We start from the raw sequence: 72,089 nt of genomic DNA, 5'->3' as shown, positions 1-72,089 counted from the left end.
TAGCAATGCATATGTTTTTGGAAAAAATACCTGGCCTCTTTCAGAGAAATAATAAAAAAGAACCATCCAAGTTAAACTTTGAGCTTGTTGATATAAAAATTGAAGTTTTGGCAGAATCCTTTTCCTTGAAAATACAAAAGTTAGTTTCTTTTTCAAACTGCAGAAGCTGTTAGGAAATGGAATTGTTCTCCTGAGAGAACAAAAGTTTTCTTTTTAATTTCAAGCTACAGGCATTGGAGCTGATGATCATTTTCGAAGTTCGATAGCATGTGTTAAAATAACATTTTCTTCTAAAAAGAAAATCATTTTTGAACATCTCTTAAAGTTACAAATTGTTAACAGAGAAGCATTCCCCCTGCCTCTCATGATGTCTTTGAATTTTATTTCTAAATCAGACCAAGTGCATTAAAAGTTTCTTAATCCATCTTTTTCCAGAAATATTATGCAACTAAAAATAACAAACTATTTTTCTAAACAATAAGGCTTTTAAAGTCCACTCTGACAGAGATTAGGTTTAAATCACTCTCTAAAACAAACAAGTGACCCAGATTTGAAAGAGATCTTCTATTATCTGAAGTCTATGAAGCTGTTTATAATAATAGTGTTTTTGCTGCTCTGGAGGCATGATGTCTCACTGGAACTTTCTGTTCTCAACACGCATCTTTGGAGGTCCCACGCAGCAGGCATTTCCCAAGCATCTTAAAGCCATCCAGTGCTAGGCCAGATCCACCACCTCATTTATTAGGTGATGACCATAGCAGAGGTGAAAGCAATCCAGGGAGATCACCTGGGTGCAGGGTGAGGTGAGCTGCTAAAATGATTCATTTGCAGTGACCACAGATCTTGCCTCCAGTTGTATTTGTTTTTCAGTTAGTCATGAAGGAAACGATAACCCTTGGCACTATTTGCATACCACCAAACGTCTTCAGCTTGTACTTGGCTCATTGCAAGAAATTGAAAGTCCTGATTATAATTCAATACATTTAACACTTTTCCAGAACAGGAAGGTACATGATTTCAAGAAGAAAAGGAAACATCTGAGAGGTAAAACAGTGATTAGCTTGGGAAGATTTCATGAAGCCAGCAATTTCTCTGAGAGTACTGTGAAGGAGAAACCCATCTGCAAAGCACTGCAGTGTGAAGCACAGGAAAGGCAGAGCTGTACTCAGGTCCCCTGTCATCTGGCATTGGCCGAGCAACCAGCTTGGTCAAAGAAAATGCCCTCATCTTAAACTCTGTGTCTAGGGCCAGAAACACATCAATCTTCATCTCTTGAGTTCATGGTTGTGTTCCTAACCTAGGCATGTTGAGCCCTAGCCCTCCCAGCATGGGGCAGTGTTGGGGTTTCCTGGAACTTGCTTTTAATGGGGAATATATTGGCCAGATGAGATTCTGGTTTTCATCTTTTATGTTACTACAGGCTTCCACATCCAAAGGAGTTTGGGGTTGGCTTTGAGCTGCTTTTATCACAGTTTGTGGCTATATTTTAAACTGCAGCATTGTCTATGGTATATTTTTCAAGCAGAGGAAAGGAGATCCTTCCTTTGTTTTATCTCTACAGTTGTCACGAAATGGATGCACTCACAAGAGTCACAGACCTTAAGCTACTAGCCTGATCAGGCACGTTTCTTTGTTAAATCCTTTTAACTTGAAACTACTGTTGCTGCTCCAGAACTCTCCAGTGTTTGCAGGGAACCTTCACATTCTTAGATTTTTTCTCTCCAACCCATCTGTCTGTACTTTTATCTTTTCCTCCTTTGGGTTGTCCTGGAGTGAGCATTGAGAACCCTCTGCACTCAGCATCCCAACTCCCACCTGCATCATCAGAACCACCATTCAGCTGCCTCTGCTGTGACCTAAGCAATTTCTGTTTCACTGCTGCTTCATCACCTTGTCTCCTCTCAGGTCACTGTGTCAAATCTCTAATTTCAGTCCATGGTCTCTAGCAATAGATTTGACAGCCCAGTTCTGAGAAATCATGGTCTTTAGAGACCGTGCTAGTAGTCAGTCTTAAAATGGATGGGCACAAAAGTGATGCAAAGCCATCTCTGCTCCATTACACCCACATCCAGAGAGAACAATGAGATAAATGTTCTCCAGGTAAATTGCCAATATGTAACTGTGCAGTTTAAAAAACAGATTTGCCTCACTTGTTTAAACTTGATAGCCTCTGTGACTTGTTATTTCACACATGGAGAAATGAACAAAAGCAGTTGCTCTTTTTTTTTTGTTTATTTTGTGTTGTGTTTGCTTGTTTTGAGAGTGAGACTGCATAAAAAAATCAAAAAACATCTGAGCAGTGAAGAGTACTACAGGAGCCCTTGGAAACAGGCATTTACATCACCCTACTATTTTAAAATATTGACAGTGTAGTTTGAGCCCATAGATTGACAAATCCTTTTGTGCAAGCCTTCCACCAACAGAAATCGACAGTTCTCCTCACATTATGTGGTTTTCTGAGATGTTTGCCAGGTGCTGTCAGCAGAAATAAAACTGGCATCCTCAAAAGGATGTAAAAAACTTCTTTGCCCACAATTTTTAGGCTCCCTAAATATCTGCTCTTAGATTTTCCTTTCCTAAACACTTCTACCACTAAATGCCTAAATAGGTGATATTCCCTGCTCACAGCAGTTAAAAAGAAAAAGCCAACAAATCTCCTGAGACTTGCCACAAGTGGGAGCTTGCCCTCCCTGTGCTCTGCCCAAAAGCTATGTCACCAGGTTAGCCTGGACCTGAGCCCAAGCTAACATGAAAAGCTTCTAGCAGGGCTTATGGACCAGAGCATATTACTGCGGCTGGGTCAGAGCATCACACTGCACTTCTTTCTACCTCTGCCCATGGCAAGCCATGCAGACAAGACTTGTGTCTGTGAGAAGAACAGCAAAACAGTTACAATGAAAGCTGACCCAGTAGTGACTTCAGAAAGCAGGTCAAGAAACTACCTACAACTTATTACCAGTTACTACAGCTCTGTAAAGGCTTCTGATGTTCACATTATAAAGAAGGATATTGAAAAACTGGAGAAGGTGCAGAAGAGAGCTGTAAAAATGATTCAGAGACTGGAGAAAATGCCCTACATTGAAGCACTTAAAGAATTAAATCTGTTTAAGTTATCAGGAAGAAGACTAAGAAGCCACTTGATTAGAGTGAGTAATACCTTCAACAGGAGAAGCTTGTGGTCTGATTAGGGCTTCATTCTAACAAAGACAAGAAAGACATGGCCAGAGCAAACTGATGGTAGCTTGAAATGTAAGCTGGAAAAAGTAATTACTTTTCCCAATTATTCTTCAGAAAAAAAACGTCCTGAGAAAGACGGAGGATTGTCCTTCTTTTGATATCTTTAAATTGGGACTAGATGCTTTCCTGGACGTTGCATCAGTCACTGGGCTCAAGGGAGGCAAATCCACATATGACTGAACAGTGTTAATTTTTCCTCATCATCAGCTGTCCTCACCCAGTAAGCTCTACTGTGCTTACTCTCAGTGGGTAAACAAGGCCAGAATCCTAATGTGGGTTTTGACAGGCATAATCCCTGTGCCTAGCAAACACTTCCTAGGTTTGCCTGAGAGAGGTAGGAGAGAGAATGAGGAACACCAAACCTGTGGTCACTGACTTCAAGAAGCAAGCAAGAACTTCACTCATCCTGCAGAAGCAGCTCTGAGCTCTAAGCCAAAACAGATGATTTTTGAGCTTTGAATGGAAGAAAACCATGGGAAAGACAGGGAGACATGTTGAAAAGGAACACAGTGGCAATGGGAGACCATGTTCAAACCCAATGGGCCACTGTCTGACACACTGTAGAATCAAGCTGGGTTCACAGGGTGCCTTGAGGCTGCACAGCAGTAGCACAGTAACTACCTGGAGGTCCTTCTTTAAGTTATTTTCTTTAAAAAGATTTTTTTTTTCCTGTTCCATGCACTGATGGAACTGTTTCATTCACCAAGCCATTGAATCAGGTATGAGAAACCTCCCAAATTCAAAGGAAGGATTCTGAACTGGGATGCAGGCAGGCATAGATCTCCATGTTGCCATGTCGTCCTCGTGTTACCACAGCTGGAAGCAGAAAACTTATTGCTCTGGGGTGTGTGTGTGCATCTGGGGCCTGGGCAAATCTCCGCCAATGCAGACATCCAGCGTACTTTCCTTCCACTCTTCACCAACAGATGGTGTCAGAGGGAGTCCCTTTCCTGCCCAAAGCCTCCAGGCCACAGCAGTTGTATTTCCTTTTAATTACCTCTCTATGAAAGACTACTGTATTCTACAACATTTGTTCTTCCTGAGGCAGCTTGCAGCAGTGGCACTGCTTGTGCACTACTACAGCATGAAAGCACGACTTAGGGCAAAGATTTCAATGTATTCATTTTCCACATTGTGCAGGAGTTATGTTCAGTGAAAATTATATAAATGTCATGTACCAGCTCGTATGTCATTTCCACAGAATGTTACAACTATTCTGTTATGTAATAGTGAGCTAATAAAGTCAAACCAAAACTCACTATATCACTTTCTACGTGAAGTCACCTCATTTATCCTTTTTCCCTTTAATTTAAATCTCATCTCTATTTCTACATTTACCTTCCTATGTATTTCCAGCACAGCGTATTCCTGACACCCTTCTTATTTTACTGTGTGATCTAAACAATGCAGAATAACAGGGCCTGAAAATTTGGACTGGAAATACCATGAGAACAGGCTCTGTCAAGAGCTTTCCAGTATTTCCTGCTTCTGGTTGAGCTGGAAATACTCAAAGGGTGAAATCCTGGCCCAGCTGAAGTCAATGGGAATATTGCCATCAACTTCAATGGGGCTAGAATTTCACTCTTGGTATTTGTTCCATGTATCCAGTCTCAGTTAGATCTGGTGTGGTGTGAAAAGGAAAAGTTTTCTTTTTTTATTTTTATTTCCTTCCTCTTTTAAGATTTAATGCTTAAAAAAGCGCACATATTAAGATTAGATGTAAATGTCAAGTAACACCAGATAGGTTCCCAGGTTGCCCAAATGATCCCTTTCTTCCATCCAAGTAATTGCACATCAGAAATAGTGGTATTCTAAATATAAAATGATGCAAAGATTAAAAAATGACAATTGTCTGTATAAAATAATTAAGAAGATATACTGGGTCTCTTTTGACAAAGCGTATGTTGTAGGCAGCTACCTTGCTTTTAGGGTCCTGATGCCAAAATCTTTTGCAGCCAGCAGTGCAGTGACTGCTACATGTGCAGAAAGTTTGAATTTTTGCTTTTAAACAGCACTCTCTTGGCAGAGGCCTTCACCATCAGTGAAAGAGGTTTTGCACTTCTTTAAATTTGATACCTTTTGATCTTTACTTAAGATGGCATAAAACTTTCAACTAAGCTTTGAGGAGCAGGTGGTCCTCAATGTTTTGCTTGTGTCTGCCACTTTCTTCCAGGAGGTGGTTTGTAATTCCTTGCCCACTAGAGACAATCCATTACAGCAAGTCTTTTCCTTTCAACAGATAAAGTCGGTTCTGTTTCTACTAAATACCCTATTCATTACTGTGTTCATGTTTTACATTAAATAAATGTTTTTATTTGCATGCTACTTAATAATGACAGTCACCAAAAGCAAACTGATTAGTCTGAGATTGTACTGGTAAGGATTCATTGGCAAGGGACATTTCTGCACATCTCTGTACCTTTTTCTGAATTCCCAGAAGACCTAGTAAACATCTGCCCAATAAAGATGTGTGCTTGAGCAAAAGCATCGTCCCCAGTTCTTTCCTAGAAAAAAGAAGTTTTCTTCAATAAAAACAATAGTAAAAGCATCCAATTAATTAACAGCTATTCATTTTGTCTTCATTGACAATTAGCAGGCTTCCTGACACACTGCTGTCTCCCTTCTGTAGCAGAAATGCTTGTGCCAAGTGGACTTGGGCTTACATAGTCATTCATCAGCATGTGTTTCCTGGTGCAAATAGTTTCTAACTCCTTCCCAACAGCAAACTCCAAGGGGAAAAAAAAGAAATAAAAAGTGCTTTGTTCTCTGTGAAAAAAGCCGTGGCTGCAGTCAAGAGCCCTACACACTAAAGCAGGGCTGTGAGGAAGAAAGGGAAACATGGTCCACAGCATCCCGCTACAGTGCACTCAGCCCTGCCTGGACACTGAACTCAGACCTCTGGCCACTAACATCTTCTGTCCCCACCAGCCTGAGCCTGACATGAGCTGGAGCAATGGATACAGGAGTCAAATCTTGTTTTCTTCAAGGTAAACTGGGAGGAGAACACAGCGAGAAAAAGGGAGAGTCAACAGACCTGAAACAGAGCTGAGCATTACAGGATTGACAGGCCACATAGTCAGACTCTCAGAGAATTCAGAAGATGCTTCGAGGGTATGAAAGACTCTGTATGAAATATAACTGAGTGGCTTTTCTATCTGCAGAAAGGTAAGGTGAGTTTTGGCATATTTATGACTAACTTGTTCACAAGTATGTCCAGTGTCCATACACTTGAAGGCCTGACTCATCAGGGAGTCATGGTCACAGACAATGCTTTAGTATGTAGGGTAGAGTACATGGTTTAAACAGCCTTTTGCAGGACAAAAAAAAAAAACAAAAAAAAACTACCTGGGCAATATGGGGTAAAACAACAATTTTACAAGTGGAGATGTAAACTTTTGATAATGCCAAGTTTCCCTTTTCATCCTCTTTGCAGATATGCCCAGCTTCTTTGGGACTGAGTTTGCAGCATGGCTCTGAGGAGGATGACCAGGTATGTGGCCATTTTATGTCACTCTACTTGTTGAATTTTGACCTACATTCTGAAAAGCAAACTGTCAAATTAACTGTGCCACATGTTCCTCATCTCCCCAAGAGAAGACTGATTGAAATAAAGCAGGCCAGTGCCACCATTCCCCCTTGACCGCATGTCTTCCCACTCTTCCTCAGTTTCTTAGACACCAGCCTCCTGGAAGCTATGCTACCAGAGCTCAGAGCCACCAACACCTTTCCTGGTAGTCCCCTGTATTACCACTCAGTGATCACTTTGATGATTTCATCTGCAAATATTTTCTGATGTTTTCCCTCTTCAGCTTGTTACATGGAAACTGACAGTCCTTGTCACCTGCCTCTCCCCACTGCCTTTTTCAGGGTCTCACCAACCACCCAGTCCGGTCTGTGGAAGTCTCAAGTAAGTTCTCTGAGGTCTGCTGACTGGGATAAATTCCTTCTTACCCACTAGACTGCAACAGAGCCTTTGTTATTTTCTACTGTGCTTTTAGACACAAGTTTCTGTACAGCAACCAGCTGTCTACTGACACACCAAATTTTTTAAATGGATTTCAAGAAACTTCCCACACATATGCCAAAACATGTGGTTTTCCAAATTGTAGAATCAGGAAGGGCTTTTTCCCCTCTTCAGTTCCTGAGGTTCTCATTTACTCCTCAGCTAGTTGTCCCCACTTGCTCATGGGAGGGTTGTGGACATAGCAAGTCTTGTGAAACTCCCAGCACCATTGCTGAGTCTTGCCTACAAGGTGAGGGACACTCTGATGTCCATATTGAGCTGAGGAAGAGTTCCTTCTTACAGACTAAGCTTTCTGGATCTTGGGAGTTTTATGCTCATCTTTGAGGCCTGGGGCTTGGTTTGTCTGACAGGAGTGCCAGAGCTTGCTGAACCAATCTCAGATCTCACTGCTACAAGGGACTAACATCCAGGAGGCGCCAGGCCCTGGCATTTTTCTGTCGCTGACACGAAGGTCAGCTTTTAAAGCTGCCTTTACTGACAGCCTTGGGCTTGATCCTTGCAGCCTGTGGTATTTAGGAGGACAGGGTATACAATCCACCAGCCTCTTTCTGTCTTTAATTTCTAGGAAACTATTATAGGGCCTTCCAAAACAGCTCACGTCTGCCTGCCAGCACCACATTAGCATGACTACTGCTTTGAAACACAATAACTGCAGCAGCTCAGTATCTGTAATTCATCCCCTGCTGTACTGCGTAGCTTTGCACACGCCTATGTGCCATTAATGAATCATCACGTGAGAAGTGTTTTCATTATCCCTTGCCTTTCTAGCACTGGGGCTCCTTGGCGAATGTGCAACCCAGGCCACAGCAGCTGTCTGTCTCACTCTCCTTCATTTAGATTAAAAACTTTTTTTGTTGTTGTTGTTTTGAAGTGCCCATTGAAGTGACAGGATAGAGAAGGATGGCTAAGTCCAAGTCTGAATATCTTCATTTCAAGACTACGCTAATAGCCTCTAAGAATTTTTCTCTGCTGCACTTCAGATAAGAGTGGTAAGCCTATAAATTCATTAGTGGGTAATGGAGCAACCTCACTTTATCTATGTCTTTTCACAGGACTAGGGTTTCATTCTGTGCCAGGAGTCATACATCACACTCAACATGTATGTCTCCAGAGCCAACCAAGAGAAAGTGCAGAAAAACTACTGTTAACAAGGGAGTAATTACATTCAGTATAAATTAATTATTAGTCACTCAGGACTGGTGGGAAAGGGCCACACAGACTGTGTCTGACTGAGTTCCCACCTCTGAGGGAAGAAATATTTAAATATGAATCATAAGACAATGTGAGGTGGGCCCTTTCTGGTCTACTGGTCTTTAACTGCACGTATTTGCTAATATGACATGTGGATTATTTGCCTTAACACTATAGGTACATTGTATTTTTTTAGGGCAAACATGAATGATAGTCATTCAGACAAGGGTCATTTCAGAGCAGCCAGTGTCAGACCCAACCGAGTGAAGCCAGGAGGGACTTTAAAATGTAATTCAGCCAGAAGAACAGGACACGGATCAGCAAGTGAGTGATGGAAGGTGTTCATGAGGAATTTAGATTACCACACACTGCAAATAAACCCTGAGAAGCTGGAGCAGGCAGGGAGTGAGGAAACCTGACCAATAGGCAGAGAGGAGCCCCCCCAGGGGTGAAGATGTAGGGTGCACCCTGATCTCTGCCGAAAATATTAGTGCTTGCCCAGGAAAGTTTAGTTGTGATTGAACCCTGAAGCTTGGAAAGGTAGGGAGATACATAAAATAGTGTTGGGCTGGTCTCCAATAACCAACTAGGAGATTAAAATTGCTTGTTTTTTTGTGTAACATTAAAACTGCTCCACGTCTTGACAAAAATCAGGAAATTCGAAGTTAAAGCGGATCCTCATAACTGGAAATTCTTGCCGTCATGGGAAATAAAAAGCATATCAAGATGCAAGTGACAGATGTACTGTCAACTGGGAGCCCCAGGTTGGAATTTCCTGGCTTTTTTATTTATTTCACTGCTCCTAACACAATGCATAGCCAGACTAGGGTTTATTCCTCCTATTCTCTCCCTTATTTACAGATACTCATATACACTGATAAACAATTGCACATGGTGTGCAAATTAAGGTTTTGGGGTTGTTTTGTTTTGGTTTTTGTTTTTGTTTTTGTAATTGTTTTTTAAACTGATTATTAGACAACTTGGTAGGAATTTTTTCTCATTTGGAAAGACCTATGTATTACTGAATGCAAAACTGAGACCTACCAGTTACATTTTCCTACAAGAGAAGTCAACATTTGTCTTAAAATATCCTGATATGTGAAAAATCACCTGTAAGATAAAAAATGCAGTTTCCAAGCCCAGCTCCATCCAGTTCATATTGAGCATCCTGACTAGCAGGTTATTTTAGGATGTTCTATCTTGGTTTGTCCAGAGTTTTCACTTCAGACCTTAGAAACCCTTCGTTTTACAAAAATACCAAGAATAAAGAACCAGCATTTTATCATGCAGGAACGTTATGTTGAAAAATTCCCAACCTATGCTGACTGCCCACACTGGAAATCTTCATGCAGGCTGTGGAGCTGGTCCATGGCTCCCTGCCAGTTGCACTTGATAGGGAATTTCAAAAAGCGCTGCTCTGACCTCTGAGGCTTGTTTCAGTTTAAAAATATACCTGGAAAAAATTCTAGTGGCTCCAGTAGCTGCATTGTCAACATTTTACTCTCCATGCCTCTAACACTGCCTCCAACCCCTCCACTTAAAGTGCAAAAGTGCAGTTTTGCAGGTTCTCACCCCAGCCACATGGCAGCCAACAGGAATCAGATCATGGGAGCCTAAATTCTTTCTTTCACTTATTCCCCAGTCAGGAGTCATGACTATTTTGATCCAAAAACTGGCACTTTGACTCATTCTGAGCTGCTTTGGGACATGGAGCATCCCAGCCCAAAGCTCAGCCATTTCTTGCTCAGCAAGGCCACGTCTCAAAGTCATTACATGGCATTAGCCTCACTCCTTTCTGCAAAGTACAGGCAATTTTTGCTTCCCAGAAGAGACCTGTTTTTTGTGAGGCTGCTTTAGGATGAATTTAGATTTAAAATTAGGTTTAAAAGAGCACCATCATAGAGCTTGAATAAAGCAAGGCCGCTGGCTTTCCCAAGCAACTGGCAGGGAGCAGATGCCACTGAAGAAAATCATTCTCACAGCCTCATGGCTTCAGCCCCTCAAGCCAAAACACTGAGAGAGGTCCCTCAGTTATTAAAGCCAATAAATCACGTCTTGAGAGATCCTGCATGTAGGCTTGGACAGCGTTTGCATTTTTCTGCCCTCAGATCTTGAAGGCAGGCTTTTTTCCCCCCTTTACCTCATCTACCTTGGGTATCTTAAAAAAAGGAAAGACACTCCTGGGACCCAGAGACTTCTATTAGATGTAATTACGGTACCTTACTTTTAAAGGTTTAAAAGTGCATCTTTATGAGCTTACGCAGTCACAGCAACAGTAACAGTGTTTTATGTGTTTGATTGACACAAAACATGCCTTGGCATTAAATGTTTCCTCAGTGCTTGGGAACACTGCACCCTGCACAGTCTCTGCATCTCTAGAGGTGTTGCTGAAACAAGGAGAGTGGGATTGTCCCAAACTTTCTCCACACATTTCCATCATCATGAGCTGCAACATCATCACAAGAAATGCCATCACCTGAGGTTTCTGGCAGTCCTCTCATGCTTCTAAAGAATGGAGAGATTTGCTCCTGTGAGCCACTAAAAATAAAAGGAGATAATGTGCCATTGGGCAATTTGTGAAAAGTCTGTCTGCATCTACAATTAAGCACAAACCTCTTTTCTAATATGAGCACAGGTCCTGATTGGGCCTATGAGGCAATTTTATTCTTTTCTTAGATGAAAGCAGACTTTATGTAATACAGAAAGCCAATGTCATATGTGTGGATGTACCCACCAGAATTACAAAACTTCAGCACTTCCCTTCTCCCATCAGGTCACAGAAAAGCAAAGCAAACATCCAGTTGAAAGGTTCAATTTCAAATCTTTATGATCAGAATTTCATAACAAAAAGATGGTGGGGTGGAAAAAATGCAGATCAAAAATTACCAGTGGAAATTGAAAACAAACTGCAAATAATAAATCAGATTAAGAAAGAAAAAATGGCAATCTGTCTGCAGATAATTCACAAGTGAAAAAAGTTCATTACAAATGACTTGCCCTGCTGCAAATTTTTAGTAGCGTGTGTATACACTACTTCATAAAACTTCTGCCCTTGACATATTTTAAGGGAACGCCATTATTGACTGGGACTTCAGTTGGCAGCTGGGAAATTGCCAGAAAGCAGACCTTGAATCTGTGTCAGATGCAGGGATGTCAGAAATTTCAGGAGGTGAGGAGGTTTCAGAACTCCTTTCCCCCATAGCGAAAGGGATCTATCAAAACAACATCCATAAATCCCATTAAAAAAAGAATAAAGAAAAAGAAAAAAAAACCAACAATGTTGATACCTACATTAGATAATGTAGGGAGGACAAGTTTTAATGATAACTGTTTTTTTTCTTACTGCAAAATGAAGATTCTCAAGAAAATATTCATGGTAGGAATTATTTCCCATCATTTCAAAAGAGAGGCTTCAATGCTTTCCATCAGAAAGATCTACATTTTCATTTCATGGATGGAGAAGGAATACTGGGAAATTTTGAACAAATTGCCAAAATTGCAAACAACCCTCACAAATCAAAGCAGATGACTGCAAAGAAATGCGGTCCTTATATCACCACACTGTCTTGTAGATTTGCTATCTGATAAAAATTTAAAAAAAAAAAAGGGAGAAAATGGTCTGGTTTTATACTGCTTTGATTTCCTTTATTTCTCCCCTATTCGTTTTTATTATGCTCTGGCATTTGTTTGTTTGTTTGCTTTTTCAGCATCACCGAAATGTATGGCTCTACATATTGGCATAAAATAAGGTCTTCCCAGAATATTTTTCATCTCTTGTGTCTCTTTCTATGTTTCCTTGCACACAGAGTAGAAGAACAGTTTTGTTCTAACTCTGGAAGTTTATCCTTCCTTCCACATCATTTGTTCTGTTTCCAGGTAGCTAAGTTCACTGACAAATCTTCCAGATGGATTTTTGCTCTCTCCTCCAATGCCGAAGCGAAGGTCTCTTTTCCTCTCTGGGTTCTTGTTGCCTCTTCCTTGTGCCTGTCCCTACTGCTATAACAGGCCAATGAGAAGGGATGAAAGCCGTCTGGGCAATATCTTTTAAGCAGTCGAGAGACGTCTATCATGACTGCTCTCCATTTACCGCAACCATGTGTGCATGTGCACAGTTTACAGTTGTGGTTTTTCCGAGGGGATTGTGGTATGGTTTTATAGGCTGCTCAAGATGTCCGTTTGGGTGTAAGTGTATCTATCTAAACTGAAAAATACATACACGCATTTTAGAAAATGCTTGTGTATTTTTTATTTACTGTAACATCCTGGAATTAGGCTTCCTCAGGAAAAAAAAAAAAAAAAAAAAAAAAAAAGCACACCAGTTTATGACTCCTTTGTGCTTCCCCCCCTTTTTTTTTCTTCTCTCAAGTGATTCTTTTATTCTGCAGTTCCTTTTGCCCTTCAGCTTTGAGAGCTTAAGTTTTTTTTTCCTTCTTTTCCACGCTAACCTTACATTCTCCTTTGTTCCTTTCCCATAAATTTATTTTCTCCTTTCTCATTTACTGTTATTTCCTTTTTATATCTGTCTTTTCCCAACCCTGTAATTTTTCCTTTGCTCCTTTTAATGTTCAATCTTCTCACTTTCAGTTTTCAACTGTAAGTTTATATATAAGTACATACTGTAACAGCATGAGCTACAAGAGACAGTAACACATTTTTAGGGAGAAAATGATTGCTATTATGTTTCTGTTATGCTGATTTGCTCATTGTCTTCTGGAAAATGTAGGATAGCTGGCTCTGCTGTTTGGAAATGATCATAGAAGGAGATCCATGGAACGGTTTCTATTTGAAATACTATATTGCTCTGAAGGGAAGACATTCAAGAAAAGCATACTGGTTTTGATAACGTTGATAGGCTATTTTCCAGAATGGCTGTTATGGTCACGTGCAGACGAAGACAATCACCAAGAACTTACGAACAGGTGATCAAACAGATCCTTAATGTTGTTTTTGGATACTGGACTGTCTGATTTAAGTAGGTTCTTGGTGATGTCATCTCACTGAATCCCTGAGAAGTAGTTACTCACCGGGAAAATCAGTCTGGTGCATTTGGATTTGCTCTGATCTTCTTAGCAGAGCAGAAAGTTGTGACACCAGCTCAATGCAGCACAAACACACAAAGCTCTTCCATCCCAGAGGAAATCTGAATGTCCCTGAGATGCTGGAGCTAGAGGGAGAGCCATGCATCTATTTAGAAAAAAAATTTAGCTCCAAGGAGCTGATTCTGCAAACACTTTAGCATATGTACAGCTTTCCTTTATGAGAAACCTCAAAGAGCCCGCTGGTGTTGCTTCATGCAAGTTAAGTCAGTCATATGGCAAAGTGTTTACAGGATTTGGACTTACATTTTGAAACCATTTCAGGACCCTTATAAATAGGCGTTAGATAATCATAAATCCCCATTGTTTTCCAGCAGAAAAATAACAAAGAGGTTTATTCCATGCAACATTTATGTAATGATGTTACATTGTAACTGAGTCCACTGCCTCTACACACAGAGGAGTTTGGATTCTCCACCAATGTTTGATTCTGGGGGTTCCCATGTGCTGCCATGTACTGGAGCTCATGAGTGGGACCGCAGAAGACCCCATTTGTTCCCAGTCTGTTTTCACTCTCAGAAGTTCAACAAAAACAAAGTCGATCTGGAGTACACTTCAGTAAGACAGGATGGAGAATATCTCACAGAGAGGTGGGAAGAGCTCTATTTCTTGAACCCAGAAAAAACTGAAGGATATAAGAGAACAGAGCTGACATCTGTTTATCAGCAAAGGGAAGCAATGGATGACAAAGTAAGCAAAGGTTGAGCTTGACAGGGGTCATGAAAGGATTGTGACAGTGGTCAAAATCAAGGCAAAGAGTATCCTCTGGTCTTATGCTCCACAAAAACACAGTTGAAATGCAAAGAGGAGGACCAGCCTGACCTGGCAAAGCCTGTTCCTGGAAGATCTCCAGTATTGCTGTGGTGATTGACACACTCGATTAGAAAGTCTATCCTGTCATTATCTCTGCACTCCTCTGCAGTCTGGTACTGGTCAGCAGCATCTTTGTGGAGTTAGAAATGCAAGGATCTCCCTAGATTATTTTGAAGGTAAAAGCAAATATAAGGGCAATTTGGTTTTCCCTGTTTTATTTTACCATATCGAATTTACCAAGCATTTGATGCTTGAAGGAAGTCAGCTGGAACAGGCAGGTGGGCTTTCAGGTGCCTTACCCCAGGAGCCGTCCTTGGCTCTGTTTGCTTTAGGACACAGTGACTTTTTAAAGTTCTCCCAAGACAATTTAGTTCTGCCTTGACTTTATGTGCATGTCGTTTCATCATCTGAGGCCTCGTTTCATACATACGTTTATAATATGGGTTTCATTTCAATAAGCTGGGAAAGTAATAAATTTAAAGCTGACTAACAGTTGTTTTATGTGGCTGCCAACCTGCCAAGTAGCATTCTTAATTATTGCCAGGAAACTAAGTGTTTTGCAGCCATGTGTTTTACATTTGAGTGTAGTATGTCTTGTCAGCCCTCTCTGCTGGACGGATGGACAGGCCAGTAATTTCTGTGTGCAGAGAGGCCTACACTGGTGGGTGGTTTCTTTGTAATCAGGTAGGGATATCAACAACAAGATGATGGACGAGATTATCCCAAGCGGTCCCCCTTTCCCAAAAGCAAACTGTCACAGAAAAGCTGGACAGAAGGGGTTAAACCTGAGCCCAAAGCCATAGTATTTTTCTGTTTAAGACTGTAGGGCAACTACTTATTAGAGTTGTCAGCAAAGAAAAAGCATGAATATATTATGAATTATATATGTTAGAACAAGATGGATGATTGTTTTGCTCCTTCTGTGCACGATAGATTGAGACGCTGCTGTAAGTAGACTCTCCTTTTCTTTTTTCCAGACAAAACTCATTACTATTACACCAAAACAAGCAAGGGTTGCATGGCTTGATTTTTGCAGTCTGTGTTTAGGCTCCAAGATGTTGTCCCACACTTTGGAAATTAGCCAGTAAAAGAAGGACAGAAAATTAATACTAAAAAAGGAAGCACTGACCCAAACAGTTTTGTTGCATGTATTCTGCTCTCCAGAATGCTTTGAAGTCTGAAGAGAAACTTGACCGAGTCAGTTAAGAGTGCCTCCAGGTCCTTAATTTGCGCAACCAGCATTCGTTTTGCTGATCGTCATCACTGACCCTTGAAGAATTATAAAGGTCATATTTTCTTGCAGATAATGTAAGTCTTGAGCAATTTCAAAAAAATGAGATAAACATAAACACATTGCTAAAAAGCAAATTTTTGTGCCCAGTTCCTTTTTTTTATTATTATTATTTAATAAATTACATACAAAAGTCAAATCGCAATTAAAGGAAGGCTCATCCCATGAGCATCTCACACAGTGCTGTAAAAGTATTATTCCTCTGCACACACGCATCTAATTTTAAAACAGTTCCCATTTTTCTCTAATATTTCAGAAAAGTCTAATAGTGTTTACTGTTTTGTTGTTGTTGTTTTTTATTTAAATCTGTTGTTGTTTTGTTAAGGAGGCATTAATTAGTGAATCATTATTCCCATTTTGGCATGTGAAAATCTGGAGTGTGCTTTTATCCATTTCCCAAGAGTGTGTGTTGGCACCATAGCAGAGGATGTGGAAGAAGTGTTTTTCAAAAAAGCAGATGTAGCTGCTTTGGGAGCATCTGTATTGGTGTGTTTTGTGGAGGGATTCCTACTAACCATTTTCCATTTAACCAAACAGTCCCCATGTGCCTCTCACAGGTGAGAACCTACCTTTGCAAATCAAGACTCAAGAAAAAATTGTCATTAAAGTGTCTGATGGCATTTCCTTCAATTCTTGCGATTTCTAACCTCTTGTCTGTCTCTTCCCAAATAAATAAAATTCTCTTGTACTTTCAGACGCCACTTCCTATCTCAGGGCAAAATCTTTCATAGAGACCTTGGATGTGTGCAGGTGTTGAACGCTAACAGCATAAAATGCACTTCCCAATATAGTCAACAGCAAACTCTCACTGATTTTAATGAGGACAAATCCAATTTTCCTTGTCATTCCCTTAAAAGGTATGCCATGCAGTCCACCATTCTCTAAGTGCATGACTTGGCCCTTGCTTACCCCAGATTTTTCAGGGAGATTCTCCACAGGAGTGCAGGCACCAGGGGACATGGGAAGGCAGCGAAGGGGATACCAGAGACAGGAGGTCACTGGTGAGACTGTCAGAGGCCAGAGACACCTGCACACAGGACCCAAGTCAGCATGCCATATGGAAAGCAAAGAATGGAGTCTTCTTCTGATTGGCACCATGAAATTAGCGTTACTTTTTCACCCTGTGCTGGCCTAACTCTGCTGCTATTTATATCAATAGCCAAACCTGAGACAGTGTGAAAATGCCTCCTTAACCTTTTAAACCTGGCACCAGGGCTTTTATATCACTATTTGCCCTCACCTCCAAGGTCACTTGCAAGGAAACGTGGTCTGGGACCACTGCAGAGCCGGCTGCTGTCACTGAGCTGTTGCAAGGCAGTAGTGTTAGTTCCTGGCTTCACCCATCCAGCCAAGGGTCAAACAAAAAGCAGGTATAATTTGTCATTAAACAAGAGGACACTGGTCATGTTTTGAAGGCATAGCCTAATTTTGAGCCTGGAAGCTGCAACTAGTCAGCTTTATGTTACCTAATGCCACTTAAATGGGACATTCCTCTGTTTCTTAGGAAGAATCATTTAAGAGCTCATGGTGCATCAAAGCATCTCGGGAAGGAAGAGTTAACATGGCCCCTCATCTGCTGTCTGCTTCCTGAAGGCAAACCAGTTACTCCAGTGGCCACCACAGAGCCCAGCTCTGCCTGCAGGGACCAGAGGGATTGACTTCTTCCTTGACTACCAGTTATCTTGGTATCTCAGAGTCAAACAGATCATAACAAAGCAAACAAAAAAAGCCAAATCCTCTTGTATAAAAAAAGCATATCTGAAATTATTCCCATGTGTGAGGTGCTGCTGCATGACACTAAGTGCAGCAGCCAAACCAGTAACAGTTAAATCCTCTGGATCCCCATAAAAATGCACAGTACACAAATACACAGTAAATGAAATGACTGAATTAGAAGCAGAGATAAGTGAAGGACAACACTGTGCTGTTCTGTGTTTAAGAGCATTGCCAAAGTGCCAAGGCTTTTTGCCTCTTTCAGATAAAGGGGGTTTTTACACATTTAGACTTTTGCATGTTTTCTCCAGTAAAATTTTTGGCAGCTGCTGACTACCTTCTTCTGTCTTGCCGCATCACTAACAGCCCAGGCTCTTCAATTGTTTGCCCCTTGGCTAACTTCCCAATGATGTACATTAATTTGCTGTTAAAGCTCAATTTTTACTACTACTGCTAATAGAAAAATCTTTCTGGCCTTAGTGATACGTAGGTGAAATTCACTGGCAGTGAAATCTCTTGTTGAGATGTGCTCATTGAACTAGGCTTCACAACGGAATAGGGTGGAACGTTCTGTCTAAAAGCTTGAGCTCCCGTGCTCAGTCCCATAAAGGACAGTAGAAAAGGTAAAACAAGATTAAGGAAAATGCCTTATACTCCAAGTTATTCCAAATTGGGTTGTCATAAAAAAGAAAAAAAAAAAAAGATAATGGACTTCTTATCACTTTTTTACCCTGAGCAAAATTAACCTGTTGGTGTTTAAAACAAAGCTTATAGTATTTTTAGTCCTTACTCCTTAACTCATCTTTCAGCACCTGAGCTTGTGCTTTACTCTAGGATGGATAGTTGACAGAATCATCCAGATTAGATGTCACTGTCCACACAGCATGATCCAGTGTGGATACTGTCACCACAGATCTGTACATCACCAGGAATCATTGGGCCAGTTCCTCTCATGGGCAATATGATACACCATATGGTCAAAGCAAACATAAATGTACTTCAGAAGTGCTCCCATAAGGAACCAGGATGTCCTTTCTGCAGTTACTTCTTTCTCATGGAACCCCTTCAAACTTTTATTTCATTTTATGGTTGTTGTGTGATTGAGTTTTGTGTATGAGTTCTCACAAATGTGAGTAAAGACTAATTACAAAATCATGGCTCCAGTTGGCCCCAGTTTCTCCCTTTCCTTTCCCTGCCTTGGTTTTCCATGCCCTAATGCATGTTCACCAGAGACCAGATCATAACAATGGCCCACACTGACTTGTAACGCTATCTTTCCTCCCACTCTTTGAAAATAGCAGCAGAAGAGGTGAAAGCCTTTAAAAACAGCACATGCATACATGCACACACACACACAAAAAGGAGAGAATATTTGAAGGAAGAACTCACTCCCCTGTGGAGAGGGGGAACTGACATGCTTGTGATGTGGCTTTCAACATGTCAGTGCCACAAGAGCATTCGGCAGAACTCTGCCATGTTGCAGTCCTCGTGGAGAGAAGGCAAGCTTGTTTTTAATAGACAACATATTGGGAATAGAGCCCTGATTAAATCTCTCTGTTCTTTTTCCTTTTCCCTTCCCCTGTGGCTACCTCGCAATCAGTTTGGCAAATCTCACAGATTACAGATGTAGCACTAGCACATACAAAAATATGGCACAATAGCTGAGCGGGCTGCTTTGAAGATAAAGACTGACTTTAAATTCCACAATCCTGAGGGCTCTTGTCGCCTTGAAATCTGATTTCAAAGCTCAACACCACTGAAATGTCTTGTTGAGAGTGATGACAGCAGGCAGTGAAGTGTACACTGTATTGTCACCACCTGTGATTGGTGGCAAAGTGCATACTTTGGCTACCACATACTGACTCCTTAGTTGTGGGCTGCCTGCAATAATGCAAACAATAACTGCTGGCTAATTTCAGTCCCGTAAGTGCAGTGATGAAGTATTACGCAGTCAGAAATCATGGGAGTTAAGTGGATCGAGTCCATTTTCACAATTTTCAAGGTGAATTGAGAATGTTGTGTCAAAGTTTGTGGGAGAGAGGAAGAGGTGAACACCTTCCTCTTAATTAAGAAAAAATGAAAAGTCAACAATTAATAAAAGAACAAGATGCATGGTCCAGAATTAGGCTGCAAACATTAAGTTTGCTCAAGGAGAAGCTGCCTCCATGAAATTATCTCCAGGACCCTGCCCTTGGGCTACACCATACCATACAGGATCTGAACAGGGACATTGGAAGACACACAGCAGAAGGACATGGGCCCAAGTCCCAGAACCACAGCTGAGCTGCAGAAGATGTGTCCGCTATCACGCAAAAGAGAGGCTGAGGGTGACACAGTGATACTAATGGATATTAATATTTGATCTCTTATTGATGAAATGAACTTAAATTCACACTCGTCAACAAGATTATGCAAGATATCTGAGCCTAAACGAGACAACACTCACAGTGTAGTTACCATTATAACTAACTATTTTTCTTCTAAGTGTAGGAGAATTATTGTTTCTGAGGATTCATTAGATTTGACATAAGGTGCCAATGGAAATGCACTACTTCTCTGCTTATTCTCCTCCTAGATATGAAAGCCAGAATACCAAAATATCTATTCCTTGGCATCAGTGAAATCCAAAGGGTGTTTGAAAGCATATATTTCAACTTTGCCAAATCTTCAGAAAGTTATTCAACATTCCTTTTGATTAAACATGCAATGGTTTGATTTTTTACATACTAATGCAAATGCATTGAGTGATTATCAGCAGACAAAACTTTAGCACCGTGGAGTTTGTAATCTAAACAGAGATGAAAATGAAGCAAGAAATGCTAAATATGACCAAGAAGGGAGATGGACAATGCTTTCCAGTGACTTTGCTCCTTTCCACTAGTATTCACTACTGTAGGGGGTCAGAAGGAGCTGATGAAGTCCTGACGTGACTGAAGGCCCTACGGCCTGAGGAAGAGGAAGGCCCTGGACAAGGAGGAGCATACACCTGGTACACCACCTTTACTCAAGAGGTAAACTACTCTGTAGGTTCAAGGGGTGGGAGAAACCAGAGCAGGGGTAGCAAATTAAATCTCCTCTCCACTGTAAATCTATTACTGGCAGCTGGATGCCTTATGAGATGTATGTCATGAGATAAAACAGTCCTGAAGGTTAAAGTACAAGAGGACTGATTAATCAAACGATTTAAGCCAGGAGCCGTGCAAAAGAAAAATTACTTCAAGTCAGTTAAAAGGTCAGCAGAAAGATCTTGCCATGTTGGGAATATCTGCCCAGACAAACACTAAACGATTCCTAGTGCATGAAGCAGGGGACCGTGTCTCATCTAATGTGAATGAAGGTGGCCAGGTGCTCCATTTTCATCGTGTTGTCTTTCAGTGGCCAACAGTAAATGCCGATGACACTGGATACTTTCCTTTTTAACTAGCAAAGCCAAACAGCAACAACTTCTCCTTGCTAACGGTTTCAAGGAAGAAATGCTTGACTCTAAAAGCACAGTGCTATTTTCATAATTGGCAAAGCAGGTTGTGAAGGCCTGCCAACAGGAATCTCACACTTCTACAGAACCTTCATTCTGCTACAAGAAATTCTGATAAATGAATGCTGGTACAGTATTGGTGCCTGTTTAACTTTTCACACGCAAAAGGACTCCTGTTGACCCCTACTGTACTTGCATGTGTATATGTCTTTCTCACCCTAGCTATAATGTTTATGTATTAACATGGTGGAGGAAATAAGCAGAAACTAAAAATAATTACTCTTCTTCAAAGATAACACTTAAAAATTTACAATTTCATTTCTTTAGAATAGTTTTAATGGAAGTAGTTAAAAAAAAAAGTTAAACAGTTGGGACCAATCTTGAAACTTATTAACTATTTTCTTTTTTTCTTTCTTTCTTTCTTTCTTTCTTTTTTTTTAATAAATCATTTTGTTCTCCAATAGTCATTCTGACAGAAGATTTCATTCTGAATAAAATGCCAAAGGTTGTGACAGTGGCCAAGTCTATGCAACAAACGTCACTGAGGTCAATCAGAAAGCCCCTGCCAGAGCAGGAAATAGTATACAAGTTTCCCTGGTACTCAGGTTGTATTTTCTATCCCAAACTATTTTTCACTTAGAAACACCTGACATCTTCTCTAAGAAATCTGTTCATTTTACTCTTTTTTACAACCTGAGAATTCATTATGTTTACTTTGTTTCACATTTTCTTATCTTCTACTCCAAATGTGGAAAGGAAAAAAAAATTGCAGTCTCAGAGGCTGGGAACTGCAAAGTAATTTTCTTAAACCTTAATCTATGTCTGGTAATGGCAGCCATTTCAAGGGTCCCTTGGAGAATTACTGTCTTCTGAAATACTTTACATAGCCGTCTGTCCACAGCTTTTCCTTTCTGAAAAAAAAAATGGATATATTATCATTTCAATGTCTACTGCTGCTGCTACTGGGAGCAGTAAACCTCAGTTATGTTGCCCCATAGCATATGAATCAATAAGAAAAAAAAACTGATGCTAAAATATGCTGAAACTCTTTTATAAATCTAAAAAAAAAAAAAAAAAAAAAAAAAAAGGCAGTGAATGCAGTGAACAAATACTGCAAACCCCAGAAAAGCTGGATCCATCTCGCCTACTCTCAGACATTTTGGTCACATAAGTGCTCCTGGGCAGTCACCTAGACTAGTTGTGGAGAGAAAGAGAGAAATGCATTTCAAGAGGACAATTCGTCTTCTTACCTTAAGGTAGGTCAAAACACTGTCCATACATAGAATCATAGAATCACCAAGGTTGGAAATGACCTCCAAGATCATCTAGTCCAACCATCCACCTACCACCAATATTTCCCCATTAAACCATATCCCTGAACATGGGAGTAAGGCCAAGCTGCAGTTTGCTCTTCTTTAGCAGAGATTCATTTTCACTGAATCACTGCTTGCAGATGCAAAATGAATACCAAGGAAAGCACCAACATTGGCCTCTTTTCTGCAACACTCCCATCCTTCTAGAAATACTGCATTGCCCATTGTGTTTAACTCATCCCACATTTTTCTATAGCTGGAGAGTTTAATATTCAGCACGAATACAATGAATCAGAACTGCACAATCACAAGCACTCATCAACTCCACTGCTGTTGCAGTGGAGGCAATGGGCTTACTCTACTGCTGTATTTGCAGGATTAGACTTTTCAAATGTAACAGTTGTAATAGTTGTATTTTGGTTTTACTATAGCAACTGTTTTCTGAAAGACTAATTTTTTCTATGCAAATCTTTTTTAGGTCAACATTTTGATGATCTATTGCTCTGTTTGTAGTTTAATAACAAAGTGCTTGTAATATACCCAAATTGCAAAGTGAATGTGTTGGTAACTTTCTGTATGAGTATATAATAATATATATATTTCTTTATGAATATATATATATACTTTATGAGTATATACTAATGTTTTTTAGAAAATTTCTTCTGTAACCTTGCTTTAAATACAAGGCTCTAAATATAAAAAGTAAAAAGAAACCAATGTATGACATTTATCACTGCCCATGCTGTTGTAGATCATTGTGCTTTTCACCTACAGATCAGTAAGGAGGAGGAGAACTCACAGCAAAATTGCAAGTGCATTAAGGATATGCTTTTTGTCTGAAAACATAGTTGAGTCTGCCAGGGGATGAGACTTGCATTACTCAGAAAGTGATAAATGCTCGCCAGTGTAGATATTTTTCGAAGGTGCTCTTCTGTCATGAAGGTTTTTATAACTTTGATAAACTCATATTTTTTAGGCATTTGAAGAAAGTTCTATAATCTGAAGAAATATTATCTCTGGTTGCTAAAAATTCCATTGGTCATATATTTGTCTGGCCCAGTGAATCTTTCCAGCTGTAACAACAACAACAGCATCTGCAGAGTTGTACGTTTGGGCATATATGTATTATATACACATATTTTGCTCTATGTGTAACTTTCCTTAGATATGCATATGAGTGTTTGTGCGCTGTAATAATGCATCATTTGTCAAATCCTTTTCATGCTCATGTATGCAATTCCAATTAAAATGAAGTTCTACTGTGCTATGAGGTTAGTATGGGAAAACATCTTTACATTAAATAGAATTGCCTTGATTCCAAATATATTCAGCCAAAAGAAATATTTCTCCTTCATGATGGTGTGCACTGTCATTGTCCAGAATAGCGTATAGTAGAAAAGAGTCATGGAATCACAGAATCATTAAGGTTGGAAAAGACCTCTAAGACTTCTTCTACAGGTTTTCAAAGGCACCAATCTAAAACCATTGATCTCCTGCTGTAGGAAGAGTACTGAAACAAGATTTAAACACAAATCAGAGAATGGGTAAGAAAGAATGGATCCCATCCCTGGAAAGGAGACGGAAAAGCACAGCATCTTCTGGCCGCAGCTCAATAAAGTCAGACCTATTATTCAATAAAGTAATCTGTATATATGAATATACTTTAAAGGTAACCAAATAAAATAAAAATATTTCTTTTATGGGAATTCTATTTATATTATGAAAGTAAATTGTTTGTTTATTTGCAAGGTATTGTTTATTTGCACTGAATAGGTAAAGGTTGAAACACAAAAGTTATACACTTCAAGTAAACATATGCATATTAATGTTTTAGTATTAGACAGATATGCCTATATAGGAAGCTGGAAGACTTTTCCAGGACTCTTTTGGAATAAATAATTGTTTTTAAAATGAAAGTATAATTTTCCATTTACCTGACCCAATCATTTTGAAGTAAACTATACCATTACTGTCATCCTTTACATTTCCATTAAACATTTCACTAGAACAGAGTCTAGTGTTTTGTATATCCTTCATCTGGACATATTTTTCAGTGTCTACAGATCATGCTGACAGTTTTTCCTCCAAGAACAAGAATTTGGTTGAGATATGTCTATCATCATTCATTTTGGCAAAATAGACTTAGACGATCTGGTGTACCTGCATGCATGAACCAGGTGTTCTAAGAGCTAGAGCACAGTTTGTGTTTCCTCATCTAGAAGCTGTGAAGTCATAACTGATCCTCTGGGATCTGCCCAATGATATTCATTTAGTACCCAGGGGATATTGGGGATGTAGATCAGTGAGGAAGATGATGGCAACTTTACAGAGACCCTTTGCTTCCCTGTGGAGGTGAGGAGCTAGGTTTGCAGCTAACATCCAGCTCAGCCTGCTGCTGTTGGCCTTAGCAGAACTTCAGGGCCTGCGATAATGCGTTCTTGAAGTCAGTGCTATAGCAGGGCCTTCCTGGAGCTTTGGTCCAAGTGTTCACAGTCTGTGTGTGATGCTGAGGCCTTAGGATGATGAGCCCAGGTTAAAGGAATTTAAAACTTGTTTACTATTGGAATAAATTGCATTTTGTCAGATCAGAAAATGGAAGTATTTGAGGAAAAATGTATCTCAAAAGCAAAATATCAAATATTAATTTATTTGCATGAATGGATGGTGTGAATGATTTTACTGTTTCTTATTACTTTTAATTATTATTATTTGAAATAATTATTGCTACCTGTATATTTCTCCTAAAAATAATTCTGGGAGGTAGAAATGATGAGAAATTTCAGTTCCCAGCAGGAAATTCTTTATGTATTGCATCTGAGAAAGACAGAGTAGTAAAGAGTAGTAAATGCTTTTTATATCATTTATTTTGCTACATTTATTCTGTTTTTAATTATGACAAGAGCTTAGGTCTGATTTTTGTAAATTACACAAAATAATAAATAAACACAACTGTTTAAAATTGCATAGAAAATAAGTCACTAATAGACACCAGGTACTTTATAGCAAATCTTCATAATATTTCCTGCTATTCTCATGCTTACTGATGGCTTCATGGATATATGGTGAATGAAATTTGTTTGTGTCCTGCAATGGACGTTCCAACCTGCACTGTGTTCACTGTCCTGCTCCATCAACTGGTGCATTATTTGGCTCCTGTATGGGTCACCACTCACATGGAAAAAAAAGAAATTGTAGTTGTTCTGATGTTTATTTTTGTGGAATGTCTTTTCTAACTTGACACCACCAGAAAGATTGCTGTTATCAGTGCTCAAATACCAGTCACTCCCTTATGAAGCAAGAAAAGATACACCGAGCAGTCCCAGGGACCAAGGAAACTTTGGCATTTCATCAGTTTCAGGGCTAGAATTTCACTGTCAAGCTCACTATCTGTCGGGCTCTCATAGATAAACAGTAGATAGGAACTCACAACACATTCCTTTCATGTTCACTAATTTCAGAAAGAGTCTCTGCAGTCTAACACCAGCACATCCCTTGAAGTCCTATCTCTCTGCGTGTATCTTTGGCAGCCATGTAGTAATTAGTAAAACAGAGCAAAGATATTTTACACCACTCTGTCCACTCAGCTGTGCTGTTATGAACAAATGCTCCAAGTTTTGGCTAGGAATGGCATCTCACACTCTCTGCTTGGATTATAAATCCCTATTTACATCTGAAATTCTTTTAAATTAGTTAAGATGTAAACCATAACTTCAAACGATAAAGGACTTTCACTATGGTTATTTTTATCTTAAGGAACTAAATAAGTTTATCTCCTCTGGATTTCATGGAAGTCTAAGACAACATATTAAAAATGAAATTAAGATAAATATAATCCTGTTATCACTGCCTCCTCTTACTGAAATTAAATAACACACTGTGAGAAAGTACAGTATTTTTCTGGCTAACATGGGGCAGGAGTGTCTTTCTATAATATTTAGGCATACATTCTTGGTAATCTTCTTAAAGCACTCTTTCCTTCCAAACTAGATTGCATCACCCTCACTCAAAATAATGGACATATCACAAATGGTCCTGCTGTTTGCCATTAGCTCGTCTATTAAGTACAGCCCACATACACATGCATTACATGAGCACTGGGCTTTTATACTGTACAAGAGATACTTAGGCCTTTAAATCTATGCCTTATCTTCACTGGACCAAGTATTCGTATATGATTTTCCTGCTTTAGGAATCAGTCACACAAATACTGCTGAAACTATTTCCTGAGCATCTCCACAAGCAGGACGTTACTAAGAACCCAACCTGAGACTTAAGTAGCTTCTGACTTCACTAATGATTTTGGCCTGAATTATGAATGAGCCAACAGTAGTGCTTGCTTTACATTAAAGTCATAATTTATTATAATGGGAAAAGTATTCCACCAAATATTTAACTTGCAAATGTGCTGAATAGATCGTCCCAGAATTCCTGGGAAAAAGTTGTCCATAGATAGAGGTGAAAAGAAGAAACAAGAAGAGGAATGTGAAAAAAAAAATCTCAAAGTTATTCAAGTAGGAGCCTGAAGAAGGACAGTAAAGGAGGCTTAAATATATCTAAAACTTTGTTTTTTGTGACCAACATATTCAAATACAGTACAGGTGGAAGGAGATACTTTATGCTAAAGAAAAGCTGCATTTTGCTTAGACTACATTGACTTCCTCTAGTATAAAATACTAGAGGAGGCAAAAATCCCACAGATACTGAAAGCCATCAGTATGAGCTACTCGCTACTGCCACTTACCCCATCTCACAAGTTGCAGAGCTACTTTGTCACCCTCTAATTTGGCCCTTTTATTTCTGAAGTGCTCAAGATAAGGATACTGTGGAGCCATTCCTCCTAGGTCATGGGGAAGAGCATTCCCCTGGCAAGATGCCAGTTCCAGGGTCTCATCACACCTCTGACTTCTCTGTGTAAATAAGGCAGGAATCTGCCTGCTTCTCCTTTATTCTGTGAGACAGGAGAGCGGTGGTATTTGCTGGTGCAAATGAGGAGATGGATGAAACATAGTGGCAGTCTCAGCCTGTTGTCCAGTGTTGATCTAAAAATGCTTAACCTTGTGCCAAACACTCTGCACGAAATGAAAAGGAAAAGAAAAAAAAATACAACTGAACCAGCAGATAATTCTTTCAGCTCATTCTGCTGACTCTAGTTTAGAATGGATTGCTGTTTTTAAAGTATTGTAAATCAAGTCACAAGTGGGCAGTGACAATTTCTTTTTCTTCTCTGATCCACCCCATCTGAACAGGGGACTGTACATTCAGATCTGCAGGAAAATTAAATCAGAAGCAGAAAGTAAGGCTCATGGCCTTCATACATCACCTTGCCCCTTACTACAGTAAGGCAGAACATAATGATTCATCATCTGTTATGAAGGAACTTGCTACGATCTTCCTGTCTTTTATTTAATGTCCATATTAAAGCTTGAATCCCAACTGTACAATTATAAGGAATGCCTGAGCACTTTGCGTATCTGTTGCAGTTCTTTTTGTCCTTCTCTGCTGAAGTTTAGCGACACTGTTCCCGATCTGACTGTAGTCACTAGAGGACTTTAATTGTCCTACTTCCACAGGGGAGACGGATGTTGCTCGGGAAGGCATCCCGCGTTTTCTTCTGTCTGCTCTGAACATAACACTGCTGGTGGTCTGGTAGGATGAGTGCAGTACATTTTTCATATTAAGTCACTGACTGTGAGGGTCTGATCAAGCTGTTTGTGACATGTAAAGGATCCCCTCTTGAGTCAGTTGATGTATTACAGCCTCTGCAAAAACTTGTTCATCTGAGGAAAAATCATCAAAGCTTTTCACAGTAGATAGTGAATAAATGTTCTTCTCATGCTGTTATTACAAGCAGGTCAACTTCATTATCCTGATGAGGAGATGAATAAGGAGGAGTGGTTTCCAAGAGCAAACCTCTCAGTTAAACCCATATGAAGCAATAATATTTCACAGTTGACAAAAATAGAATAGTGTCTGATGGGTCTCATGGGAAGTTAATTAAATCATCACCCTCCATGGTCCATCAGTCAATATCCAACCAACAACAACATTACTTAACCCTTCTGGTTAAGGGAATGTGCCTGCCAGTGGAGTCTTTTGCTCGTGGGCTTACAGATTCTCATCTTTTGGCTTTCATTAATACCCTTTACCATTCAGAGGAAAGGAGCATGGTGGATTATGCAAACTAATAAGGAATGTTTTAGATTTTAGTCATTAAAAACAAACAGAAAATCATCACCGAACAAAGTAGTCACATTGTTTTCCAGTGCTACATACTGTGGACAAAATGTTGACAAATGCTTTATTTATAAATAACAGATACTCATGTAGGCCTAATGCCTACCAATCAAATATTCGCTGTTCCTTAATGGTAAGAGGTTTCGGTTTCAAACCGGGATGGAGATGTAATGGATTGACAGTTTATCACAACACAATTCTTCAGTACCCAGGTCTGCTCAAAATCATTGCACAGAAATGCTAATTGAATGCATTTTCTGGTGTGCCATCATCTCTTACACATCCGCTACCTCACTGTCTGGAGGGATTTTTCCCAAGGCATTTGCAGAATAGATTAGAACCTTGGCAACATGATTGTAGCACACACATGACATGGATGTGTGATGAGGCACACTTTAAATTGTGAGTGAGATGAGATTATGGGCACACGTGGGCCGTATCCTTTAAATCAAAGAGCCTTAGGTCACATATTTCATAAAGGCGTACACGGATGATTTCTGTTCTCAAATTCATTTGTCTGGGGGAGGACCAAAAAGTATGGGGAGACCAATATGGAGAAGCCCCTATAGTCAGCTACAACCTCCTTCTTTAACACTGGTGAGACACAAGGTGAGGTTTTACTGCAAAGGGAGGGACACTTTTGCTGCATTTGACTTTGTATTAATCAACCCATTTAAGGCTAAGCCCCAACAGACAGAAGGGGAAGTCATTTACTGCATTGGGCGTGATATGTGAGGTGACATAAGAGAAGGAATCTTTTCTTTCCTGTTTGCAAGGAAAAAGTAATCTGATTGCAGCTTCTCTCAGAGGAAAGCAGGGCATTTTTACATCTGATAATTGAGCTTATTAACACTGCCCTGTTCTCCCTAATTTCTAGTGTGCTGAGTGAGAATCATTCCACTTTGGAAAGTTTATCACTTCAACTGCATTAGCACTATTTAAGTAAATCTTTGAGAATTCACTCATTCTGCTTCAGTAATGAGGGACAAGCCTCAGCAGCCTGGGGCTGAGTTCTGCACTCTGTCAGTATCTGGCACTCGTCTGTTAATGAGGAACCTTACAGACTGCTATTACGGCAGAAGGAAGGAAGTGCTAAAATTGCCAGCAATAATAAGGCATCTCAAACTCTCTGGCTTATGGAAAGGATCTAAACAGCTACAGCTTGGTAACATTAAAATATTTTTATTAGGAAGAGAAATTGTTGGGAGATGAGCTGAGTTGAGCTGCAGCCTAAAAGTTGAACTATTTCTGTTCCACTAGCTTAAAACTCATTGGTCTTGCAATATTTAACTATTCCACAATTTTCTTTTTGGCCTTTGGGGAAATATAACTGGCTTTAAAGCAACACTGAAGTATAATTCTGCCTGCACAGGTGACTTTATAAAAGTGGCACCTTCTTACTAATTTTTTTTTTTTCCCCAGAGAGCATGTTTTTTACTGCTCTTTATTCTCAGTACTGTATGGCTAGCAAAATGAAGAGAGCAATATCATGCATCAAACTGACACAGTTCAAGTAAAATGATTCTGCAAATACCACTGACAACATCATTTCATCAGCAGTGTGTTTGTTACCAGGAGAAACAGCCTTTCTGTCTTTCATTTGCAAAGCAGGATTTGGAAAATGTTTGACTGGATGTGTATCTGTGGAAAGGGAGTGAGAGGGAAGAAAACATCACTGGAGGGTGACGCTGTTGCCCAGCTTTAAGGAAGGATAGACATCAAATCACTGCTGTTCTGCCTTTTAAAGAGTAAATTTTCAACTCTCTTTTGGGTAGAGAAATCAATCTCTACCAAAAATTATCATTTACATTTTGATTAAAAAATATGAATAATATTTATTTGAGCTGCTGTCTAAAAGATCCAAAGAATAACTTCCAGTCCTTATGAAGCTACTTTGTGCTGTTTTGGTGTCAGATGTCCACACAAAACGATCATACTTCTACTGCTTCTAAGACAGAAAAACAGTAGGTAGTTTGAAGCTACCTAACTTTCAGCGAGCATGTCTGGTGAGGAGGGCTGCTAGTGAAAGCATTACTGCATCTGGCCATTCCCCACTCAACAGCATAGAATCAAAAAATCATAAAATGGCATGGATTGGAAGGGACCTTAAAGCCCAGTTCCAAGCCCCTGCCATGGGCATGGTTGCCACCCACTAGATCAGGTTTTCTATTTCAGCCTAAAAGAAAAGACAGCATCAAACACTGTGGGATCTGACGTGAGGCATAGGATTCCCAGTGTTGAGCACATACTGATAAGAGTTTTCTCTTGAACTGAAGTTCCTTTCCATTTGGTGCTTGAATCCTTCTTATATCAGGCCAAGAAAAAAAAAACAAAAAAACAGGTGTTCATTAAGATTTTAAAATGCAAACTGGTGTAAATGCACTGAAAAACAAGACTGGGCTCTGAGGAGTCAGATCAGCTAGCTGAAGGCTGCATTGGGCAGACTCTTCTAGCACTGGCCGAGGCCCAGATACAAAGGGCAGGTTGATACTAGAAGTCTCACTGCTCATGAGAAAGTTCAAAGTGGTGGCCCCTAACTGAGAAAGCCCTTTCACCAGTTTCAGAGTGTTTGACCTCAGGAACTGACAGTGAGCGTGGCACCGCTGATCTCAGCTAATGTGCCGGGGTACAGGTTGAGAGGCAGCGTTTGAGATAATGGTGTGCTATCATCCGTGCATTACAGCACGTCACAGTGTCCCTGCTTCTACTGCTTCTAGTGGTCAGCAGGCAGGAAGGTACAAGATAAAAGAGCAGCATCTGCTTTTCTACTTCATTACATGGCAAAAACATACATTTCTCCTAGCAGAAATGAGGAAGAACCAATGTTTTAATTGAACAGTCCCTAAGTAGTCTCAGAATAGACTCTGAGAAGAATGTAAAAAAGTCCAGAACAGTTAGCTAACACTTCAGTATAAATACTTGAGGACTGGTTTAGCTGCACACTAACTGCTGCATTATTTATTTGTTTATGTTTATGTTTACGTTTATGTTTTATTTATATATATTGCACAGATTTGTTTTAAAATGGGAAAATAATGGCAAATAATTATTCACATGGAAGACTTGTTAATGAAATATCAGAAAATTCCATCATTTCCATTTTGAAATCTTATTTTTGCTCCTCGATAAATGTAACGAATTGTTTAAAAATTCTTAGGGAAACAACATGCCCTTTTTAAAAAATGAAACAAAGCTCTCTTCCCCTCTTCTGCTGGATCCCATTCCTGAACACAATTAAGTTACAATAAAAATAAAAATGGATTATTAGAAATAAAGATAATGTAAAATGTAAATGAATTTAAAAGAATAGTAAAAGAAAATAATAGCTTCTTTCAACATTTAAAAATCATCGTAAGAGAGAGAAAAAAGGAGGAAAATTAAAAAGAAACAAAGACAAGATCTTCAGAAACTAGGCATGTTTCAAATCCAAAATTAAAGAATCACTTAAAAGCAAGCATCCTTAATTTTTATTTCCAAAGCCAAGAAAATAAGTTTTTAATGAAACAGATGGGATTAATTTTCTTTTAACAAATGTACATAGGAAAAAAAAAAATTAGGCCATCTCCACATGGTTCACAAACCTGAGAATCTCCATTTTCTCAGTGCTACACCTCTCTGTTCCCAGTAATTTTGCCCATTTGCAGGAACAAGTTATCCTTTCTTCCGAATGACTGCAGCTTGGTGCAAAGGCAAGCAGGTTGTCCCATGCAGCTTCAGCCTGCCAAGGTCAGCTGAAGCAGGCACTGTCCTATAATCAAATGCTGCTTTGGTTCTTTTACTTTTTGCTGAGACGGGAAGATTACTTGTGTCCTGTTATACCCAGAAGAAATTGCCTTTGTTTTAGTTTTGGTTGAAGGTACAAGCATTCATTGCTTGAGTGGAAAAAGCCTTTGTTAGTTTTTAGGTTCCGTTTTCCACAGCGCCAAGAAAGTCTACCTTTGAACTCTATAAAAGCGGATAAAATTTTGGCAATGGGAGTGGAAATGTAAAACAAACAACATGCTCAGAATAAGTTACTATGTGTCCTAGTTAAAGAACATGGAAAATGAGAATGATAAATGGAGAGTTAGACTAATAGTCTCTCCTGCCATTATACAAAAGTGAACAAAACAATTTGAATTACAATGTTCGGAGGTATGATTAGTATCTATGGTTGTAGCGTTTTGTTTGTAGTAATGAGCAGAGAATTATGTTTGCCTGCCACTCATAGGAAAGTGAATGCAGTATGCAATACCTGGACTATATGAACTAAAATGAAGCACAATCATCTAGTGCAAGTGCTTTAAAAACTAAATTGTGCAAGAAAGTATCAGGAAATATTTTGATTTGGCTTTCTTGGTCAAGGCTGCAAGTCTGTGGGAACTTAACGAAATGATGAGTTTGGGATAGAGCCTCACTGGCCTTGTCCACAAACAGAAATGACTTGTATTTCAAGAAAGTTGTATCGTAAATGGGTCATGCTGGGCAAAATTTGCAGTCCATGAGCAGGGCACTGAACATACTTAGAAAGGGCAACTCATTTAATTCTACATTATTTCTCTAAGATAAAAGAAGAAACACACAGTTTTGATCTTCTCACCTCTCATGTTGTACAGTTTGCTCTTCTGTATTTCTTCTCCATAGGGCTGAATTTTGCTAAGAAAGCTTCAGAAATTAGTTGCCTATTCTAAAGTTATTTTTCAGCTTTATCTACTAAATATACTGTAACCTGTTTGGGTGGGAATAACTGTTTTGCAAGTACTCATGTTTAGATGTGTTTTATAACTGACCTACAATGAGCTGAAATGATGGCACCTAGGTCTAAGGTGCAAATAATAAAAAAAAAGATAAAATTAAATAAAAACAAAAACACCTTAAATATATCTAGCTAAAGAAATATCTTTCCTAAAGAAATGCAATTTCTAATAGCAGAGACAAAAAGAATGACTAGAGATCCCAAAGTGGTATGCAGAGTCTACCTGAATAAAGCCAATATTAAAGTCATCATAAGCACCCTGTGGAAAATAAGAATTTACTTCTTCGTTTCTGTCTTCCCTGGTAGCCACAGTGACTCACTACATATATGCCAAATAGTTTGTGAGTTGGAGATGCCAGTCAAGTGGGAATAAATGTCTAGGGATGGAGCTGATCATTTCATCCTGTGTGTAGCAAATTAGCTGACTAGTAAAAGCAGATGAGCTCATAAATGAGAAGGAAAAAAAAAAAAAAAAAAAGTAGGAAAGTATTAGTTCATTGTTTTCCATTCTGTGCTGTCAGAGATGTCAGTGCCTAAGCCAGCCTTCTTACAAGTAGAGGTAGCACATTGAAAACACTCAAAGCTGTCAGAGAAAACAAACCCAGCCATTTCCCAACTCGGGAGCTGGACTCTACCCAATGATTTTGTTTTGAATCAAAAGCAAACTCCCACATCTGGTGCACTAGCAAGCTTATGAGATCTTCTGCCTCATAAAAATGTGTGACCCCAAGAAAGCCGGGAAAAAAACTCTATATATTTCAGTCCGGGATATTTGTTCTCATTAATTTGAAGATTCAGGAGTTTTATTTCATGGTGTATTCCTGAAAGTGAGAAAGCAGAAGGAAAATGTACTGCAGATACATTATCACTTCTAAGCCATGTACCATGTCTGCTATTAACAGAATTCTTCAAAGGTTTTCTGTCACAAAGCAATACATTTCATTAGAGTAAGTCTTCACAAAGCTCTTGAAGCAGCCTTGGAATCTGCTTGCCTTGCTTACATTTACTAACACACTCATACACGTGTGCTGCACTCAGAGATCAAGAGGTTTGTCATCCACTGCTGTTACGTAGTCCCACATCAGCAGTCCTCTGAGAAGCCACTGCAGGAGCCATATCAATACGTGGTCTTGCCTTACTCATTTGCTTGTGACAGGTCTAACTATTAGAGAATTTTCCCTTACCTGAGTCTTCTCTTCACTATTACCTTTATTACTCTTTACTATTATTAGTCTTCATAAGTTCGCAGACGGATCTATCAAACTGTACCAGAGTAATGAACTTTATCTGAAAGTCTCTGAATTATTTTCACTTTGATCTTGTGGTTTTGAATATTTCTTTTTGCAGTTCAAAAAAATCCAGTCCTATTAATTACATTCAGGTTGCAGATTGTAACCAGGCTGTCCAAAGACACCAGCTTCCTTCCTTCCAAGCTCAAAGAACTTGTGATAAGTTTATTTAGGTATTTATCTTCTTCAGTAGCATCAAAATTGCTGCCCTAGATCCAGGGAAGTGAATTTTGGGATTCCTGTCTCACTGATAAAAGGTGTTTGCTCCTGCATGCCTCACCCATAAAGATGGTTGGACTCCAGACTAGCTGATTATTTGCATGCTCAGAAGACATTCTCGTCTGCTTTTCCCCTTCTGTATCTCCAAACATGTTTCCCATGCAGGTTACATTTGCCTATTCTTTTTCTATCCTAGTTCCAGTTATGATTCCCATTGATCCCGAGTTCTTGTTTCTATTTTGTTGATACAGTTCTGTGGCGTCCAAAATGTATAACATTCTTTGGAATGTCTCCATGTATGATGAGCTTGGAAGAGGGGCTTGGACCATACAGTTTACTTGCTTTTTTATTAATTTCTGCTTTATTCAGGGACTCAAGGACTGCAGTCATATTTCAAACTTCTGACAGAATTCTCGGAAGAAAAACTTTCTTAAATATACTGCATTGACTGCCACAACACTGTTTATTGTGTTTATTGTGTCTTCCAAAAACAATAAATTTTGACTGGAGTCAGTGTGGTACCTTGTTGTCTGTCTGAATTTTGTCCAAACATAGGAATAAGTTATCACCATAAAAATTATTGGATTGTACTGAAACAAACCTACCTCTTCACAGTCTACCTCTGGTTTACTGAAGTTTTCATTCAGATGGTATAAATAAGAACAGTGATAAAGAAATAGTTTTCAAAATTTTTTACAGATAGTCTCTTGTGGACTTACAACTTACATTGTCTGAAGTGTCTCCGTGGCATATTTTAATTGCTACTAATAAACTGAAAGCAAACATGATTCATTTAACAGCTGTTAAAAGTGCATATCTCCTCTGAGATGAAACTGAAAACTCAGAAGCTGGTGGAGAGATGGGGCTTACTAGATAATTCTGTGCTTGCTAAATTCTGGTTTCCTCTGGAACTTCAGCATCATATGGACAGCTATGGAGTGCTAAGATAAAACAGAACACTGAAGCTGTCTTATGAGCTAGATACTAGTCCAAATATCACACAGTATCTCCATCCCAACAGCACTTCATGCATCACTTCTCACCTTATAATACCATCCTTTGTGAAAGGATCTTCAGGCAGTTGACTTTTTTTGGCCTTCAGGGCTTCTACCTCTCCGCTCTTGAGAGGAGAGCTTCCAAAGCATGGAACAGGTATAAGGGACCAGAAGAATTGTGGCTGTCACATCAAGCTGATTTTAAGCCACTGACTGAAGGGGACCCAAGAGAGCTCAATGATTCTGCATGACTTATGTATGGACTCATCAAAATTCATTCTGTCTGAAGTCAGATAGAGATCTGCATTTCAACTTATAAACAAGTAGGTAGCTAATCCCATTTATCAGAGTAAACTCAAAGTAGCAGTTTTGTAACAATAAACATACATATCCAAACTATTTATTTATATCTAGTTCTGTGGATTAAAAGCTTAGACTTACACAGACAGATTTAATATTAAGTAGCTCTCTCAACTCAAAAACTTGGTCCTTCCACGCAGCTAAAGTAGACAGGTTAGGGAAGCTCCATGAGATTTGATGGTGAAAAAATTAACAAAACTTCTGGCCTCTCCCAGTTCAACACACCCCTTACAACATTCTGTAAATGAAGTCCATGATGCAAACTACACCAAAAATATTTTGTATATTCTGATCAGTTTGAGCAGCAGATCTGCCTCAGTTCTCACTCAGTAAATGGTGCTAGCAATCTATGTTCCCTTTGCTTCAAAATACATACGGAAAATGGAGAGATTCCTACTCCTTCATCAATCTGAAGCCAGAATCAAATCATTTGTGAGAAGCAAAGCCTTAGCTAAGGTACAATGCCAGTACATTTTGTTTGTTGCACAGAAAACACACACTCTAACATTAGCAGAAACAAACCATGGACAACTTGCCAGGTTCATTTTTGATTATAAAATTTGAGGCCAGACCAGGTCTGTCAGAAGATTTACTTCTATTTGAAACATTTTCTAGCACAGTCATCCAGTATAGTTATATACATAACAGAAGAAATAAGAAGATTTGAGTAACTTTAATATACGGCCATATCAAATTCTGCTGTGCCAATGAAACCTTTCTTTTCATCTAAAAGCAAAGCTTGGTGCAAAGTGGTGCACAATTAAGCTTAATTACATTATTTAAACACATCTACATAGCAAAAACAGTAAGTTCTACACTATCTAGATTATATATCAGCATGCAAGCTCATTTTGGTAAGGACAACTGAAATGGTTTTGATTAAACCAAGCTGATATCACTGTTTTAGATTTGTTTGTCATTTAAACCATGTTTCTCTGATTTATTACTGCCAAAAAAAGGTGATTTTGTGTTTGGGAGGAGTCTTTACATAGTTCAGTGTTTCTTGGAAGAGTCGTAACAGTGACATAAACTTTTACATCAGAGTTTATCAAAAGTCAAATTACAAATATATTAAAACAAAGCAACACATACACACAAAAAAAATGCTACACAAGGGAGACTCAAAACATACCTCTCTAAAACTTTGCAAGTATGGCAAAATAGTTCAAAACAGCTAAGATAAAAACATGCTGAAATTGGCTAGTAGGACTGGGACAAACTCATGTCAGTTCCCTTTGGCATTATTAAGGTCATTAGTCTATCTGTGGCACAGAGGATGTTTGGTTTTGAAATACATCTTGTTTGTCTAGTCTGTGATTTTTTAAAGAAAATTATGCATTGTCATATTAAGTGGGGTTGCAGTGGAAAAACAAATTAGAGGGAGGTAAAATAGCAAATGAGAGTTATGGGAGGTTTTGTTGTTGGTTTGTTGTCTTTCTTTTTTAACTTACTGCTTGTTTTTCTACCAAGTCTCACTGACTTGTTAACTGCTTGGGTTGCCTCAAGGGTGTCATCAATTAATTGAACTCTGGCCTTCAGGAATTTGATTGATAGGCAGGTGAGTGAAACACAGACTGTCTTACCATTAATGACCCTCACTACAAGACTGGCTATTACTCAGCACCCCAGAAGAACGGCAGTGGTGATAGAAGGGTGGGTTTGATGTCTGGAGGTGTTGGTGTCATGCTCACAATGTTCTGAAAGCTTTATATGTTCGAGAGCATAGGAAAGAGCAGTAAGTGCCTTCAGAAGGTTCACCTCGTCGAAGACAGTCTGTCTTTCCCTGCCCAGACAGCAACTGCAGATCTCATGAGACCATGGATTGCTTGTGATTCCTATTAGGACTTCAATATTCCCAGCTAACTCTTTTCAAGGCTTCAGGCTCCTTCAAAAGTTTTGGGGAAATAATAAAAATAAATTAAGCCTATCAATACTTCTAGTAGTGACTTATCATCTCATCCTTCCTACTGCTTCATAGCAAAGTGCAAAAAACATAGGCATCTTGTCCAACCGTTAGAAGGAAATTCTGTAGTCAGGCAGTTCATACTATAACAGCCCTCAGAGAGGCCACAGCATTGCTGAATGAGACACTGAAAAACACAAGTTCCTCAGAATCTTTATATTCTATAAATGAACCGCAACCTGAAATCTTATTGTTAAATGTGCAAACTCTGTAGACAGATAAAAATGGCCTAAGCAAAATGAAAAAAATTTACAGATAACAGTTGTACACAAAATTATTTTTTTACCATCTTTTATATCTTAGCAGCTTTGGAAGTCATGAAAAAATGTTGATTAACCAAGCAGAAGGAAAAGACAGCTTAGTTAGATGTGGTTTCTTTCAAAATTTAGTATCTACAGCTTTAAGAAAGCCATCTCCAGTAAATATTTGTACTTCGAATTACTCTTATGTCACCACAAATGTCAAGTGGCCCGCAGCCACTCTGCACAGCTCTGTAAGCTCTGGGGATTGCAAGCAAGAAAACACCATCCCACCCACTTTCAGATGTGGCTGTTCCTGTTCCATATACTGATCATTTGTCTTACCTGTCCTGCACATCAAGAAGATTATGGAGACACACATGAAAGAAGCACATTTTCTTTTGTGCACACAATGCAATTTCTACAACTATACTCACAAATTAAATATTAGTCTATTAACTATTAAAATAAATTCGGTAGGTTCAATTGTCTATATTTTAAATGATTAGTATGGTCCAAGGCATAATTACAGCCTGTGTTTTGCAGCAATGGGAGTTAGCATAGGCCAGAGACTATTTTGTCTCACCACTTTCTTTACTGTGAGGGTGGTGAGACACTGGAACAGGTTGCCCAGTGAGGTTGTGGATGTCCCCTCTCTGGAAACATTCAAGGCCAGGCAGGATGGGGCTTTGAGTAAACTGGTCTAGTTGGAGGTGTCCCTGCATATAGCAGTGTGGGAGTTTAACTAGGTGATCTTAAAGATCCCTTCCAACCCAAACCATTCTGTGATTTTATGATTCTATGATTCCCAGAAGGATGTTAATAATTATGGCTGTGAGTGCTCTGTGCCATCTGGTCTCACAGCCAGGGAATGGTCCCAGGTACATTTAAATTGCTAGCATGGACGTGGTCAATGAGGGCAGTCCTAACACAAGCCTCACCAGAAATGAAAGCAGGAGGAATGGAATGTATTACTCTAAAAAACATTTATTTTTCTAACCAGGAAAGCTAGGAAGATGTCTGCACATAACCCTTTCTAAATCAGCCCTTTCCTTCCCTGCACACTACTGTGTATTAGCAAGCTCTGACACTCCTGTGTTTCTAGTTTCAGTACTGGGTATGCATCAAGTATGCAGAAGTCTGTGAAAATGGTAATATCGTGACATAGCATATCTCTTTAAAAAGGAAAGATTTTCTTCAGTTCTCATAAAGTTTCAGAGGTCTGCATGGATCACTGCATGGGTCTAAGAATATTGTGAGGTAGCATCTCTTCTTAACCTTTCCTTATTCATATTATTCTTCAAGAATAATATTCAAGAATCTGCCCTTTTGATTCACGTTAACACAGTGGGGCTATTACAATGTGTCCGTTCTTAAATCAGGACTGAATGATGATAAAGGTATTGCAACATTCTGTTTTGTTTATGCTTTTGTTTTCTGTATGTGTGTGTGTGTTCTGCGCTTCAAGAAGTATCACGTACTCCAAAACAGCAACAGCAATAGCAAAAAAAAAAAAAAAAAAAAAAAAAGTTATATATAATCATTAGTCCTGCGGTTTTAATGATTTAAGTAAGTGGCTCTGAGCCACAAGCAACCAGGAGGAATGTTTTTCCCCCTACAAGAAAGCATTTTTATAACAGATAAACACTGCCTTGAGCTCAAATTTTCACACACTGAGCAGTAAATTGAATTATATAGTGCTAGAGAGCTGACTGGATTTCTTAATTATTTCCAGACTTGTTAACTTGGGCAAAAATGGGAGAAAGAGAAGAGTGTGTTGGGAAACAGTGGGGCAGGTCATTCCTGGGAAATGGTAGAAGTGGCCCACACATACGTATAGTTTTGTTGAATTTTCCAGAGGAAGATAACATACCTTTTTTTCTACTGCTACTGGAGCCATGGAGTAAACATACAAGGAATGAAGGACCTTGACTTCCCAGTTGCTGGGCTACAGCAAGTTCCACAGCCTGTTTCCTTGAAAGGCAGAGAGCAAATTTCCCTTTTTCTTACCTATGTAAGACAATTTGAGAAGGAATTCTATTATCTTCATCCCTTTCTCCTTCCCAAGCTTCTGCAGAGAGAACTATTTACAATAGTATCAAATCCCAAATCCCTGTGCCTACAAGGGATTTTAATCCCTTATCTCCAAACAATAGCACTATGTATCTCATCACAGAGTCACCACATGGGGAAATTTGTGACTTAAAAAAAACACTGATACCAACCTTTTATTTTATGGTTGAGCATTCTCGATGTGAATGAGAGGTCAGCAGTCATCTCCCCCTCACTGTTTTTTCTGTATACAAGGACTTTCTGAAGGTTTATGATATCACCTTTAACCCAAGTAATAAATACACAGCAGAGAGATCACAGGACGCATTAATTTCCTGCTCTGGCACTAAACATTTGAAAAATCTGCTTGAGATATGAACATTTAAATCCAAGTCACCCAAAATTAAAATCCATTTGATTCTAAGTTTGTCCTGTCACATTAACAAATAGAGAAAAATTATTATCAATAAACACAGCAAAGCCAGAATGAATTATTCCTGTAAAATTACCTTCTCAATATCTATATGATTACTCACAATCAAATGGACTCAAAAATCTCAATATACACTGTAATACACAAGTACAGGCTACATGTGGCAAATATTTTGCTTCTTTTAGGTTGGAATAGCCACACTGCATTCAAATAAACTGTCTGAATGATAAGTTAGGCACAAAAATTGGGTAAAAACAACCTTTAAAGGAACCCCAGAACATGTGGTTTTGGTCATCTCATGTCCATTTGCAAGCTGAGAGAAGAGGGAAGAGAATGTTGAATAGTTTTGTCTGTGAAAATATTTTGCCTGGCTTGATTTTTTGTAGAAAAGAAGGAGATAATAATTATTCTGACTTTCATACATTCTGTTTCCTATAGTTTACTTGCATGTACCTGAGATGATTTTTTTTTTTTGCATAATTATATGTTTTATTTAGTGTGTTTTTTTCAGATTCATTTTGAAGCAAAATTATGAAATAATAGCAAAACTAAAATTTTCCATTTATTTACACAGCCCGAATCATTACATCCCAAGTGCTTGCCAGATTGGAGCCCACCTAAGTGACTGAAATGATCCAAGTGTCATTAGGTCTTGAGTTCTCACTTCCCACTGAGGGTGCCCAGCAGGTCTGAGAGTCTCTTGATTGTTCATATTGTCTGAAACTGAGGGAGAGCAGCCTTGGCCCAAATTTTACACTAATGATGGTTTCCTGAACACAATTACGAAGCTTTGTACTTTCTGAAAAACAGCATTAGAAATCATTTGCTCTAAGGATACCCTTTTTCTGCTCCAGATGCAAAATTTAAGATACACAGTTTTCTTTCCCCACTCTCAAGATTCTTCCTTATTAGAAAATAACTGATAAATATGAAAGATACAGAGTCACTACTAAGTCTTCCATTTGTTCTTTAACTTTCTGGTTTTACTGTTTTCTTGTTTCTGTTGTGAGATATTCATTTGCTCCCTGCCTGCTTTTCTAGTCTGTGCATATTTTTCTCATCTTGAGAGATTACTGAAGCTGATTTAAAATACTAAGTAGCAACGGACTTTGATTTTTGTTAAGTGTTGGCTCCTTAGCCTGTCAGCAGTCTTTTCTGACATAATAGTTTAACTTTGCATCAATAACCATTTCATGTTGGTGATGAACATCTTGTAGTGGCCACAGAGAATTTGTGAGGTACTGGAGGAGCAGATTGTCAAATGTATCCAAAGGTAAGACATATAAAGCAGTCCTAAGTTTACTCTTCTGTTTTGAAGATAATGTCTTACACTAGATTGATTACATACAGCCTGAAAAGTGTGGCTCATGCATCCACTCTCGCTGCGTGCTGAAAGATAAAAATCCCATTTGCTGTATTTTATATTGGTGGTCTTTGACACTGGTAATGCAGATCTGTATGTTCCTTGTAAATCACAGATATAATGACTGCCAGATAACAGCTTACTTGACTGCTGAATGAAGTGTTTCTTAGCTGGAAACTGAGCTATGCCATGATCATGATCTAGTGACTTACAGCATTGCGTGAGTCACTTATTTGTATCCCCATTAAAGTACATGTGTGAAGAGCTGTGTAGGACAGTGCTATAGTCATAACCCAGCATGACTTGTTCTTCAGCTATCCTAGCCTCTGTCCCGTACATTTAGCTGAATTTGTTAGTTTGTTCATATTCCTCTGTCATCATCCTCAGCATGGTATTCAAGCACTCTTTGTAATCCGAGAAGTTACAGTACCTGCATGGAACTTGCAGAAGAACACAAGACCACTTTCCTTCTCAGAGTTTGTTTCGGCAAGTAGGACTGACATAAAACCAGACAAGTCTATGGTCACTTCAAAGTCCACAGTTGTTGGTACTCATTGTTCAAAGAGTAGTCTTCCTAGAGCAGTAACACGGCTGTCAGGGATTCTCTGAAAGGTTGCCTCTTCCTCCTCTCTCATTATAAACTTTCTAAAGACTCTGTAAGGGCTAGGTACTTTCTTCAGGTAATCTGTACTCTTGACATATACCTAATGAAATACTCTAAGATTTTTTTGATCTATTAATTAATTTAATCAAGAAATGTTCCACCCTATTGCACCTTTAGCAACTGCAGCTAGATTCCCACCTATGCTGAAGATGTGACCCAGCTCTTGCTAGTTGGTGGCCCCTGGCAGATACCTCTTGTTACATATTCTTTCCAGTTGAACAAGGGTTCAGGCAACTCCTGGTGTGATACTCATTTTCTGTCTTTCTCCAGATGGCAGTATGTCTTTTCCCAAGTAAGCGAGAAGTTACCCTTGAGAAAATTCCCATTCCAACATTTCCACTCTCTCTTCCTTTGAGTTGCTCTGAGGAGACATTCCCTTTCCAAATAGTTCCTTACCCATGCGTGTCTTTTCAGCTTTCTCCATGAATCAGACAGACCTAGGGGGAGGTCTAAATACGGCCATCTCCACAGAGACATCCACATGTGGCCATCTCCTCAGTGGAGTCTGTGTGGCCATCTCCTCAGTGAGGTTTATATGTTGTCATCTCCTCAGTGAGGCCTACAAGCAACCATCCCCTCAGTTATGTCAGTGTGTGGCCATTGCCTCACTGAGGTCTATGCCAGGCCGCCTCCCCAGGGACTTCCAGGAGTGGCCACCTCCTCAGCAAGGCCCACACATGACCATCTTCTCAGCAAGGCCAGAGGTGTCTCTACTGCGCCTTGCGCCATGCTGACCACAGCTTGGCACCACGTGCGAAGGCATTGCTTGTGGTAGGGCACAGTAAGCATCTGGCAAAACTTACAGCCAGATCCAAATCTGCAAGCATGCACATTTTGTGGACTTATTTGAAACTTTGCTTAAAGTGTCACACATGGAACTGTGCAGAACTTGGCAGCAGCTAGTTATGTAATATACAGTCATCCATCTGCCGCCTCCGTGAAAAGCGCTTACTCAGATGTCTGCTGGGCGGCGGGTGGAGGCTGTGCTACCCAGAGGCTGGCTATTAAAAACAGAGCTATTACTTATTGACAGTGACAACAAACCAGTAAAATCTTCCTGAACCTCCTTTTTTTTTTTTTTTTTTTTTGGCTGCCAAGCCTATCGTGACTGGAGGGAGGAGGCACATCAGACCACTGAAGTAGTAAAGCCTGTCTAAATGAGTTTCTTTGTATGTCTTCATCTGTCACCAGTATTGCTTGAAATGAAAGCATGGGCTGAACACGTTAGACTTACCCATAACTTCACACAAAGAGATTCCCAGACGGGTGCTCTCGTTGTACTGTCTGAAACTCTCAGGAGCCACTTTCCCAAATAGTGCACACATGCCAAGAGAGGCTTCAACAATCTGGGGGTCATTCTTAGTGTCCTCCAGGGCTCATATCTGCTCCCAGCTCTGGCCCAACCCATGACACACAATGGACAAATATTTATTTGCCTTAGATCCTATGGCAGGATAGTTTAGGCCCAAAAGGTGACAGACGTACAAGTTTGTTTTTTGAAACACCAAGAGGTTTACAGAACAAATACAACTCCTCGTCTTAAGCTGAATATTTTTAAACAAGGTTGTCACAATGTCACATTTGCCAGCGCTTTACTGTGGAAGCAGCATTGGGGAGAAATGCTTCTAACACGGTTCCGATAATGGAAACAGCTTAAAGTAAACAGAGTTTTTCATCAGTGCTACACCAAGAACTGGAATAATAAATAGAGATAGGAGGTAGCCTCGCACTTCAAATAATTTGTGGGAACCTACTTCCACAAACTCAGCCCATTTCATATTTGTGCAGTTGCTGACCATAAGGGCAGCCATAACCCTTGCTGTGTCTTGGACAAGTGCCGTGCTAATCACTCCTCACATCATCTCCAGCCACAGTGACTGAAATCACTTAACACTGTACAAGTGTACAAACTACAACAAATTTCCCCAGCTTTCAGGGCAGCCAGTTCCATTTGATTGGCAAGTCAGCATAGCAACTGTCTACCTGGGTGGCAAAGAGGAGCTTGTGTCTGTACCTTTTGGAAGTACCAGTACCAGGATGAGGTAAGATTGTCCCAGACCTTTATGTAAAGATAAAACATGAAAAAATATATCAAGCTGAGAGAGCTGTTCAGCAGCACTTAAAGAAGATAATTTTGTAGTTGAATGTACAGATCTGAAGAATAGAAAATTAAGAGTCCTTCAAAAATCCAGCTTTTGTTGCTATAATTACTAATATTTGCTATGAAAATGTTTGATTAGTCATTTGTTTTCTGATCTTGACAATTGGAGTCACCATTCACTCTGAAATCGCAACTATGACCATTTGTGTGATGTTTAGAAACAACTAACAAATAAAGACAAACCACAAGTAATATTGCTTACGTAAAACCACCATCAGTTTCAGTTTCTCTATCTTTATTTATTTGTTAGATCCACTCCAGGTATTTTTTTTACAAGGATGTAAGAGAATTTCCTCTCCACTTAACTGCCATTCTCAAACTTGCCATAAGCCCAATTAATTCCTGCTGAAATTCAGCTTGCTTTGAGTGTTGCTGAGAAAAGCTGTTTCAGAAGCTTTGGAATCAGACACTGAATCACTAAAAGCTATGTTGCAAAATCCACAGGAAGGATTTTTCCAAGTCTTCACTCCAAGAGGATTTCCTTGTTAAGGTTTCCCATCTTTGACAAGTGTAATGCATTTATTCTCTGCTTTTGCCCTGCAGAAAAGTCTGAACAGGCAAGGCAGATTTCAATGATTTCTTGTAATTCTGTTCACGTGTGACTCTCCGTGTTCATAAAAACGGAGGTCACACGTGGATCTGCAACAACACACATCCCCATATTCACTCCCAGTTCCTAACAGTGACATTCACATTACCAAAAATGCCTACTCTCAGAGCCTCCCGTTGTTTCATAGTGAATCTGAGCAGCAAATCCCAGACCCATTTTTACAAGGAACTGTAGAACTTACTTATATTTATGAAGAAAAAAGAAATGATGGATACTTTCCAAGATATGTATTTACCCTTGATCCCAAACCTTTCCTGCCTTGTCTTTCTACTTCACTTCTATAATGTGCTAATGACGTATTTAAACAGTGGCACAACATAGCAGTATCTAACAGAAACAACAGTGAGTAACAGACTTTTGGCACATCCCAGGGACAGCTCCCAATAGTCTCGAGGGTGCAGACCTACTTGATCCAACAACCCAGGCACAGAAAATTTTGGCAGGTAATATTATCTTGCCATGTGTCACTTAGGAACTAAAAATGAATAGCCCAAAGAGTTTGATTTCTGGCACTTAGGGGATGGTAAATATTATTATTATTTTTAAACCAATGTTATTATTGGATAGACATTAATAATTTGAAAATAAGATTAGTGTTGAAAAGACTTCTTTGGTTTTGGCTTTTTATAACCTTTAAATCTGGGTAGACTATTCCTGGACAAGTATTTCAGCTGGAATTTTATTTTCATTTTTTCTTCTATTTACACTGCAATCTATTCCAGAATACACAGTGCAGAGCTGACTTTGCCTTGGGATATCATCTACATTTTTTTACATATAAAAGGCTTTTGAAGAAAGGAAGTCAAACAGATCCTATCACAGATATACACTAAGTTCATGCTCAATTCCTTGAGAAGACCCTACATATTTCAGTGGCTGTGGCCATCAGATCCAACAGAAACGTGGAACATGTGTAGCAAATACACTCCGCATTTCTTGGAAGTCAAAGTTTTAAAAATCTGATTTTACTTTTGTTGTAGAGTGAGATTAAGACACTATTTCAATACTCTGCAGACATATCCCTACTTAGGTTTATACTCAACTTCTAGATCCTAGGAATTACTAATTCTTGATCAACTACACTTGAGCTTTACTTAATATAACTGCAAATAATGACAGAGAAATTAGAACGAATGATAGCGGCTTTCACTGGCTTTTGTCTTCACGCAACAATCTTTCAGATGTAACGTATCCCAGACCTACACAGTAAAAGTAGATCAGACACGTCCAGTTGCTACAGAGAAAATGTAACAGAACAAAGCCAAGTGGAACACAATGTGATATATACACACATGCATATTTTAGAATTCCTTTCGTATTAGTATAGGAGATATTAAAATGATATGGAAATACTAATGAACACAGTCCCAAAACCAGCACCAGTTACTCATCCAGATGAAGCATATCTTATGAAGCATGAAGAGAAACACAGCAAAAAAGAAAATTAAAAAAAAAAAAAAAAAAAAAAAAGGAGGTGGATATCACAGACATAACTTCAGAGAAGTGTCAATATTAAAAGCTTATAGATATAATGCAATACTAATTGATTATTTTTTTCCCTTTGGTTTTGAGTGGAACCAGTAGAACTTGGAATATTAGAAGTACATTGCTACATCTTCCAGCCTTTGGAAAGCAATGTCCTGAAGAGGTAGAAATGACAATTCTATTTCTCTCTCCTCTTCTATGGAGACTGCTGACTGGGTAGTTTTCAACTCTGTAAACTTATTCTGGCACAAAGACGTAGATCAGAAATTAAAAGCATGTGAACATATCTATTCTTCTTTTTCTTACTTCCACTTTAAAACATCTCAGGTACATTTTCTTCAATGTATCTAAGTACAAAATAGATAACACTGGGTGATACAGTGAGAGAGGAGACCTGGAAAAGATCACTATTAGTCTCCTCTATTAAGAATGGTCAGAGTTGCTTCTCAGAAGTTTTTGGATATGTAGAATAACAATATATCTCTTAATATGCTGATAGACAGAATTGATAGAATCCTAATGAAAAGAACTTAAAATAAATAAATCCATTTCCTGTTGAGAGAGGCTTTGCATTAGTCTAAAATGAGTTTACTGAAAAAAAAAAAAACTGCTGGTTTGCTGTTAAGGACATTCTGAAGGAATAGAATTCATAAAGTAATTTTTGAAGCAACTCCCTGAACAAATGTCAATGTCTTTTATGACAGACAAAAAAGACACACAGGCAATTAATCTGTGGTTGCCAGGTTGATGAAAAGGAAGAAGATTCTAAGAAGGATACAAGTGATTGCTTTTGCTCTAGCTTCAAGGAGATGGCAAGGGATAAGTGCTTTGATAAAGTTTTACAGGCATGAAATCACATAGCAAATATCTTCAGCAGAGTGTAACTGTCAAAGCTTCTGAGAGGTGGAAAGAGGCAGATGGGTGGAAAAAGGTGAATCATGTCTATACCATCCAGCAGTCTCCACAGCCTGCTTGGCAACCTCCAAAGTGTATTGCTTTTAACAACAACCTTTTTCCAATACTGGCTTATAATAACATATTTGGCTTGCATCAGGCCTATAATGTGCTGGGTACATTCTAAAAATAGGAAGACATGGGCCTTGCCCCAAGTGGCTCAATATATAAGATGTTAGCCACCAGATTAAGGGAGGAGAAGAGGGATAAAACCTTTTAAAAAATAGCATCAACTACTTTGACATGTTATCTTATTACTATTATCTGGGAATTTCTTGCTCAGAGGCATGTTCAGCATGAGAGAGAGCCAAGCTGCATGCAGCCAAAGGGCAGCACAATCATAGTTTGAACAGCTGCACAATCTACTGCGAGAGGCAATTCATTCTGACATCGCACAGGGATAGAAGTAATTTTGTGGGAGGACCCTGAAGACCTGCATCGTCTCTCCTTCCTGCTCCAGTCTGACCCCAGATACTCAAACACATCACCCCCATAGGGCCAGTGATGTGTGTGTATTCCTGCTGATGAGAGGACCTTAGCATCATTTCTCCCTCTTTCCCTCAATGATATATGAATCATGACTGGAGTCATGCAGATTAGGATCCAGAATCTTCATTCCTCTTACTCAGAAGCTGTTCACATTTGTAACTCCCTCCCTATTCATGATTAGGATGCTTTCTTGGGATATGGAAATTTGAGCTCATAAAGACTGAGAAGTGCACTGAACCTCACATTCAATTTCTACTTTGTGGACAAGGGCTTTGGTAGCAGGCAGGCAGGGCTGGCAGATGCTGCTTATTTTTTCAGTGTCTGCATTTAAGAGTTCCACTGTATGAAAGGGTGCCAAGCAGTGCATGAGGGGCCAGGGGACTCCTTGAAACCCCTCACCAGACCCCTAAGGGGAAAGAACTGTAATCACTGAGCACCTCTCTCTCCACTGTGCCTGACTATGGAGACTGCATTTCTTTCAGAAGTTTGGTGCTTATTTTCTAATGCCTGAAGTTTACCTCCCTTAAATGAGAGCTTTTCAGGTCTGATTGAATAATTCAAAACTGCATGCATATATTATAAGAAAAACGTTGGCCCTCAGATCTGTGAATTTCCTTTCCTTCTCCTGTCCTAATTTCAGAATGTTTCATTGTTTGCCTTAGAAGCTATGCCTTCTCAACTACATCTCTCAGATATTACTCCTAGCAGTATCTTATAGTGGAAGCCACTGCTGTAGGAAGTGGCTCTCTCCTGTGTAATTCTTCCTCAGGTGAGGTACCTGGCACAAAACAAAGCTCATGCTCTTGCCAGTGCATCAAAGCATCAGCTGTGTGATTATGAACTTCATAGGCATGGTGGCTTCGTTCAAAAACAGAACGCTTCTAAGGCACCTGCAGGAAGTAGCTGATTCAATTTCTTCATTCTGAATATATCCTTCTAAATCTAACTTTTCTGATGGGCAGATCTCAAAGGTATTCTACAAAACAAATTCAGCATTCCCGGCTGAAGCACGTGCAGAACATTTACAGGTTTTTGTTATTTTTTTGGGAAGCACAGTCAAAATCTCCCTTTTGGCCACGACTACGTGTAAATGATCTGAAGATAGCTAGGAGTGTTTTCACTGTTAGTATTATTAATAGTGAATATCTGAGCAAATAAAAAAGAAAATAAAACACAGCTGTGATTAATATATTGCAGTAAGTTCTGTAGAAAGCAGTAATATACATCTATATTCTGAGTTTTCAAATTCCTTGAATCCTTTTGTCTTCAGAAATAGAAACTTCGGAAATGGACTCCAAGAAGAAAACTTGAGAGTTTTAATGAGAAGGATTAATAAATATAAGAAGTGATACCTCATAAACACGCCATTAGAAGAATTCTGTCTGTCTCAGAGTATGTTTTTTCTTTGCTTGGACAGTAGCATGAATGGCAATTAAACATACTGTGAATTCATTATCTATAGACTTAACTGATAGCCAAATCTGAATCTGTCACTGTTTCTTATCCCATCCTAGGTCTCCATTCTTGTCGCCGTGGCTGTTAAATGTTTCAGCTGTTTTGAAATTTTACACAGATTAGTACTTAGTAAGTTTTAGAAGTTGTGGAGCTCAACAGTGTTGCGCTTTAAAGGCCCCATCCTCCTGCAGTCAGTGATGTTGAAGTGGGGACTTGAAGGAAAACAATAAAAGTTCTTATGTGTGCTACTTAAAAAGAGCGTATCCATACTAGCATATTAACATGCAAATTCTATGTGTGGGCCTGCCAAAATATATAAGCATTTTATCCAAAATATATAAATACAATCTACTTCTCTGAAGAGTTATCATTTTATTTTAATGCACATTTGGAGCACTGCTCACTTAGGATTTATGCTCTTCTTCTCAGAGTTTATATTAATATGAAACAGATTGCTAGGTTTTAATAAAGAGGCAGTTATCTTCTTCTGCTAATGGATTAAACACAGAACATTATAATTCCAGTGCTGCATCCAAGAGCAATAGGTGGCCCGAGTTCTTTTTTCTTATTTCATTGTCTAGTTACAATGTCATACAGATAGAAACATGTACATAAAACATCTGGTGTTCACAAAGGGGACCAGTAGGACCTAAGGAAATTGTCAACTTCTGTCAATATTGCAGCAAACTCCTCAGAGTTCCTGTAAAGGAATATGTTTGTCTCTCAGAGAAGATAGTTTCTCTTAACTTCAAGAAAGTCTGAAGGTTTCACAGTAGGGCAGAATATAATGATGTTTTTATCAAATTTCTATTTTAGTTCCTACAGAACCCAAATAGTTTTGTACTTAAATGTCCTTGATTTGTGAGCCCCGGTGAAGATGGTGAATGAAGTTTACCAATGTTTTCACATCAAGGTATGTATAAATTTGATTCTTCACAAAACCTGCTATACAAGCTTCAAGAGAGAGCTTCTGTTGTGCTATTGCTACTTACTCCTTTTTATTTAGCCTTGGAAAAACAGTGAAACTGCATTAGACACAGAAAAGAAAAAAAAAATAGAGGTAGGCAGAGAACAGAGAACAGTCTGAGCTTCTGTCTGCTCTGTGGACTCGCTAATTGCACATATGCCCTGCTTCTCTTACCTTGCCTCTGTTGGTGGTCTTCTGAGTTTAGGTGAGAGTGCACTGCCTTGACATCTTAGATCTACACAATTAAAGGGCAGTAACCAAAGTCTTCCTTCATTTGACCTGAGAAGCTTGCTTCCTCCCTTCCAACTTTTCCAAGCCAGGCAAGAACTATTGTATATCAGGAAAGGTGCATGACTTTCCATAAAGGTGCTGGACCTGCCAGCTGAGCTAACACAGATGCTTTGCCATCCATCCCAGAGGGCTGTTGCGGGAAGCTTAAATCCCTGTTGATGCACAAGAAAACTTATATTGTTAATGGTTTAAATAGCTGCTAAATATATTCAGGCATGTTTTTGCTGTTGTTGCTGGGATTTGTTTGTTCTTTCCAAGAAAACATAGGGCAAAATTCAGACCTGATTTAAGTAGAGGCAAATTTATTTACTTGAGAATAATTGCAGTCAAACCCAACAAAACTGTGATCACTCTGTGTTTGGAAGCATGTTCAGATTGATTCCCTTCTCTATGGAGCTGCGATATTCTTTGAAAACATGCATGCATATGAAATCATATTTATGTGTATTAAAGGACTGTATGACATAGCACAAATGGTTTCACTACAAATGGGCAACTGAGGGCAATTCCTGTCTGTGTTTCTTCCTGAAAAGATGAAAAATTGGCAAATGAACTAAAACCACACTTTGACATTAATGAGAGAGCTGTAGCAAATATCTAACTACATGTGAAAATGATCTCCTGGTCACTCAGTGTTACATTTAGTGATGTTTCTTCTAGCTTCCTCCCTTCCTCCCTTCCTCTCTCTCCCCTTCCTCCCTCCCTCCCTCCCTCCCTCCCTTCTTTCCTTCCTTCCTTCCTTCCTTCCTTCCTTCCTTCCTTCCTTCCTTCCTTCCTTCCTTCCTTCCTTCCTGTGTGTGTTTTCACACAATGACAGCCATGATTTATGTATATATATAACTATTACATGACAACACTGTAAGTGCTGAGAAATCACAATGCTAGTTCTTACATGATTTGAATTTCTGGTGGGAAAAGATAGTGCTACTATATGGTATAATATTTCAGAATAAGAGGTGATGATCTTAGGAGAATAAAAATGGTGTACAGAACACAACATTATATCCATAAAGCTAAAAGCTAACTGTAAATAGATTTTTTATGGTCTGATCTTCAAGTTTGATTCTTATGAATTGAAACAAACTGTCAGAATGAATTCTTACCCAGAAGCGCTTTTTGCACAGAAGGCCAAAAAAAAAAAAAAAAAAAAAAAAAAAAAAAAAAGAGATGAAAAATAGTTTAGTCTGTTTTAGCTATTTCCCATTGTTCACCAGCAGATACTCACAAACAGCTTCCAACCCTAGCCATCTTCTCATATGTGATCATCTCAGGCCAGGCTGAGCTGCTTTTCTCTCTCTTCAGCAATAGATGTCAATAGCAAGCTTCCTACTCTCAAAGACTTCATCCATTTCAGCACCAGAAAAGAGGAAATAATGATTCCCTTCCAAGCTCATCTTGCTGTGGACTCTCAATATGTCCTTAGAAACTTGTTGCTAATACAGCTAGGCATAGTTTTGTATTTCATGTTCCGAGTCTCTGAAACTAAGCCAACATTTGTGAAATTCAGACACATTATGACACATTTAGAATCCCCAAACACAATCCAGATTCAGTGAATTCAACATTTTGAAAATGTTCAGGAATGTAACTCAAAGTCTCCTCTTCTTCTTGACGATTGCAAAAGAAATCAGAAGTGATGAAGGTGGGGGTGGACCATATCATACTTGTTTCTGTTTTTCCTGCCTTTCTTTGATTTCCACACATGAAGACTTCTGGCCAAGGAAGGCAACTACATGCATAAAGTTGCTGAAAAGGAATGAATACATTATCTAGTCATACATACTGACTGTGAAATGGAATTGCTTATATATTAGTATTACAATACAGAGAACCAGAACCTAGATCTGAAAAGTTACATTTAGTGATGTTTCTTCTAGCTTCCTCCTTCTCCCCTTCCTTCCTTCCTTCCTTCCTTCCTTCCTTCCTTCCTTCTTTCCTTCCTTCCTTCCTTCCTTCCTTCCTTCCTTCCTTCCTTCCTTCCTTCCTTCCTTCCTTCCTTCCTTCCTTCCTTCCTTCCTTCCTTCCTTCCTTCCTTCCTTCCTTCCTTCCTTCCTTCCTTCCTTCCTTCCTTCCTTCTTTTGTAATATAGCAATTAGCACATAATATTGAGCATAACAAGCCCCAAGAAATAGTCTGGTGGCAAACTATAAGCAAACCTGCTGGGTAACCCACTGTGACACTTCCCTCTCAGTCCCAACTAAAAATAACTGAGAAGGTGGTGGTATCAGAAGCCAAGGCAGCAGAAATGGTAATACACTGTCTCTCTTACATCAGCCAGGGATTCAGATTGCAAGGACAGGCGTCCACCAGCTAAGTGCACAGCCTGCATTCGCCTGCCATTCACCTGCCCACAGAGCAGATTACAGATCACACCAGTTGTTCACGCAGAGGCACCAGCAAATGTCAACATGCTTTAAGCACAGTGGCCTGAGCCCTGCTGAAGCTAGCACATTGCTGTGATGCTAGGAAGCCAGCATCATATCCTTCTTCTGAACGGAATTTTTTGTGCTTATTTTTTGCATGGGAAGTGGAAGAGTGAACTGATCTTCAGAATTACGGAGGATTCAACTGAACTGCTGATAAATGCTGAAGATCAAACAGCTATTGTCACGTTAGAAGAGCTCAGTGGCATCTCCCAGTGGCCTCTTCAGATGTAATTTCTGTAAATGTTTAGTTTTTAAAAGCAAGAATTTTGCAATACATTCTGTTCTTTCCTTCTTTCTTTTTCTTTTTTTACATCTTTCTTTTTTCTCTTTCTTTTTTTTCTCTTTCCTCCCTTCCTTCCTTATTTCCTTCCTTTCTTTCCTTCCTTCCTTTTTTCTTTCTCCCTTTCTTTTTAATAAAAGAAGAAAAGATGAAGAAGAGATACAAGGCAAAGAGATATCTAAAAGTAATTGTGTAGGTTTATCTTAATCACAGATTCTTCTGCACCAGAACAGTCCTCCATACCTCCACAAATTCACAAACAAAAACAATTTAAGAGCATATATAAGTCATTTATGTCCCACACTTGGCCTTGCAATGCAGAATTTGGAATCATTATCATTGAATGCCTATTACATTACATACTGTTTTCTCCAAGAAAGAGGATCTGGACTCCAACTTCCTATGATTTCAGGGAGTCCTTCATGTCAATTTGATCAAGCTGATATCCAGGTGTCCAGAAGGTTGTCCTTGTGATGCCTGAAAAAAAGGAGATAAAGTAATGGTTTTTGAAAGTCTGCGTTGCCTGAGAGCCCAAAGGGTGGCTCAAGATGGCCTCTTCCCAGAAAGCCAATTTAAGAGCAGATTCTTCCAGGCTGAATGCCAATTCCTGATCACTGTGACTTGCTTCAGGGTTCTACTTTCCTCTGGCTGTAAAAGGATAACCATGCTTTTCAGGCCCTCAGTGATATAGGACTTTCCTGACTGAATTCCTCCTTCAAGCTCAAGGAGGAATCAAATGTGTGTCTGAGAGAAATACTTACTCTTGCTTTACAATTTTCTGGAAGATAACCGTTATCACATTGATTATTTCAGTGGTCAGTTCTAGGCTTTTGTCTTTCAGCTCATTTTATTTGAGTTTTCCATTATACCTTACTAGAATTACATTCCCTGTGGACTGTAATCAAGTGACCCTGTTAGTGGTATTTTTTGCTTTTCCTTCTCACTCTTTCTTATATTGAAAAATATCAAGACCTTCAAATTATTGTCTCATTTTAATGCAGAAGGAAAAAGCTGAATATCATAATTTTTTTCTTCAATCAACATCTGAAAGAAAATGGTATTGGATTATGTTCAACTGCAATAAAAGGCATTTGCAGCTGAAAAAATACTACATGCAAACGTCTCCCATTGATGACAGTGAAATTAAACTAGTGGAGTGAAGCTTCAAAGTCCAGGCTTTCTTAACAATTGCTGAGAGTTCTTCTGTGAGTGGCAGCACAGTCACATAAATGAAACATCGGATATGCCAGGAACATGTTCTGCTGCAGCAGACAAATTTGATTGGGAAAAGTTCAACTTTTCACAGTGACATAAAGTAATGTTCTTTTTTAAAATTTGCATCTTCTATAGTTTATGCCATGTGAATTCTGTCTTTCTCTCTTATTTCGCATCACACTGTTGTTTTGCAAGCACTTTGGCTCCCTTGATTCCAAGACATTCTGCAGGGATACATTTTGTCTGCCTGCCAGCTGAGAACTCCTTATCATCACAGCCTGTCAAAAATACTTGTGTTTAGCAACGGTTGCTCTCACTGCTCTTCTTTCTGGTTGGTGGAGTTGTTATCTCATCTGCAACAACAGTGTCCATATCATTTCAACAACTCTGAATTTCTTATTTTTGTCAGGATTGACAGCAGTGCTGCTGTTCCTGTTTATTGTGCACTCTCCAGGACTGAGTCATCTCTCTGTGCTCTGTGACTGCCAGGTCAAGTTCCTTTCATACAGGGGAGAGGCTTGTAGAGATTCGATAAGGAAAATTGCCTAACTAATTCCTCGCTGCAGCTTTCTGTGATGTGATTAAACAGTGCATCTCAAAGTAGTCTGACATACAAGACATTTTTATTTTAGTTTAAAAAAAAAAGCAAAAGGAAAGAAACAAAAGTTTTTACAGTGACCCATGGAAGTATTCTTGGGCCTTATCCTAGGGCAAAATTAAAGGCACAGGAGTGATCAGAACAGAAATACTACAGTGGGTTTATTGAGCAGAGAAAGACTGATTTACAGTAGTTGACTTCATTTTTCTATGTGAAATTGAAATGCAATTTTAACCATCAAGCTATTTTTTATTGTAAATAGTTATTCAGATAATCAGAATATTTGGGTTTTTTTTTTTTTTTTGAGGGGAAGTTTTTTTTGAGGGGGAGCGGGTATGTAAGACAACAATTTTTCTCTTTTCCTACTAAAGTGTTTACTTGTCCACAGGGATGTAACCAAAAAAACTCACATCATGAGAAGTGAATACAAGAATATAAGTGTAATTCTAGTGGCTCACACTGGAAATTCATCCAGTTGAGCATCCTATCTCCAGCGTATCAGTAGCAGATGTGTAAGGCAGGCAAGAAGAACAGAAACAGCCTGCAGTGATAGCTACCCAAAAGGCAACCTCAGTCCCAAGTTATTTGCAGCTTGAGAAGTATTTGAATATTAAGTCTTTTGAGGTTTTTTTTCTGTGTTTCTTTTTCCTCTGAGTGTTTTCATGCCTTCAGTAGGATTTATTTAATTTCTTTGTCCAGTCAGTAACTTTTATCATCCAAATTACCCAGTCATGGGGTTTTCTATAGTTTACCAATGATTTATGGAGGAAAAAACTCCTTTGTTTCCTTGACATTTCATCCATTAGTTTCATATAAGGTCTCATTCTGTTTTGATGGCTCTGCTTTGGAAGAGACAATGGGTATCTATTTCTTATTTGCTATTTGTAGGGCAAGCATGATTTTACAGAGCAGATCTGTACCTCATCAGTTGTCTGCTGCTCTGCTCAATCCACACTCCTCACAAAAGCTGAACCCTACCTTAATAGTTCTTTCTGCTCTTCACTAGACCTTATTCCAGCTCTGTTAAAGTCCTGCAGAGACAGAGGACAAAACTGCCTACATTGCTCAGGCTTGACTGGGTCACTATGGGCTGTATGGCGTTATAATCATGTGGACTTCTTGCCCACCAGTGCCCAGAATCTGATTTGTTTTCTTCATTGTTACTGTATTTTGGGGTATTATCCTCATGGAACTGTGTTTTGTGACAATGAGATCTCATTTTAAAAAGGCAGTGATGGCAGACCTGAGAGCTCACCACTGAATAGGTCAAAATGAAATCATTTCTTTCTTTTGTATATATTTGCATGTTTACCTACCTCAAGTATCTTTCATTCACACAGTTATTTAATCTTGTCTTTTCCTCACTTTCTTAATCTGGTCAGACCCTTCTTCAACCATGAAAAGGCCCTTATCCTTACCACCCTAAATAGCTTACTATCATCAGTGCACCTTGTTACCTCATAATTCATTCCTTGTTTCATATCACTTATGAACACATTGAACATCTCAGGCCAGAACTCAGATCCTGCAGGATTTCACTCGTGACTTCCCACCACCTTTTGTTCCTAATCTTCTCTGTCCTACCTCTTAATCAGTTATTAGTCATGTCAGAGTTTTGGTTCCCATCACGTGGCAGCTCAGTTTCTATAGCTGGCACTGATGAGAAAAGCTTGCTGAAAGATTTTGACTAGGACAAAACAGCTCAGTCATCTACCTCATCTGTGTGCTTACAAGAACTGGTAAGAAGGCTTGCATCTGGAGTCATTGAATATATCAAACAAAATACAGAGATATGAAAGAAAAATTGAGGCCAATTCACACACAGTTCTGTTTACAGCAAAACATTCTGCCCTGTCTGCTTGGCTGACAGAAGACAGCAGTACATATTTGGCCTTGGCAGTGCCTTTCCAAATGGTATCACAACAAGCTTGACCATTGTTTTAAGCAGTGACATTTTTTGCTCCAGAATTTGATTTTGTGGAAGGCAATCGATAGCACAATTGACCCATGACCAGTAAGTGTGCGGTTTGGTTGTCTGAATGATACCTCCTGGCAAATAATCATCTTTTCTGCTTGTTATTTTAGCCATAAAACACACCCCGCGTAAAAATCCTCACGAAGCTGGCTTTGAAAAAACATAAATTGCTTTATAAACATGTACAAGGCTAAAACATTTTTGACATGTATATCCACTCAGAAAGTTATTAAGAAAGATTCAGATTGATATTATTTGAAATGAGGGAAACACTGAAGTATGAATATCAGGAGTTTTAATCAAAAATCCTTTGGGACTTTGACTTGGGATTCGAGCTATACAAAATATTTGCATCTGAAGCAAAATCCGCAAATATTTGGATTTTCATCAGTTCTGCTTGGATGCAAAACTGTCAGACACTGCAGTTTTGGCAGTCAGAAATTGCTTTTCCTAAATTTTAACTGCGTTTCCCACCCATTGGAAAAATTGCAGAAGATCCAGGGGGGCTTCTGACTTGTATAAAGCTGAGTGCCAAAGAAAAGAACTTCTCCAGGGGTTCCTTGTTTCTCCTCATGGGGAGCCTGTCACCTCCAAACCTACGCTTCATTTTCTCAGAGGAATAATTCCTTGTGGCAACTTTCCATGATTCTGCCTTGGAACAGGGATGTAAACTGCAATTCCCAGCAGCCACAAATGCTGCAGTCTTATAACTTTGTTTAAACATCTGCTCAGATTAAGAAAATATTAGTACAATACAGGGCATGATGGTCTTTCTATAAAAGGACCTTAAAATGTCTCTGCTCACAAAGCGTTGTTTTCCCTGCACATTGGGGAGGGAACTGGTGGCAGGTGTAAAATTTCAGTGCACATATTTTATTTTCCAAAATCTTTATGAGGAACATGTCATTGGGCCATGCCATGTAACAGCTTCAGAGATGCAACAACCTAATTCCTGATTATGAACGTTTTGAGACCTTACTGCATGACAGATACTGACACACTTTCCCTTCTCAGTTTTCACATATGTCTTTCAGCAAAGTCATCAACTTTTATTAGCTCTATATATTTCTTTTCATAACAATAAATTATTTGGTCAAAAGTGCTGAGTAATCAACAGGGGAAAAGATACCTGCTTCTCCTCAGTTTTTGCCTTTCAATGACCTAGAATCATAGAATCATGGAATCACAGAATGGCTTGAGTTGGAAGGGACCTTAAAGCCCACCCAGTTCCAACCCCCTGCCATGAGCAGGGTGTCCCCATATGCTCAGTCTGCCCAGAGCTCCATCCAACCTGGCCTTGAGTGCCTCCAGGGATGGGGCATCCACAGCTTCTCTGGACAGCCTGATCTGCTGTGTTTATAACTACCTGATGCTTTTACAAGTCTTGAAAGTAGGTTCTACTTACAAATAAAGCTTAGAAATGACTTTGTTGCTCCTTAGTTGATTGTTGTTCAAAAGTGTGTTGGTTGTCTGTTAAATTAAGTTAGCTGTACATTGTGACTGCATTTAAGAGCTAGCTCACACTCACCTCTTCCCTGCAGTGTTAGAAAAAGTATTGTGCAGTGGAAGAAACAAAATGAAGGAGCAAACTCATAGATCCCTTCCATATACATGAGACTGAATGTGTACAAGTCTATGGGGCCGGATGGCGTGCATCCAAGGGTTCTGAAGGAGCTGGCTGAGGTGGTTGCCGACCCACTCTCCATCATATTTGAAAAGTCATGGCTGTCAGGTGAGGTCCCGGATGACTGAAGGAAGGGTCACGTCACTCCCATTTACAAGAAGGGGAGCAAGGAGGACCCCAGGAACTACAGGCCAGTGAGTCTCACCTCTGTGCCTGGGAAGATCATGGAACAGATCATCCTGGATGACATGCTTGATCACATGAGGAATGGGCGTGTGATCCCTGACAGCCAGCATGGCTTCACGAGGGGAAGGTCATGCTTGACCAATCTGGTAGCCCTCTATGATGGAGTGACGGCATCGGTGGACAAGGGGAAGGCGACCAATGTCATTTACCTGGACTTGAGCAAGGCCTTTGACATGGTCCCCCACCGCATCCTTATCTTTAAATTGGAGGGATGTGGATTTGATGGGTGGACCACTCGATGGATAAGAAACTGGTTGAAAGGCCGCAGATAGAGGGTGGTCATCAATGGCTCTATGTCCAGGTGGAGGCCGGTAATGAGCAGCGTCCCCCAGGGGTCTGTCTTGGGACCAGTGCTCTTTAACATCTTTATTAATGACATTGATGACGGAATTGAGTGCACCCTCAGCAAGTTTGCTGACGACACCAAGCTGAGTGGTGTGGTTGACACGGTTGAAGGAAGAGATGCCATTCAGAGGGACCTCGAGAGGCTAGAAAGGTGGGCCCGCGTAAACCTGATGAGGTTCAACACGGCAAAGTGCAGAGCTTTGCACTTGGGCTGGAGGAATCCCAGGCATCCATATGGACTGGAAGGAGCGGTCCTTGAGAGCAGCCCTGTGGAGAAGGACCTGGGGGTCTCGATAGATGAAAAACTTAACATGAGCCAGCAGTGTGCCCTTGCATCTCGGAAGGCAAATGGTATCGTGGGCTCCATCAAAAGAGGGGTGGCCAGCAGGGACAGGGAAGTGGTAGTTCCCCTCTACTCTGCTCTTGTGAGGCCCCATCTGGAATACAGTACAAAAAAGACAGGGAGCTGTTGGAGAGGGTCCAGAGGAGGGCCACGAAGATGATCAGGGGACTGGAGCACCTCCCCTATGAGGACAGGCTGAAGGAGCTGGGCTTGTTCAGCTTGGAGAAAAGAAGGCTGCGGGGTGACCTCATTGCAGTCTTTCAGTACCTAAAGGGAGCCTACAAACAGGAGGGGAATCAACTCTTTGAAAGGGTAGATAACTGCAAGACGAGGGGAAATGGTTTTAGGTTGAGGGAGGGAAGATTTAGGTTGGATGTCAGGGAGAAATTCTTTACAGAGAGAGTGGTGAAGTGCTGGAACAGGCTGCCCAGAGAGGTTGTGGATGCCCCGTTCCTGGAGGTGTTCAAGGCCAGATTGGATGGGGCCCTGGGCAGCCTGGTCTAGCATTAAATGAGGAGGTTAGTTGAAAATTCATGATCCTTGAGGTCCCTTCCAACCCTGGCCATTCTGTGATTCTGTGATTCTGTGATACATAGCAACTCAAGGCAAATCAGAAGTAATTGCATGGAATCTAGCAAGCTTACATTCTTTACAATCAGCAGATGTTATTCTTTAATTCTTTATATATATATATATATTTATATATTTTTTTTTCCCTGAGGATTTACTCTGTAGAGTAGCGCAAACCATTTGCAGTGAAAATCAAACCTTAACCTTAATTTTAACTACATACCATCCTCCCTGCTAAAAATAAATTGACCTGGCCTGAGTAGAGTATTGAACTGAGTTTTGTGTTAGTAATGAAATCTTATAGCCAGTAAAGTTTTAAGTTTCATTGTGAACCTTTCACTCTGTTCTAACTTCATAATTCTTTGAAAGCCGAATACTGAAATACTTTTCCTTATCAGTTTATGTGTCTGTGTGTGTGTGCATAAATATGTATGTATATACTTCCATAAAATAATAACAAGTTATATATGTAAACAGAATATGAAGGCAAGACTGTGTGGATATTGGTATGAAGTGGAAGTGACTACATTACTCATGACTGATAAAACCATTAACGCTTTTCTCAAATGAGTGCAAATACAATGTTTCAGCCAAGCAAAAATTATATGAGATTAAGAACATTATATTTAGATATAAAAATGGATAGATATGTAACTGGACTTTTTTTTTCAGTCTCAGCTATGACAGACGTAACTGCTGTAGTGTTATTTCAGCTCAGGTGAAATTACAGGTTTTCGCTTTTTGTTAACTTTCACGATGTTGGTAACAAAACAATTTGGTGTCAGCACAGAGGGGGACATGGCTCTTTGAAAAAGAGAGAAGAAAAAAAAAGAAAAAAAAAGCAAAGAGGGACAGACCTACACCTAATTTTCTGTTATATTAAGGCTCTTTGAGCTCTTTTTCAAAGGAAAGGGAATTTAACTTTGCTGAAATGTTGGCCCTTCTCAGCTCTCAAGACCCATTTTTGAGAACTGAGCTTGTCCTGTTCTCAGCATGATTTTCCAGAGGTGTATTTGAAGAATTAACTCTCAGTTGATGTTAAAAATATTCAGGTTTTCCATTTCTGAGCAGATGGTTGTGCACCTTCAGCCCTGAGAGAAAATGATTTCAGAGTTGCTTGAGGAAGAAACAGAAGGTTTCTCATCTTCAGGTTGTAGCTCTGAGCACTGATATCGGTGTCACCCAACCACATGGGTGGCACCTTGCAAAGTGTGTCAGAGGAGCAACCAGAAGGCTGGAAGGAGCAGAACTTGGAAAAATGATAATCATAGAATCATATCATAGAATGGTCTGAGTTGAAAAGGACTACAATGACCATCTAGTTTCAACCCCCTGCTATGTGCAGGGCCACCAACCAGCAGACCAGGCTGCCCAGAGCCACATCCAGCCTGGCCTTGAATGCCTCCAGGGATGGGGCATCCACAACCTCCTTGGACAACCTGTTCCAGTGTGTCACCACCCTCTGTGTGAAAAACTTCCTCCTAATATCTAACCCAAACCTCCCCTGTCTCAATTTACAACCATTCCCCCTTGTCCTATCACTATCCACCCTCGTGAACAGCCGTTACAGCATAGCAGAGTTACAGTGAGCAAGGGCTGCCACGTGTTGCACACGATGCTTGCCGGTACGCAAAGAGATGCACAAAAAGGAGTCAGAGCCCTTAGCAAGATGATCTTAAGTAAGATTCATCCCTAATTAATTGCATACTTCTGCATGCTCCATCTGAGCAGACACCTAAGCTTTGCAACTCTGGGAAAGTTAGGGATGCTTATAAAAAGTAATCTGTCTGATCACGTTTATACACTGGGGGAATAAAGATGAATGAAAACCTAGAAATGCAAGATTGCTGTTGGCTATAAAGGAATGACTCGGCAACCAGTTGTGGATTTCTGCAAAGAATATAAATAAAGCCAGTGTATATGCACAGACTCCAGTCTTTATCAAATGGTGGCCTCTCACTTCATGTTTCCCTTCTTGGTTAAATCCTGCATTGTACAAAGTGACGTGAGCTAGGCACGATATATTCAGGCATGTGTGGTACATTCTCATTTCACTCGATGTCTACATTTTTCCATCCTCATCCCTTCCTACTCTGCCTGGATTCTGCACTCAAAGGTGTTCTGAAAGGTACAGGAAAGACAGCAACACTGCCACAGCTGAGCCCCTAGCTCTGGTTGCCCAGAGCATCACTTCTGTGTGGCACTTTGATCTCCACTCCAGGAATTCTGATAACTGAAAAGGGCAGAGTGAGAGCAAAGGTGGCTTCTGCTCAAGGGTTTTATGTGAGAAAAACACACCTTTCTACCACTAACTGCTTTTCCATTCATGTTGGCTCTTGTATTGATTCCTAATTAATTATGGCATCCTGGATAATTGGAAACTTAAATCTGAACTCTTTGCAAGTACTATGAGAGACAAACACATCTTTTATGAAAAATACAACCTGATTCCAATTAATTTTCACAAACATCAATATCTCAAGGTTTCACAATATTTTTCATTAACAATGTTAATTATTGAAGTAAAATATGTATTTCAGTGTAGCTAAAATTTTGCAAAGTTTGTAAATTACCACTGGTTAGAATTCTGTCATTTAGCAGTTTTTTAAATGTCCTTCCCTTCCCTTCCCTTCCCTTCCCTTCCCTTCCCTTCCCTTCCCTTCCCTTCCCTTCCCTTCCCTTCCCTTCCCTTCCCTTCCCTTCCCTTCCCTTCCCTTCCCTTCCCTTCCCTTCCCTTCCCTTCCCTTCCCTTCCCTTCCCTTCCCTTCCCTTCCCTTCCCTTCCCTTCCCTTCCCTTCCCTTCCCTTCCCTTCCCTTTTTTTTTTCTCTTTTCTTTCCTCTCTCCCCTCCCCTCTTCTCCTCTCCTCTCCTCTCCTCTCCTCTCCTCTCCTCTCCTCTCCTCTCCTCTCCTCTCCTCTCCTCTCCTCTCCTCTCCTCTCCTCTCCTCTCCTCTCCTCTCCTCTCCTCTCCTCTCCTCTCCTCTCCTCTCCTCTCCTCTCCTCTCCTCTCCTCTCCTCTCCTCTCCTCTCCTCCCCCCTCCTTTTATTTTTTTTTTTTGCCACTTTTTATTAGCACAACAGAGGATAAGGAATTAATGAACAGCATATTAAGAAAAGCAACAGTTTGGGGCAAGTTTCATCTTAATGGGATTTCAAGTGGCAAAGGTTTAGAAACCCTCTCAGTTCATGACAGCAGGAGAAAGAGAACACAGTGTCTGCCAAAGTGCAACCATTTTCCCAAAACCTGAATGCTTCGCACTGTAAAAGACTGCAAAGTGCAGCTCTATGCCAAATTTTTCCATTTCACCCCAGTAGGATGACAGCACTGCTGCCAGCTACATTGACTTTAATAATATACCACATCAAATATACTTCCTTAATATGAAACTCCTTTAACATAACTTGATCTTAACACCTGGTGCATAGAAATGGCAAACCCGAGAACAAGAAGATCTTAAGAACATGTGGACAAAATCTGCTCACGTGCTGGCATTTTAATTATCTGTGCCCTGACCCTTTTCCCGTGTTCTATAAAACAGACCAACAGTATAAAGGGGGGAAAAAGCCCTCAGTAGCACCACCTTGACTAAACCAGATGAGTGCTGTGCTCAGGATATTATTACCAAATTAAAACAAAGCAAAACAAAGATACGTAGGAAATGAATAAGGAAGCTGAAGCATATACTTTAAATAATACTGTAAGGAGTCGTCACATAGTTCCTCTTAATAGTTTCAAGGACACCTTTCTCTGGCCTTTAAAAAGGATTACAGGCAGTGTTGCATGCTTTTATGGAGTGGGACCGCTTCTCATCCCGTCCTCTCCGTGAAAGGCAAGCGGGGTGAAATGGATTACAAGGCTTACAGATGCCTGCGATTGAGCACACCACTGAACTGGGGGAAGCAGCTTCAAGGTGATGAATTCCAGCCCCAAATTCAGACCTGAAAACAAGCCGAGTGGAATTACTCTCCATAGAGCTTGAATGAAGGGAGCGAGTGCTCAGCATAGCCAGAGCCCTGAGGATGGTCAGGGCACCTCTGCAGGCATGAGCACTATGTGCTGAGCCCTGTGAGCAGTGTGCCAAGGGGTCTGGCATCAGGTTTGTGGCTGTGAGTTCTCTGAACAGCCAGCTGGAGTTGTCAAAGTGAAGGCACCCAGTGCTGTTCCTCAGTGTTGGAGTACTGTAAGTCAAAATCGATCTTATCACTGGTATCACCGCTGTCTTCTGCTGGCAATATTTATTTCCAAAAACTAACTAAAACCAGCTGGTTGCAAGTCCACTGAGGATGCACTTTTTGCTCTGAGTGCTGTCATTTAACTTCTGAATGAGTTTATACAGATTGCAGCTAGGAAGATGAAAATTGATAACCAAAGAAACAGCACAGGGAAGACTTATTTTATTTGATGCTAACACCTGAATAGGACACGGACCCACTGCTCTGGGCCTTCAAACAGCAAGAAGAGGAGGCAGGTACTTCTGCAGGACCCCTTGCTGCAGGACACAACCACCCACAGCACGTTGCTCAGAGCAGCAGAAAGGGTCACTGCTAGGAGGTGCTTTTACAAAATCGTAGAATCATTAAGGTTGGAAAAGATCTCTAAGATCACCTAATCCAACCATCAGCCCACCCCCACCATGCCACTAAGCATGTACCTCAGTGACACATCCACACAGTTCTTGAAAACCTCCAGGGATGGTGACTCCACAACCTCCCTGGGCAGCCTGTGCCACTGCCTCACCACTCCTTCAGAGAAGAAAATTTTCCTGATATCTAAATATCCTAATATCCAACATTTGGGGCCCCCATAGGCTCTTCAGGAGGACCTCAGCCCCTTCCACAGGGACAGGCTTTTGCTAAGCATTGTGATGACAGTTTGCCCCCAGGAGCAAGACAGTATCTCGGGGCTTCTCTGCCTTCCCCACCGCACCTCATTCAAGGCAGGAGCCCACAGCTGCTCCAGTGTGAGCATGGAAAACATGAGCAGGATCAGATGGAGGAAGCTAAAGTGGCAAGGGCAATGACAGATGTTGCAAAATGTCGACTTACTCGTAGCAGAAAGTCAGGCAAATCTTTTGAAAGGTTTCTTTTCCCCCTTTTCTCCCCTCCTCCTTTTTTTTTTTTTTTTTTTTTTAAATGTGCAAACTTCAAAGCAATGACTTGTGGCATCTGTAACAGCTACCAAACCGTGCCAGCTGAAGCCAGTGGAGCACAGTCTGCAGTGATAGAGTGCAAGTCATGCAATTATTTGAGTTTGCAGCCCTGGTTTTTGAAACAACATATGGTCTGCAGCAAGGAAGCCAGGATATTTTAAAAGAGCTCCTACAGGGTTTCAAACTTTGATTTTACAGAGGTGTGGGAAAAGAAGCAGACTCCATTCAGGCTCTGATATTTAAATACATGTGTTGTCGTTTTGCTTATTGAAGAGAGCTGTGCTGCACTCTTGCATCTGTAGAGAGTATTTTGAGTTTCCAAGGAGCAGACGATAACACATAGGTATTTCACACACTTGTTTTTGTTGACACTTAGGGAAACAGGGTGCAGTACTGGACCCTCAGTGAAAGGCAAGTGGCCTCAGCAGCTTAGAATAGAAAAGAATGTGACTTAATCAAGGTGAGAAAATTGCTGTTAATTATCACAATTAAACTGTCTGTCAGCATATTCTCAGTTGCTGACTACTGTACACTGAAACACTGCTGTCAGTGCAAAGTGAGAAGCTATGAGATCCGATCAGGACCTGTGAGCATAAACCTGTGATTAAACAGTATGGAACACTATGGCTAGAACATCTGCCTACTGGGTCAGAATGGGTGGTGTAAACCAGCACCAAGGCCCTACCTGTTCACTCTGCACAGAGGGTTGCAGATCACAATGGTAGGCAAGCCCAGCACAGCTGTCACCCCCTCAGCTCCACTCTGCTTGTATCAGTGACTTACATGCACAGATATCCCTTCCATCTACTTATATCCTCTTGACCAAAAAGGATTCCTTCATGGTTCAGACTCCATCCTTTAAGAGATGTGGATCTCCAAATCAGGCTTACGCCTGTCCCCAGTCCTTCTCTGGTTTGGCAGCTATGATAGCTTTAACAAAAAGAGATCTGCTAACTGCTCTGTTCCTTTATCTCACAGCTTGCTACCTACATCCTTTCAAAAGCCTTTATCAGCGCTGGATGTTGAAAAAGCTAATCCTGAACATAAAGCAAGTCTTCCAGAAAGCATAAAGAAATCAACACTAGGTACCACTGCAGCCATGCTATTGGATGTTACTGTTTATTGGATGAATTATATCTCTGTTCCCAGTGTCACTTTTTTATTGTCTGCCTTTTAAAGCTACTTTCTTCGGTATAGACTGCCCAAGGCTAATCTCCCAGGAAGTGTGGGACACCTTCCTTAGCTTTCAACACCAGAAAGTATCCCTGTCACATCTGGTTTAAACCTACACCTGACACAAATCAGAGCTCTGACTAGTAACTTCTGCAGCAAGTCCGGATTATTTGGCTGAGCTGCAGCTGCAGCAAAGCCCTCTGACCTCAAATACAACAAAAGATATTAAACCTATTCTGGAAAGTTGGCTGGCTTAGTTTCAGAGTGTGAACTCCTAAGTATATATTCTTCGAGAAGGAGACAGAAACATCAGTCAGCTTAGAAAACTGGTTTTATTCCATCAGCAATCAGGTGTTGATACCTTATGGGACTACCCAAATGCTATTCACCAAACCACCTTACTTGCTATTCCCTACAGTCTTCTCCTACCTACTACATCTTACAACTCCCTGAATTCTCACCAATTTAAACTAACCTTCTATGACACTTCAGCAATCTTCTGCTCCATTCCCAACCTTCGCATAGCATAGAAAGAATCATGCATCAGGGAAAGTGCATGCAGAGCGGTTTTCATCTCTCTGCTTTCTGCTCTACCCTTACTCAGAGATGCAGATACAGCCTCAACTCTTCATCTGGGCTCTTTCACATCATCCCTCAAGGGAAAGTTGAAGGAATTAAATGCATAACACTTGGCAACAGGATCACTGAGGAAAGTTAAGATAATGGTTTCTGATATCTGGAGTACATAAAAATCCAGAAAATAGTGAAATTACCTAGACTCACAGAGAACGTATAACTAGAAAGAATAGGATGATAAATATTGAAGCGTGCAATGCAAGAGTTATCCCTAGCATGAAGATCTGTTGTTTGGGAAATTGTTCCTCAAGGAAAGTTCTCAGCAGCAAGGTCTCAATCAACAGTGAAGAAGACAGAGACAGGGAGATGAGCTCATTAATGACAGGGAGATAAGCTCAGTCTGACTTTGCTTGGGTCCCTAGGAATCTCTAGGATGTACCAATTTTCTACAGAATTAGTAGGCATTTGCAGGGCTAGTCTCCTATTCATAGTGAGTCACTATTTTTCAAATTGTGCTCCCAGACTACAGCTTCATGCCTATTTCTGAAACATCAAAGTTTTAACTCGTACTGCTCTGTAAGAAGCCCTCTTATCTAATGTAGTGTTAGATTTGGTGTATTTGATAAAACTAATTATTTTCAAACTGCTGCAGAAAAGGAATGGACAAATCTGCACTCAAAAGCGGTGTGAGTCAAAGTAAGTTTTAAACCATTCTGACAACTGTTTGAATTCTTAAATCTGTTCTCTGTGCTGTTCTACTACTGTTTATAGAACAGAAGCTGAACCCTTCAATTTTATAGCTCCTGAAAAGACCTGAAAAGGATTCATTTATATTTGATTTGGTTTTATGCTGTTGATAGAGATAAGAACAGAATCTGCTTCACCAGCCACTATGTGCTTAGGAAATATTTTGATCTCCTGGGAGTAGGATGCCTCTTAGATGAGATAGTTTAATGAATCCATTTTTTCTCAAAGCATGTGTGCAATGCGTAGTATATGGGTGATTTTTCTCCAAAGAAACAAACTTTGTCTGCTCATATGTGCAGACAATTTACATGTACCAGATCTTGTGCTTACAGAAACTCTCAAGTAGCAAAAAAACCCCAACAACTACAGCAACAAAGAATAACTAAAACAGTCCCCTCCAGATGCAAATTTGGTGTGCAGAAGCACACATGTATTAGTGGAAATCAAGCCCTCGTGACTCCTTTCAACTTTCTTTGAAGTCAGTAGCAAAATTCCCATTGAGTTCAATAAGAAAATAGGAGGCCTCTGATCTAGTAAAAAGTTCTTACGAGGTTTTATAAGGTCTTTACACAAAACTTTATTCCAGTTGTATATGAAATGCATTTCGACCCTATATCCACCCACAAGACTTTGAAGCTGGTTGGGAATAATGTGACACCTTCACTCTGCCCAGCCAATTACTGTCACTCAAAGCCCCAGCTATGCAGATGCAGGCGGGATTTCAGGATCCCCGAACAAGTTTTGTACATTGCTTTACACTAGAGAGAGGGTGATTGCTCAAGTAACTTGCATCCAGTCATTCAGTAGCAGGTTAGGTCAAGTCCATTTTTGGCCACTGACTCAACCTCCCTCATGACAATGGACACATGCCAAATGTCCCTGCTAATTCTGGTCAGTCTTGGACATAGCATGTCACAGGGGATCAATACGAAGAGCAATGAACCTGGCACAAGAAATGGAATTGCATTAGGGCAGTTCTGTTTATTACTTTATGATCAAGTCCAGAGAGTGGCTATGGGCATCTACTCCTTTTGCTTGAGGGTGCCCAACTGTGAGTTCCCTAAGGCTTCATTCATGTTGCTACACCAGCCCTACTTTTACATGAAGTTTGGAAATCTGTGAGGCAATTTGGGAAAGTTACTACATGCAATACTTTGCCTCCTTTCCAATTGACTCATGGTCACCAGGCTTAGCCAGTACTGACAGAAGTCAGATTTTAGGCAAAAGCCAGTTGACTAGAAATCCACTCAGAAAACAGGGAAAAGATGGTGATCAGCAAATATAAATACTGGTGGACCTGGCAGCAGCAGGAACCTCAAGCTGTTGATTTACACCTCTCTTATCTTTATTTTATAATGCTCAGATCATACTTGGGTCAATTAGGAGAAACTGCAGAGCTCCATAAAACTGCTGCTCAAAGCCTGCATGGCCTACAGTAGAGGAAAGAACTCTCTTCTGCACAAACTCTAAGGTTGAGGAGATCCAGTGCACAACAATGTCAACTCAGTGTGGATTCTGGAGACCTACACCTTAATCCCAGAAAAATCTCTGCTCAGACTCTGATCCAGAATTCATATTCTTGGCTTGAAAAGATGAGCTTTATCTACCTGACTGGAATTTCACGACACAACAGCAAGAAATGTCTGGCTTATAGCTGATCCAGCTACAAAAAGAAGGTTTTACATATTTATACAAAGATACATTTTCTTGGTTCTTTGAAAATGTTTCCATTGAATTGGAAATTACACAGCCTACTATTAGAAGAGAGACGCCATCATATTAGCCACTGATGTCTTATGACTGTCTGAAACAAAGGCAAACTTTTCATAAAAAAAGTACACACCAGTAGGCTGGGTTCATTAAATGCTAGTAATTTTAGCTCAGGTTAAAACATCTGAGCCCTTACCGGGTTCAAGGGCACAGTATTAATCAACAAAGAAATTTTCTAATCGAATTTGGCCTTGGGAAATTCTCTTATATACTCATACTGGACAATGTTATTGTTTTTAGGGACCTTATCTATTATCTTGCTGGGAACAACTATCCACTTTAATAAAGTGCCTAAAATATTGTAATAAACACACAGCTTATATCAATAGCATCATATTTCCCCACATAGTATTTGTGTGTGGTTTAATTAGATGGAAGGATTACAGGAAAAGTTTGTGTCATGATTCTTTAAAGCGAAACCATAGATCAAAGTTCATAGCTGCCAAATATACAACTTTCAAAACAAGCTCAAGTGCTGCTATTAATCATGGCTGCTGGGGGATTTGATGACAAAGATTAAACTGCTGTAAAGGATACTGCTGTGCATCAGATTCTTGCAACTGTCATCAAATACTCTGCCAACTATTAACAGGTCAGAGGAGTTGTCCGGCGTTTACCATGGGTGGTTCTGTCACTCCAGTGGGTGAGGCAGTCCATGCCACAGTGACAACCAGTAACGTTCTCACAGATAGACATTTGTGGCTTGCCATTTGTTACAGTGCAGCTGAAATCTGCCTGTAGAGCAAACAAGAGGGAAATGGCAGGAGCTCAGCCTTACAGCACTGTCTTTGCAGCAGCATCCCTTCTGTGGCGTGGCTTCCTCTTATTTCAGCAGGAGGACTTTCCCTCTGGCTGACTGCATGTGAGAGCCACTCACCTGTTGAGCTGAGGTGTTGTAAATTCACTTTCTACTTCATTTCTTAGCAACCACTCATCATGGATAAGCTCTCAGAGAGTGGTCCAAGGACCAGCCCTCATCTCATTTGCAATTACGCAGATGCTCTCACCTTCTACATGATCATGTAATGTCACTGAGAGAAGCTGCAGTGTTCGCTTACAGGGAAACATAATATGAAGGAAGTACGTACATCATACTTTGTAGAATGGAATCTGTGACCAGCAATCTGTGACCCCCAGCCGTGCTCTGCGGTGGATCACTGATGGCCCTTAGGTGGCATGGAGAGAGTTGTTAGCCTGCAGATCTGCAACATGCTGCTGTCACTGCTCATCTGCTGCATTGTGCTTGAGAACGGACATTTCTGATGTTCAGCTCTGCAGAATCTGAAACCAGTATTGGAGATTTGCACCGCGCTGTTGGTGAAACAGATGTGAATGGCAGTCTGATGCAACAAGCCCCTGGAGATTCAAATCCAAAACCACAGACCATGGCCTTCAAAGTTTAGAAGAGTTACAGATCTGCATCCAAACTTCACAGCTGTGGCCAGCTATAAAACAAAACTTATCTATAAAATGGGTTGGATTCAAACTATATTTGAATATCCTTCATCTCTGGGAAAGCTTGGAGACACATCTGGCTGGAAATTTTTAAGCGTCATCTCATCTTTGCTAAGAGTATCTTCCAAAAAATAACAACAAAAACCAGAAATCAGAATGTTAAAGGATTAAAATGGCAGATATTCAAACGTAGATCTTTTTAAGTAGTTCAGCATTTACTTACCAAACAAAAGCCCTCATACTACCCAACACTTCATAAGTTAAGGGTACCTCCATGGATCACTTCTCTGCTTAATACAACAGTTCTCTCTGCAAAGTACAAGGACATGAGGCCAGGCAGATCATTTCTAGGCATCTGAGGTTGTATACTGTGAGGTCTAGAGGATGTTTGCTCATATACCAGCTTTTTTGCCTTCGGTAGATTTAAAGTTTGTTTTCCAAGGCCCTTCATTTTTAATAATAATAATAGTCATCATCATCGTATGG

The 72,089-nt window shown here is 39.9% G+C and overlaps 1 long non-coding RNA gene across 1 annotated transcript; it reads right to left on the bottom strand.

The window, feature by feature from the left end:
• Window positions 1-51,419: 51,419 nt before the first annotated feature.
• Window positions 51,420-57,055, bottom strand: LOC149919121 (uncharacterized). Its single transcript, XR_016464782.1, has 3 exons — window positions 56,947-57,055; window positions 54,181-54,294; window positions 51,420-52,857 (listed from the first exon to the last, which is right to left on the bottom strand). It is a non-coding gene; the product is annotated as an uncharacterized LOC149919121 (long non-coding RNA).
• Window positions 57,056-72,089: the final 15,034 nt, after the last annotated feature.

Source organism: Phasianus colchicus, chromosome 2 (genome assembly GCF_987193195.1).
Source record: "Phasianus colchicus chromosome 2, bPhaCol1.hap1.1, whole genome shotgun sequence".
Taxonomy (NCBI): domain Eukaryota; kingdom Metazoa; phylum Chordata; class Aves; order Galliformes; family Phasianidae; genus Phasianus; species Phasianus colchicus.
Note: the sequence above shows the minus strand (reverse complement) of the source record. Positions and strands in the feature narration are given on the sequence as shown.